The sequence below is a fragment of the Sorex fumeus genome, unplaced genomic scaffold (assembly GCF_029834395.1).
Source record: "Sorex fumeus unplaced genomic scaffold, SorFum_2.1 ptg000122l, whole genome shotgun sequence".
NCBI lineage: Eukaryota > Metazoa > Chordata > Mammalia > Eulipotyphla > Soricidae > Sorex > Sorex fumeus.
In genome coordinates, this window is record NW_026606179.1 from 40002042 (window position 1) to 40073154 (window position 71113).

At 50.6% G+C, this 71113-nt stretch overlaps 2 protein-coding genes across 3 annotated transcripts in view; both read right to left on the reverse strand.

Moving 5' to 3' along the window:
* The window catches only part of CFAP20 (cilia and flagella associated protein 20), a 15254-nt gene extending 7247 nt beyond the window's left edge, over positions 1–8007 (reverse strand). Inside the window, exon 1 of the mRNA XM_056136404.1 lies at positions 7614–8007. Within this exon, the coding sequence (XP_055992379.1) occupies positions 7614–7697 (84 nt within the window). The 5' untranslated portion in view covers positions 7698–8007. The remainder of the gene's footprint in view (positions 1–7613) is intronic.
* A 4552-nt stretch (positions 8008–12559) lies between these two features.
* Positions 12560–53778, reverse strand: CSNK2A2 (casein kinase 2 alpha 2). Of its 2 annotated transcripts, XM_056136651.1 has the most exons (12): positions 53632–53778; positions 52803–52914; positions 43324–43425; positions 39434–39484; positions 29503–29562; positions 24983–25066; positions 23944–24054; positions 23636–23737; positions 23060–23160; positions 21146–21294; positions 18286–18379; positions 12560–12719 (listed from the first exon to the last, which is right to left on the reverse strand). In XM_056136651.1, exons 1-11 carry the CDS (start codon positions 53733–53735, stop codon positions 18303–18305), a joined length of 1053 nt encoding a protein of 350 aa, XP_055992626.1. In that variant the 5' UTR covers positions 53736–53778; the 3' UTR covers positions 12560–12719; positions 18286–18302. The 2 variants fall into 2 exon arrangements, with proteins under 2 accessions (XP_055992626.1, XP_055992625.1); XM_056136650.1 differs by lacking the exon at positions 12560–12719 and having other exon boundaries at positions 17584–18379.
* Positions 53779–71113: the final 17335 nt, after the last annotated feature.

The window sequence follows — 71113 nt, forward strand, 5'->3', positions numbered from 1 at the left end:
ACAAGGAGACCCCTCAACTCTGCTCCAGAAGGACCAGCGGACGTCACAGGAGGAAGTGTTCAGAAATGGGCCTCTGCCAGCTACAAGCTTTCCGCAGCCTTCACGCCTGCCAAGCCGACCGACCATGTGGTCTCTTCAGGGCCCAGCACCGTAGCCTAAATACAGGACAATGAGAACAGACTGGGGATGCCCAGGCCTTTGCACCCAGAGGTCAGACAACTCTCAGCTGGCCTCGCAATCATGTTCTAAGGGGAGACTACTTTCAAAGGCAACACCAGAGTGGATAGTAGCACAGGTAGAGCATCTGTCTTACATGCATCCAACCCAAGTTCCACCCCTGGAACCACATATGGTCCCTGAAGCATCGCCAGGAGATCCCTGAGCAACACTGAGTATGATTCCCAAAACAAACCCAAAAAAATCACAACCCCCCCAAAAAAAAGCAACACTAGATAGGCATGTCCATAGACAGTGTCTCAGGTTGGATTCTCCTTCACTTCCCCTCCCCTATGCTGTGGCGTTGCTGCTATGAAAGGAAGCTTTGGGCACTTGTACTCAGTGGACTCCACACAGCCGCACACATTTTGGCTGTGTCGGCATATCGTCCGCGGCAGTGCACCGGAGACGGTGTGTTTCGGTGTGGAGCTGGTGATCCTGAAGAGCAGAGCATGTCCCCAGGTATGTGGCCAGGACAGGGCACTGATCCCCAGGCTGCACCAACCTCAGGCTTGCAGGTTATCCCTGGGCGCTCTCTGCGATTTAACCTCAATGGTGTGGAAACAAGCTCAACAGGGCATTGCCCAAGGAGAAAATTCTGTCAAATGACAAAAAACACAAATACTCCTGTATCACAAGTTGCCAGAGCTCTGAAATAAAATACTGTTGGGGCTGGAGCGATAGCACAGCGGGTAGGGCATTTGCCTTGCACGCAGCCAACATGGCCGACCCAGGTTTGATTCACAGCATCCCATATGGTCCCCGGAGCACCGCCAGGAGCAATTCCTGAGTGCATGAGCCAGGAGTAACCCCTGAGCATCACCGGGTGTGACCCAGAAAGTGAAAAAAAAAAATACTGTTATTTGGGGTGGGGGGGAGTGGTGGCTGGGGGGAGGTGTCACACCAGGCAATGCTCAGTGATTACTCCTGGCTCCATGCTCAGGAACTACTGGTGGGTACTCAGGACCATATGGGATGCCAGGGATCAAACCCGGGTCAGCCGCGTCAGTCTTGTGCAAGGCAAATGCCTTACCCACTGTACTATCGCTCCTGCCCCCAAACTATTTTTTTTTTTTTTTTTGCTTTTTGGGTCATACCCAGCGATGCATAGGGGGTTACGCCTGGTTCACGCACTCAGGAATTACTCCTGGCCATACTCGGGGGACCACATGGGATGCTGGGAATTGAACCTGGGTTGGGCCACATGTAAGGCAAATGCCCTACCCCCCTGTGCTATCACTCCAGTCTCTCTCAAACTAATTTTTAAGTGAATGACTAGTTTTCTCCTCTGTGGCTACAAATACAAAATGACTGAGAGAAAAAAAAGTGGGCTAGGATATGTGTGCAATGAAGCAGCACATGAGTGCTTAATGGCAGGAAAACCTCCCAAGACTCTCTCGAGGTTCTGAAGCTAAGATCAAAGCGGAGAAAGTGGTGGGCACTTGGGGGAAGGCCTTCCAAAGACCCTGGCAATCTGGCTGTGAGTGTTTTAAATTGTAAAAGCCTTCCAGAAAGCAATGCCCGCCCCACTGCCTCCCCATGCCCAGCCCAGGTTCCAACAAGACCCAGGGCCTCAGCATCGGCTGCCCTTCCTTAGCCCTCTGACAGCTCAGAGTCACTAGGCAGGCCTGGCTTTGAGATAAAAACAAAAACAAAAAACTAACATTCATTGCTCCTGGTGGAAACAGGTCTTATTTTACTTCCCTCTATACATTAAAAAGTGACAATTGTTTTTGATTTGTTACTTCTTTTAAGAATTCATCCCCCCCCATAAGTCAAATCAACTTTCTTTTAATTTCAGGAACTCCCTTCTCTCCTCAGGCAATGAGAGATGAGAACAGTTTTCAGGAAGCTCCAAGTTTTCATGACTGCTGGAGCAATTCAGAAAGAACACTGGACTGTTTTTCAGTGTAGGATGAGGTTGAAATTGAGGGAGAAAAAGGCTGCTGGGCCGGGAGGACTCTGGCCCATGCTTTATATATTTCTGGGACTGCTTTAAAAATAACACACACTGTATCCATTCCCTACCCCCACCTTTCATTTCCGGGGCTCCACCCACTTGTCCTGGGAGACAGCTGAGCCCCAGGCCATCTGGCACCCTACTCTCATGACACATGTCCTGCTTACATGACGCCCTCAGGACTGTCCACTGCAGCAGGCAAGTTTCTGCTGCGACGGGCCAATCACCAGGCCGAGGGAGCCCTCTGTGGGGCGTCGTGGGTATAGCGCCCCTTAGAGTCAGCCTGGCAGAGGCTTCTCTCCGGGCTCTGCTAGCAGGGACTCTCTCCAGGCAGCAGTCCTGGATCTGGACAAACACCAATCAGGCCTGTGGCTGAGGGAAGCACCACTTCACGCACTGCTGATCAGTCTCTTCCCAACTGTGCCTTGAAGGTCAAGTGTAACTAAGGTCCACGCCTTCATCCAATCATCATCAGACTCCCTGATCCACTAAGCCTGAAGAAACAGTTTTACTACATTCATGCCGAAATAAACTTGATTTTGCAGGTGGAAACTGTCAGTTTATTATGTACCAACATGGGTTCCTAATTAAAAAGATGTGGGCGGTTTCTCTTCTGGAGAAGGATTTTTGTTCACTGTTTAAATTAAAAACAGGGATTCTATAATGCTCCAGCAAAAACCACCATAAAAAAAAAAACTTCTTTGGGAAGAGCAGTCGCTGAAAGGAAATCAAGGTGAGAGAAAAGAAAGAGAAATTTGCATAAATTAACACTGTCATCTTCTAGAATTTTAGAATATTACCAGTAAAGGCTGGAAATGACATGTTTCACACAGGCCAAGTGGGAATAGGAACTTTTAATGTTTTGCTTATGAACTAGTAGTGTTATTTACACTAAGCATGAGTCCTTTAATAAATACAGTATTTGCTGTTCCCAGAAGGGAGCACTTCTCCTAAACTATTGGTATGAATACTGTGAAGGTTTCTTTTAGGAAGATTACAGCCCAGCCAGAAATACAGACCCTAAAGAAATGAACTGCAAATCAGATTAGCCTGATGAGGATCAAGGAAGGTCTCTGGAGGGAGAGAGGAGCAAGGAAGAGAACGAGAGGGAGAGAATGAGAGCGAGTGAGTGAGAGAGAGAGAGAGTGAGTCCTGGAAACGAGGCATACCCATGGGCTTCTTTCTGGACTGGGTAAGGGCATGGCAAGGACGGGATCATTCTAACTTCCAAAGTCTGCTCTTCTGTAGTTCCTACCCCAGGCATCTGAACACTCGACTCGGTTATATGCTCACTGACTCTTTTTTTTTTTAATTAATTTATTTCTTTATTAGTGAGACATCACGAGGTACAGTTCCAGACTTACAAATTTTTGTGCTTGGGTCTCAACCATACAATGATCAAATACCCATCCCTCCACCAGTGCCCATTCTCCACCACCACTAATCCCAGTATCCCTCCCACCCCCCAACCCCCCCATCCCACCCCGCCTCTGTGACAGGGCATTCCCTTTTGTTCTCTCTCTCTTATTGGGTGTTGTGGTTTGCAAAAGAGGCAATGGGTGACAATCATGTTCGGTCTATAATCTACTTTCAGCATGCTTCTCCCATCCTGGGAGGATCCTCCCAACACCTTTATTTGGTGTTCTCTTCTCTATCTGAGCTCCCCTTTCCCCCAGCATGTGTGGTTGGCCTCCAAGTCATGGAGCAAAATTCCTGGTACTAATCTCGGCCATTCTTGGGTGTTAGTCTCCTATTTCGTTATTTTATGTTCCCCAGATGAATGCAATCTTTCTATGTCTATCCCTTTCTTTCTGAGTCATTTCGCTTAACTGATACTTTCCATGTAGTACCACTTGTATGTAAATTTCATGACTTCTTTTCTAACAGCTACAAAGTACTCCATTGGCTCACTGACTCTTAAGCAAACCCTTCAGTTCATCTTCATAACGCTAAGCAGCAGCCAGTGTTCCCACAAAAGCAAAGTCCTTGCCCAGCATTACACAGCACAGGCCCCAGGACACGCTCAGGCATCTGATGACACTGGCGCGTTGGGATTTCCAGGTAAGACACTGCTCTCCCCCAAGGAGCCTACAAACCAGTGGGCACTGCAGAGTCAACAAGAGACTGCCATACGGTCTGAGACACACCACTGGAGACCTAAGTTAAAGCGCCCAAGCAAACAATAGTTGGTATCTGCAAGATGAAATGGGAGAGAGGGACTGCAAATGCCCAACAGAGTCAAGTAGCTGCACAAATATGACAAGCAACGCCTATGAAAACAGAATCGGCAATCACTATTTTTTCGAGGATTGCATTCACTCATTTTTTTTTGTTTTTGTTTTTGGTCACTTCTGGCGATGCTCAGGGGTTACTCCTGGCTCTGCACTAAGGAACTACTCCTGGTGGTGCTCGGGGAACCATACAGGATGCTGGGAATAGAACCCAGGTCAGCCATGTGCAAGGCAAACGCCCTACCTGCTGTGCTATTGCTCCAGCCCCCCCACTCATATTCTTTTTTTTTTTTTTTTTTTGCTTTTTGGGTCACACCCGGCGATGCACAGGAGTTACTCCTGGTTCACGCACTCAGGAATTACGCCTGGTGGTGCTCGGGGGACCATATGTGTTGCTGGGAATCGAACCTAGGTTGGCTGCGTGCAAGGCAATGCCCTACCCGCTGTGCTATTGCTCAGCCCCACCCCACTCATATTCTTAAGGCGACACAGAGCCTAAACGGAAGCTAGACCTAATTCAGCCAAGATTCATTTTTCACAGAAAACAAATCACAGAATTTCTCTCCTTAAAATTAGGAAGGAGACTATTTTGCAATTGTATAATAATAATAATAATAAATAATTATTCGAGTGGGCCCAGTAACATCTCCTTTGTGAGACTTGTTGTTACTCTGTTTGGCATATCAAATACGCCACGGTAGCTTGCCAGGCTTTGCCGTGTGGGTGAGATACTCTCGGTAGCTTGCCGGGCTCTCCGAGAGGGGCAGAGGAATCAAAGCTGGGTTGGCTGCGTGCAAGGCAATGCTCTACCCGTTGTGCTATCGCTCCAGCCCAATAAAAAAAAAAAATAATAAAAGAGGCTGAAGAGGCAATGCAGCTTCTGAGCGAATGCTCTGCAGAGAGGAGGTCGGGGTTCAATATTTGGCACCGGATGGCCCCAGAGTAAAAATAACAATAATAATAATAATAATAATAATAATTAACAGGCATCAATAAATGCCCACAAGCAACGACCAGAGCCATGTCTAGATAGATAGGACATATCCCTCCCCACCACTATTTTTGTTCTTATCCCCTGGGCACAGTGGAAGTGTCTACAAAGACATTTTGTCCTTTTCGAAAGACATGTCCATAAGTCTACACATGGCCAGCCGCTTAGCTGTTGATCCCTAAATCTTTGATAAGCATATCAATTCCCAGCCGGATTCCCAATCGGACTGGACTCCCAACACTTTAAGGACTTTCTAACCCAGCTGAGAAAAGGCACGTGGACAGCAAAGCTTATGAATCTGGCCCCAAACTTGACCTTTTCCTCCATTCCACAAACCCATCTTTAGCCTAGTCTAAATAAGAAGAGTCTTCCAGGACGAGAATTCTGCTTCAGAGGAAGGCTGCGCTAGAGATCCTTTCTCTAGATATGTTTCATCTCGTCTCGGCACCCACAGGTTGCTCCACGCATGTTTTCATAGGTGCTTAGATGTCATCAGGGTCCAGCCAACCTCTCGTGGCGTTGTTAAGGGACACGGAGCACCATGGTTACCTTGCTGGCATCTTCTGTGTGTAAACATGTTGACTTATCTCAAACCCGGGCACACACAGAGCAGAAAGCACGGAGGGTGGGCTCTGACGGCGCTGACACCCTCACCTGCCGGGCCTTGGCACGCCCCTCCACCTGGGGGAATTCTCCCACCTGCTCTGCAAACCAGGGCCAGGTGCAGTCTCTATTTCACTGCCTAATGCAGACATATCTGCTACAATGCAGCCTTCAAGTTCAACAGCATCATGCCCCCCCCACCCCCTCCCCACTTCTCAGGCCTCTGGGCAGCCCAGGACCAAGCCAAACCTCTTTGCCTGGAGCTTGTGGACAGAATCATTGTAAAGGAGGAGAGTTGGTCCATACTGAACTGTCTTTAAGAATGACGTTTGGGGGGGACCAGAGCAGAGGTACAGCGGGGAGGACGTTTGCCTGGCATGTGGCGCTAAGGGTACACCCTCACTTTTCTTCCTGCTCCTCCCCCCTTATCAGAATGCCCACCCTCCTTTTCAAACCAGAGAGGGCATGGGAAACAGCTCTCAAAGGAAAATTAAAACAACAAAAACAAAAGAGCTGGGGAGTGACCCCTGCAAATGAGCGCTAGAAACAAAGTATCAAGGTGCTAAGGGATACTCCGAGCCAATCCAATCATAGAACCAGGTTCCATCCCCAGCATCCCATATAGTCCCCAGAGCCCCACCAGCAGTGATCTCTGATCACAAAGCCAGGAATGACTCCTGAGCATCTCCGGGTGACAAAACAAATGACATTCTGAACACACCACCCTCGGACCTGCTCTGCAAACGCTTCAGCCCCCGAGGATGGTTGGGGAGTCTCTGAGGGCCTGGGGTGAGGGGGTCCTCTTCAGTGGTAAGGGGAGATGGAAACTGTTGTCAGAGAGACTCCAAAGTGTGGCTCTCCTAACACACAAACTGCTTATTTATTCTATATCCATTTCTCAAAACAAAACAAAACCACCATTGCACACACCTCTCCCCACTCTCGCTAAGGGTACGCCCTCACTTTTCTTCCCTCCCTCTCCCCCGCCCCCTTATCAGAATGCCCACCCTCCTTTTCAAATCAGAGAGGGCGCGGGAAAACAGCTCCCAAATGGAAATTAAAACAACAACAACAACAAAAGAGGTGGCACGCGGCCCCTGCAAATAAAAGAGCGCTAGAAACAAAGTATCAAGGTGCCAAGGGATACTCCGAGCCAATCCAAGTCTGCTGGATGTCCGCGGCCCCGGGTACCTAACACCCCTCTCCCACCCCTGGGCAAACGCACCCTCTCTTGGGGTCTGGCACGGGAGGAGGCTGGGGGCGGGCGCGGAGCCTCCGACCCTCTGACCCCGACCCAAGCGTGTCGCCCCCGCCCCCCTGCACTTTCTCTGGTCGGAGCGCACAGACGCAACGAGTCTGGGCCCGGGCCCGAGTGGCCGGGACAAAGGCCCTGTGTCCAGTGCCCCGCAGCGCGCCTGGCACCGAACTCGGGGGAGAAACCGCACAGGGCACTTTCAGAGGGGCAAAGAAAAAAATGAAAATAAAAAACGCCCCGGATTTCGGGCGAGGACGCGGGCAAACCGCGCTCCCGCCAACGGAGAAGGGGAAGGCGCGGCGCCCGGGGACGCAGGGGCTGGAGGGGACCCGGCGGCCGCCGCCCCCCGCCGCTCACCTTCTTGTCCCAGATCTGCAAGGGCTTGCTGCCGATGCTGTAGAGGATGGAGAGGAAGCCGCTCTGGAACGTGTTCTTGAACATCTCGCCCGCGGCCTGCTGCTGCCGCTCCTGGGCCGCCGCGCCGCAGCCGGCCCGACGCGGGCGCCACGCGGGGAAGGCGGAAGCCCGGAACCGGGGTCCGAGGAAGGGACGCCGGGGCTCGTGACCCCGCAGTCCGTCACGAATGACAGCTGGCGCTGGAGGCCGGACGCCACGTCCCTGCGCTTCAGCTCCCAGGAGAACTCCAGCCAACTCACACGGAAACCACAGCAACCGCCGCCCGCGCCGCGCTCCCCCGTCTTAAAGGGTGGCGGCGGCTCGCCTGCCGCTTTCGAGGGATCCCTCCGCCCGCGGGGGCCCGCCCCCTGGGAACGCGGGGTCCAATCCCAGCACAGCTCGCACCGACTTCCGGCTCCTTCCGCTCCTGACCCCGCCCTAGTTCCGCCTTCTGGCGCCAAGAACTCCGTTGTCAAGGGACTATTTTCTCCCCCCCACCGCCACCATCGTCGGCCCCGAGCTGGCAAAAGGCGGAAGGAGACGGATTATAGAATGTTGTCGAAACGTGAGTGGTGTCATGGCAACGTGGACGGGGCGGGGCCAGTGACGTGGCTGCCGGAAGGTGGCTGGGCCTAACAGGTGCCTTACCTGGCATCCTGTAAATACCCAAGAAATGCTTGGTGGCCGAGAACGGAAAGAGTAGGCTAACCAGTACTGAACACTAACTCCCTGTGTCAGAGTCACTGATTTATAGGATGATTTGAAGACTTGACGACTTTACTCATTTGTCAATTTCTCTTAAGTTGTTTCATAGGGGAAATGTTACCACCGTGGCGCTAGAACTTGAAAAACCAAATAACCAGTATTCATGGAAAAGGGAAAGCAATCACCGTTCTCCTTTGCAAGGTTCGAAGTTTATTCATGGACTTTGTGTTTTGTTTTGGAATCACATGTGGTGGTGCTCAGGGGCTATTCATGCTTTGATGCTGGGGACACATGATGAAACTACTGGTTCTCTACTCAGGGATCACTCCTGACAGTGGTCAAGGAACCATTTGTGATGCTGGGGATGGAACCAGGGTTGGCCACATGCAAGGCAAGTGGTCCCTAGCCCCTAGTGTTATAATAGCTATAATAAAAATAACAAAGGGAGCAGTGACAGTAGCTAATGAGGCAGAGTAATCAGACCAGAAACTCACTTATTCCAAATCAGACCACGAAAGACGGTAGAAGAGCCTAAGGAATTGAAACAGCTGTGAACACTACGTGGTCTTGTGAACCCCTCTCCAAGCAGCAGCAATCAGCCCTGGCCCCACCCAGAGCCTCCGACCTCAAAGGCATCAATAGTCCTGGCTTTGAATAGATCCCTCCACTTTGGGTAAGGGTCAAAACATGCAGAGATTTAGGGCAAATGAATTAGACTCCGTTCATAAGAAATCTCTGGGATCAGGAGGAGCATTGAACCGGCAGGAGCTCATGCTCTGTATGTAGAGGCCTAGTCAGTTAGTTAACAAAGGACTGTTTCTACTATGGTCTGTGACATAAAGGATCAGACCATCAGACATAAAGGATAAGATCAGAGTTGGGAAGGCTGTGGATCCATCCATGGGACAGTCAGTTATCAATAGAATGTGTTTTCTGATTACATGTTTATAAACATAAAAGTCACTGTAAAGGGCAAGGTTAGGGAAAAACTAACCTTGTCTCTGGCAGATTTTACCGAGGGAGGAGATCTGTATATGGTGTGTACATAATTGGGGGAACACCTTCATTATTTCAGATAACACTGGAATTGGTTTTTTTGGTCTTGTTTTATTTTTGGGCCACACTGGGAATGCTCAGGGATTACTACTGGTTCTGCGCTCAGGGATTACTTCTGGCAGTCATTGAGGGGACCATATGGGAAGCCCGGAATCGAACCTAGGTTGACCACATGCAAGGAAAACATCTTACCCACTGTATCATCTCTCCAGCCCACATTAGAGTTCTTTTTACCATGAGCATCTATCACTTTGGTGACCGGGAACAACCAGTCGTTATTTAATGTCTAAATCCCAGGCAGGCCTACCAAAGGATGAGCTGATGACACTGAACTCCCCGGAACTTTAGATTGAAGGTCCCAGCTTCCTTTCTCTCAAGGCCAGAATCACCTCTGCGAGAACTTTCTTTTCTTTTTTCTACAATCATATTCTCTTCCACTCAGAACTGAGCTTCTCTGATAAGCCTGGGGTTTGGAGAAGGGTCTGGAAAACAAGATTTTCCCAGGGGGAAGTTGAAAGGCCAGTGGGTTCAGAAGAGAAAGCAGAGGGCAAAGCCAGTATTCAAGTTCATGTGGTATCTCGATTGCTCATCCATATGGAAGAGTCCCTTGGGGACAACACATCGATGCCAGGACATTGTGGATGGAAGGGCTGCTGGCAGACAGACAGACCAACCGATCATGGGCCTCAGGAGCTTCATGGTAACGAAGGGCTGAGACACTACCCCAGGGACGTGGGAGACTAATGTCACCATGCAGACTCTTGAACTTCACCACCCCCGGAGCTGGTCACAAACACGCTGTTCCCGTGGAGGTCAGAACTCCCGAATGGAAAGGTGCATTTTCCAGGACCCCCAACTCTTGGGGCCCCTGCTCAGGTCTAAGTTTGAGTGCCTGGAAAGAAAGAGGGGCACCTTTCTTTTCACCTTCATTCAGAGTCTCAATTTGCTTCACTCTGTGCAGCCAGGCTTGGCATTCTGACCCCAAAGCAATTACTTAACCCCTCTGGCCTGCATGCTTTGGGGAGAAAGGGAAATGTTTAACAAGGACCCCTAATTCCCAGGGTTGTTTGGAAGACCAGGTGGATGTGACAGCCTCGGAACAAACTAGATGCTGCTGATCACTCAAGGCATCGAATCCCTTTCCATCAGCTAATGTGTTGAGAATAAAAACATTATTTTTGAAATAGGAACTCATGTAACCTTGTAATTTTGTGGACTATTAAAGTCCATTGCCAAAAATGATAGCACCAAATGTAGGCCAATCAAGCATGGCAGATTCTTCACATTGATATTTCATGCCATTGGTTATTTGGACACAGATCAGCGCCAATGACTTTCCAGTGCTCAGGGGTTACTCAAAAAGTGCTCATGAGGAAGGCAGTGGAAACAGTACAGTGGGGAGGGTGCTTGGCTTGCTACACGGCTGACCTGGGTTCAATCCCCAGCAGCCCACGTGGTCTCCCAAGCCCACCAGGAGTGATTCCTGAGCACAGATCCAGGAATAAGCCCTGAGCACTGCCAGGTGTGGCCTTGGGGCCAGAGTACTACTGCAGTGGGGAAGGCACTTGCCTTGCACATGGCTGACCAGGGTTTGATCCCTGGCACCCATTGTGATCTCCTGAGAACTGCTAGGAGTGATTCCTGAGCACAGAGCCAGGAGTACACTCTGAGCGTCATCAAGTTGGCAAACACACGCAAAAAGGAGACTTGTGAGATACTGGACACTGAAAACTGGCAAGTGCCATGTCCATCCAATCCTGTAGCACTGGGTAGGCCACAGGCCCTGACAAGCTGTGCTAGGGTGAACAGTCTCAGCTCCCAAGGCACTCGAGAGGATGAAAGGTAGCCCAAAGCGCACTGGGGCACTGCTGAAGCCCTAAACTTCTTTGCTCTGATTCCCACAATCTCCACAGTCCTGACTACTCAGGGTGAGCAGTTAGGACAGTTGTTTGGACTCGGACTTTTGTGAGGAATGAGTGGGTCCGCCCTTCACTTCTGCAGTCCACAGGCAGGGCCAGGCTGGGCAACCCATCTGGGGGAGAGGGCCCAGGGAGCTAGCCAAGGTTCTTTAACCTAAAAATGGGCCTTTTGGGGGTTGTTGTTCTGTGACCCTCTTTCCTATCTGAGCAGGCTGCGTTTCCTGTCAGGTCTGGTCCCAAGACCCCCAACCTCTTCTTTGCCTCAGGACCACAGACCCAATGGTACTCCGGGCTGCGATGCTCTTTCAGGGCTGGAAACTAGTAGAGTGGGTAAGACCCTCGCCTTGCATGAGGCTGACCCAGGTTCCATCCCTGGCACTGTATATGGTCTCTGAGCACCACGGGAGTGCTCCCTAAGCACAGAGCCGGAAGCTCAAAAATAAAACAAACAACAAAGCAAAAAGTAACATGCCCTCCCCCACTGCTCCCCTCCCCACCGCTCCAGGGGGTGGTGCAGGAACAGGGTTGGGAGGTGGGAGAAACAGGATAATTCCAGAGCGGAGAAAGCATCTCCCGGAATTACAGGTGGTATTTACTTGTCTGGCACGTAAGTCACGGTAGACACTCCCAACAGCTGTTGGGAAGAGGGGATCGAGAGAGGCCGACAGTTCAAGGCAGAACCAGGTGTCCCTGGCTCCCGAGTCAGCTGGATCTGTCAGTGGCTCTGCCCTAATGCTGACACAAGCCTGCCCCGGTCACACCCCCCCCACCCACCCACCCTGTGGTTCACCTGCTCCAGGGCCCACCTGCTCAGCAGCAGGGGCTCAGCAGCTCACACCTGGCATGAACCTGGAACTCATCCTCTGTGGCGAGTCTCCATGAACGGCCCCGTCCAGATGGAAAACTCTCTGTACGATTCTTTCAAAACCTTTTATTCAATAATATAGACTTTTAAAATGATGATGTGGGTCTGTGTGCCATGCCACGTGGCCCCGGTTCCCCCACTGTGGTCTGTGGCCAGCTCGTGAGCGAAGTCTGCCAGGGCGCCCAGAACCCCAGGATGCATGGAGGGGTGCAGGCGGGCTCGGGGTGGGGGTGGGGTTGAGTGCCACAGTCACCGGCCATTCTGCAGTCCCCTTCGCCTCTCCCGTGCTTTCTGGGCCAGAAGGACGTCAGCCGGAAGCCAAAGTGGTGGGAACCTTGGACACTCGTGAGGGAGGTGGGGTCTACGGCGGCAGGCTGCCCTCCAGCTGCTCTAGTCGGGGTCCGCCACGCCTGCCACCGTTTTGTGTCTGCGCACAGCACGTGATCTCTCTACACACATCTTAGGAGGCTCTGACTTGGCTCTTGTTCTGCTTATGGGAAAGTGGGAGGAGATGTAGCAGACCTGGAGAGAGACGGGAGGAGGGGAAAGACGGCGTTAATCAACGGGACCCCGGAGCAGGGGCCCTGGAGTGTGCGTGCCAGCAACGGCAGGGAGCCCGACCCGGGCCCTGGGGTGGGAACACAAGTGTGTGGCGCGCTTGCTATCACCTTTATGTCTCTGACTGCGCTCTCTCCCGTCCCCTTTGGGATCTCCAATCAACAGACCTGGTTCCCGGCATCACTGCCGGTGACAGAGGCCCTGCGTGCAGGACATGCCTCCCCAGGTCGTGGGATCCAGGCACGTGGACCTACACGCGACATTCCTGACTGCTGTGTGCAAGTGAGCTCCATGCGCAGACCTGACTCCAGCTGAGGCCTTGGAGCTAAGAACTGAGTGACTTCTTTTATTTGCAGAGCAAGGGAAAGGGAAGGGGCTGAGTCCACCGGTAAGACAAGCCCAAAGGGTGTTCAGAACCCCCCTCCCGCCCCACGGAAGCTGCTGTCTGCAGAGACCCGAACACGTTGGTTCCTTCTGTCTCCGCACGGCGACGTTGGGGAGATGCTGGTGGCTGTCCGAACATGTTAGCTCCTTCTTTGTCCTAGTACAGCGACATGGGGAGATGCAGTTCCTTGAAGCCGTCTCCGGGCACTTCACCCCGGAACCCTCGTGCCTCTTGGGAACCCTTTCTCTGGCCGAGGGGTCCACTGCTGGTACTTAAGGAAGGTTGCACCGGTGCCTAAGGAGGGACTGTTTACTTCTAAGCAAATCAGAAACTGGCATCAAGTGCCAGACTCCGCCGAGGGGTGGGGGGAGAATGCAGGCTCCTGCAAGGCACCCTCATCTGCACCCCTGCTGGTGTTGCAAGCAAGGAACGGTGGCGGGAGGGGAGGGGTGGAGCGAGATTTTCATAAAAGCATGACATGCTGCCACAGAGGCGAAACTTGTCCATAAAACAGGCCAGTTCCAAGAGGCAGGTCTGAGTGGTGCGATTCAGAAGGAAAAGCAACTCCTACCTCCGTCCCTTCCCGGGGCCCCCTGCCTGCTCTGCCTGCAGCCCCGCCAGACTCCATCTCTGTGCAGGCTTCTCCCTCGGCTTCCCCGATAGGAAGTCTACGTCAGGGCCTCAAGGCAGTGGCTGATCCCTCATTTGGAATGCCAGTGGGGACCACCAATTTTATGAAGACTGGAGTCCTCATAAAAGGGCAGCGCCACGGCCGTCACATGCGGTCATCTGGGAATACAGAGGCCGGCCAGGTTTGGCGTGGCTTCTGGGACAGGGGCTCCCACTGGGCGGCGGGGGCTAGGGTTTTGCAACCGGAGGAAAGGGTCAGCGGCAGAAGGGTCCTTGGAAGTTCAGCCAAGCTGTCCACTGGGTGTCCGATTTCTACCCCAACCTCTGGAATCACCATTTATAGCAAGAAAAGCCAGCGAGTGAAAAATGGTTAATTTATTGATTCAATGAAAGTTTTTTCTGTTTTTGAAAACAATCCCCAATACATGCGGTTCAGGATTTAGCATCACATTTGCAGCACATTGTCGAGTCTCGACACAAAGGTATGCGGCGCCCGCAGTCACCCCGCTTCCCCAGCCTCCGCGGCACCTGGCGGGCTCGCTCTCGGGACGCATGCACACAGCTTGCGCACGGCATCGATAATCGTCTTCTGATCTAGGTGTTTCCCCGCCACCGCTCCGCCCATCTCCACCCCGGGTTCCTTTACAGAGGCAGAACAGAATCCAGGCCGACAAGGTCCGTGCTCCCGCGGGCCCTGCGTCTGCTTTCGGAAGGGTTGAGTTTCCGTGGCTGTGACCGGTCAGCCAGCCACTCCTGTTGGCTTGCAGGAGGGATGACTGGCTTTTTCCTTGGGTGTTCACACAGTCGACACGGCTTTCTCGGCCCATCACTGAATCTGAACTGGCACTTAAAGGACCCGCCTAACTGGGTTCTCTGACATCCATTTCAATCTCTCTCTCTAAAAAAAAATGCTTCCAGTTTGTTGCTTGTGTCCCCAGAGTTTTGCTTCCATCCTCCTCAATGCGGCACGTGGGAGAACCTGGGTCATTTCCCTGAGTAGGCGCAGACCGAGACCACCAGCTCTCCGTGGGACTCAGCATCTGCTGTTAAGACACCACCTCCCCATCCTAACTGGCCAACCAGGGGCACGTCCACCCTGGGCCTTCCCGCAGCCTGGTCCCCCTCCAGATCTACCTTCGGACCGTTGTTATGGATTCCTTTCTAACAGCCCTGACTTTCAGCCCCCAAGGGTCACAAGCTCTTCGGTGGCCTGAGTCGATCTATCTTCCTTCTCTGCAGGGCAGGGGAAACTCGGGTCTCTGGAGCGTCTGTGAGGCGGTCCTGCTGGGGGGCGGGGGTGCCAGTGCCCCCGTTTCCAGCACTTCTTGGTGGGCAGAAGAACCCAGAGTGCTGGTTCTCACCAGCCGCTCGATGGCTGCTCTCACCCAGCCAGCTGCCCTGGGATGGGCCAGGCCAGGAGCAGACCAGCCGCAAAGACAGGCCTGGGCAACGCCTCACTTCCGCTCGCACTACAGGCCTTCTCGGCCGAAGCAAAGCCCCAGGGCGAGGTCCACCTGCGGCCGGCGAACCCTCATCTCTATTTGGCATAGGAAATCTCACCGGGACAGGTCTATGCCCTTACACACAGGCAGCACCTGAGATGATAGCGCAACACTACCCTGTTCCCCACAAGTTTTTTTGCTTTTCTTTAGGAAATAATTAAATCCTTATCGTAGGCACTTTAAAACCTGTTATAAGGTAATGGAGCAACAAAAAAGTCTAATGAAAATTGCTGAGATGAGTTTAAAGAGATACACTGACTGAAAAGGTGGTTGGGTGGGTAAATCTACCACAGTTTAAATAGGAGACTGGACTCGCACTACACACACACACACGTACACACTCTCTCTCATCCTGCTGTTGGAACTCTCTAAGTCTATCTCCTACTCTAAAAAATCTCAGGGAATCTAGGGACATCCGGATGGATACAAAAATGGTTTCAGGGCCAGGTAAGACTGACAAGGTCAGGTCTGGACACTCTTGGTCCGGGAAAGAGCAGTGAGATGCCGAGGGAGGGCGTCGAGACCCAGAACAGAGTAAGCACTTTGAATTCCATCGTGCGTCTAAGGCATGAAGGGAGGTAAGAAGCACGGGAGGTGGCAAGTTCACTGGATGCATAGAGAGGAAGAACGATCCGCGCGTCCAACCACAGGTACAGAGGCCAAAGTCAGGAGGGGTATCTGTGCTGGCCCCCTACTCATGATCAAAGGGAGATGGGCAGAAATAAACTGCCCGGTTCTTGCAGGTGCTTTTTCACTTTCGGGGGCCTCAAGGAAAATGGGGTTATTGCTTCGTCAAAACCTTCCTTTTGGCTCCCCCTGTCTGGTCCAGACAGGCCACTTACGGCAAAGGCGGGGAAAAGGCCAGAGTGACTGAGGGGAGAGGGAGGGGGCGGGTAAGACACATGCGGCACATCTCCCTGAGAGTGACCAGCAGCTCCATGGGCCCAGAAGGGCACGGTAGAAGGCTCTGAGAACCCCCAACATGCACGCACGCACGCGCACACACACACGCACACACACACACTCTCTCTCTCACACACACACACGGCTGCCTGACATACCCGTCGAGGGTCAGCTGAGAGAACGTGCCTTCCACTTTCAGGTAGAACACAGATATATATTATATCTAGAATGTGCAACATAGGCAGGTAGTATTGGTATGAGAATCATAACAGAATGCATTTCCTGGCTTTGGAATCTATTTTTCTTTTTTAAATAGCAACTCTTAGTAGAGAGTTTTATTTGCATTTTAAGTTCCCACCACCAAACGACAAAAATAGAAATCTACATCTTGAGATAGGACCTGCTACCAATACCAATATGATTTTATTGGAATATGGAATGTAAACAGATGTTTTCAAACAAACGCTCTAACCTTATGAAAGTGTATGGCATTATTAAATAGTTCCTAAAGAAACCCTAAAGTGTGATGTTGTGGGTACCTCCAAGCTCTAACCCAGGTCTGTGAGGGCCCCACAGCTGTGACATGGCATGGCTCTACAGCTGGGGGAGGGGACAACTCGCAAACCATGTTGGTGACCAGTCCCCAAAATAAAATGAACCCATTCAAAACCAAACAAAACACTGATCCCCCCACCCCCCACCCCAAACACCACTAGAAGGGCGGGGGAAAAAAGGTAATACCTAGCTTCCTTTGCTGGCTGAAGGTGGGCACATGGATCCCAGCCTGGACTCTCGCTCCAGGAGCCCCACTCCCCCCAAGGCCTCCCTCGCTAAGGTCTGTCCCCTGGGTGATGGGGGGCCCCAGGCAACTCCACTCCAGGTCCTGCGTGTGACAAAGCCTCAGCATCACCATCACATTCATGTCTGACCCCTCAGAGCGTCCAAAGGCCAGATGCCCCGCTCGCGGTGGGAGACGGTTTCTCGGGGGTGTAAGGACAGTCTGTTTGTCCCCGTCCCCCCCGCCCTCCCAGTTAAGTCTTTCCTGGATAAATTCTTCAAACAGGGTATTTTTCTCCCTCCCTCCCTGACCTGTCTGAAGACTGACTTTCCAGCTTGAGATATGGTCGAAAACAAAAAAAAGATTTTGTTTCAGAGTTGCATTAAAACAGGTGCACAGAGATGTGCTGGTAAGGGTTTCCTTACAAGGCTGTGTGCATACACACACACACACACACACACACACACACACACACATGTATGTATGTATGTATGTGTATACACAGACACACAAATCCCCAAAAAAATAAACCCAAAAACCTACACACACGCACACGCACACACACACACACACACACACACACAAAAACCCCAAGATTTTTATGGTTAGGCAAATCAACAAAGGCTACTGTGAGCTCAGAGTCAAGCACTTAGCATCGAGCTTCCGATGAGACAGTCGGACCTGCTGGTGACACCCCAAGGTTCCCGGTGAGGCCTCCTGACAGAAAGGGGACTCAGTGAGCATGACCGCAGTTTGCTCCTAAATAAATACACTTGGAAGAAAACTGCAGGGATGAGGTACATTTCCTAGAGAGCTCATGTCATAAAAAAATACATAAAACGTGAATTTGTAAAAGAGCTTAAAAAAAAAATACTGTCACTGTTTTAATATCTCCTTTTTTGTAAATGAGGCTGGTGTGTCAGTATTTCTGCTGACATTTTGCTAAAACTGGAGCCTGAATCTCAGCCCAGGAAACCCAGATCACAATGGAACAGACAGGAAGGCAGGTACTCGGAGCTTGTGGACTGAGCGGGCTGATCCCACAGTGGGGCCCTGGGGAAGAGCGGCGACCGCAACAGCTGCAAGCCTTGTCTCCCGCGCATTCCAAAGGGCACGTTCCCTCAGGTCTGACTAGGTGACCGGCGCGCTGCCAGGCAGCTGTGCCCTGCAGACTAGTACTGGGGAGGGTCTTTCTTTTTGACAGACTTTTAGGCCTTTACTCTTCTTTGCATTGAGAAGGAATGATAGAATCTCTTTTCAGCACACTGTGGTTTCCCTTCAAGGTTTGTGTTTGGTTGGTGGCTTTATTGGCAAGCATCAATGCCGCATTACCCGCCGCCTTCCAGTCTTCATCGGGCTGCCGTGAGGCCACTGGAAAGCACAGCGTTGTCTGCAGAAGGCTGGGACTGCTCCTTCACCACGGGGTCTGCAAGAGAGCGGGCGGCACGTCAGCGCTCGGGCTGCCCATGCAGGGACAGGACGGACAGAACTCACTGCCCCGAAAGCCAGACTCAGGACAAAGGACTCCCGGGAGTGGCTACCCCTGTTGACACATCTCAGGCAGAAGGCATGACTACAGGGCTCCTGGGCAGAGGGGCACAAACAAACTCGGTGACACTCTGCTCAAAGCCTCCCCTATGTTCCGAAGCATTCCTCCCCGATACCAGCATTCAACCCCACAATGTTGTCAAAAAGCAGGCACTCCGAAGGAGAAGACAAGTAAAAGAGCAGTTAGGAGATCTACTTAATTTATACAATAGCTGTCTTAAAAAATGTCAACAGGGGGGCTGGAGAGATAGCACAGTGGGTAGGGCGTTTGCCTTGCATGCGGCCGACCCAGGTTCGATTCCCAGCATCCCATATGGTCCCCTGAGCACCGCCAGGAGTAACTCCTGAGTGCAGAGCCAGGAGTAAACCCTGTGCATCGCCAGGTGTGACTCAAAAAGCAAAAAAAAAAAAAAAAAGTCAACAGATGGGTGCTATGTGTTTTGGAAAGAGGCAGCTCATTGGGGCAGGGAGAGTCGGGGAGGGCAGCTCCCTGCAATTCTGGGCCAAATGGGCTGGGGGTTCGCTGTGCACTCAGAAGGGTGGAGAATGCAGGTAGACCCTTGGCGAGGTGGGGCATTCCCTGGGCCACTCCAAGGTGCTCAAGGCCTCAGGGCCGCTTGTGATGATCCTCCGGGGGCCATCTGGGAGCAGGGACTGAAGCAGGGCTGGTTGCACGCAATGCCCCGTGACCCCAGCACTTCTCTCTGTTCTGAACATCAGCACTTGGGAGGAGGGGAAACCACACCTGTGCTCAGGAGACATACCTGGCGGGGACTACACGATTCAATTCGCACACTCCCAGGGTCAGAGCCTTAACCTTTGCACTGTCTCTCTGGCCCAACTTTTGTATTTTGTTTCTGGGTCACATCTGGTGATGCTCAGGGGTTACTCAAGAATTATTCCTGGTAGTGCCTGGGGTCCATATGGGATGCCGAGGATTAAACCCAGACTGGCTACGTGCAAGGCAAGCTCCCTATCTGCTGTGCTGTTTCTCCAACCCCACAACATCAGTATTTTTAATTTAATCTAACTCAGAGGGTGAAAAGGCCAGAAACTGTGAACAGGAGCCAGGGTTCTGGAGGTCTACTGTCTGCTAAAATAGATGGGCAAGGAGGACAGCCATGACTCTCAATGTGCTCTTCAGGCAAACTGCGTTCATCTGCGGAGGGGGAACGGAGAAGCGAGCACTCGGGTTGAGCAATGGGCATCCTGCACGCTTTCTTCCAGAGAAGGAACTAAAGCCAGTCATGGAAGCCCTTCTAGTCTCAGTTGACTCTAGGAGGGGACCAATCCCCTCATGGCTGTGAGAAACATGTCCGTGAGAGACACACTGATCAGAAGAACAACATGAACATACTCTACTTTTTTCCCTGGCTCTGCACTCAGGAATCACTCCTGGCAGTGCTCGGGGGACCATGAGATGCCAGGGATAGAACCCGGGTTGGCTGCATGCAAGGCAAGCATCCTAACCCCTGTGCTACCTTTCCAGACCCTCATATTTTTTTTTCCTTCGTATTATTATTTTTAAAAATTTTTATTAATGAAACACCATGAGGCACAGTTGCAGACTTACAGATTTTGTGCTTGGGTTTCAGTTATACAATGATCGAGTGCCCATCCCTCCACCAGTGCCCATTCTCCACCACCACTGATCCCAGTATCCCTCCCACCGCCATCCCCCCAGATAGATTTTAATGAGGCCTTTCCATACCCTCTTTCTTTTCTCAAATTCCTTGTAATATGCCACGTTCACTGTATTCCTTTTAATTACTTAGGATTTTTTTTGGGGGGGGGAGGTCAATGGATGGGGGAACTCCCTTTGATTAGGTTTCACATTAACGTATAAATCTGAAAACTGATTTTAAGTTTTTTCCCCTTGGAATTACTCTCCTCTAGGAAATGGGATGGAAGCCCGAGATTTTCTTTAGCTTTGGTGTGAAACAACATTTTAGTCAAGTCCAGCTTTCCACGCCCATGGGGGTACACAGCCTCCCCGTGCCAGCCCCGCCCCTGCCCCTCCCTCTGGCAACCATCATTCTTTCCATAGCGCTTCAGCGGCGTTTTTGTTGGGCTGTTTTGAACACTGATTTGCTGGGCTCTGCCAACTGAGGGTCACGGGGCATAACAAGCCGGCTGCAAGAGATCCACCGTGTGACCAAGCTGACAGTGCTGGGGATGAGGAGCAGGATCTGAGGAGCTCGAGAGAGAGCTCCGTGGGGTAGGCACAGGCCATGCTGGGGGGAGGCCCAGTATGACCCTGGGCACCACACTCTGAGCACTACCAGGCACGACACAGAAACTCCAAACAGAAAAACTGGGTTTACCAGGCTGCCCCTACAGCCTGGCACTGACGAGGGCAGATTGTAAGAGGGTTTGATCCAAATGCCAAGGATTCTCTTTCTCTCTCTCTTTTTGCTTTTTGGGTCACACCCAGCGTGTCACAGGGGTTAATCCTGGCTCTGCCCCCAGTAATCGCTCCTGGCAGTGCTCGGGGGACTAGATGGGATGCCGGGGATTGAACCCCGGTTGGCCGCGTGCAAGGCCCTCCCTGCTGTGCTATCCGGCCCCTCCTAGGACTCTCTTGACTGGTCTCAAGGATCATAGGTGGGCAGGGGTCCCCCGGCGCCAGCCCCTGAAGACTCACAGAAGTAGGGGTGCTCCATGGCCTCTTTTGCAGTCAGTCGCTGCTGATGGTCGTACCGCAGGAGTTTGTCCAGGAGGTCGAGGGCCTCGGGGCTCACAAGGTGTCTGTTCTCACTATGAATAAAGTTTTCCCAGCGTTTCCGCGAATGTCTGTGGAGACAGAGGTGGCCATCAGCATTTGAAGACAGGACTCAGGGATCTGCCCAATAGGGGTATAAGGTCAAAATAAATGGATTCTGAGCTTGTGAAACGGCACTGTCCCACCAGTCACAGTCACGCTGCCCCAGAACAAGGCAGTGTGTGTAGCAAGATTACTAAATCTGATGTATGTCTTGATATTTATGTCCTACTTATATTCACTTCTGGCTCTGCATTCAGGAATCACTCCTGGCTGTGGTCGGGGGACCATATGGGATGCCGGGGATTGAACCTGGGTCGGACACATGCAAGGCAAATGCCCTACCTGCTGTACTGTTGCTCCAGCCCCTGTCTGGATTACTTTTAATGCCTCACACTTGAAAGTTGATTTCAGATCGGGCAAAAGATAGGTACTTTCATTTCTGAACCTCGGAATCACCACAAGGGTGTTTGTCATCAGTTTTTTTTTTTTTGGGGGGGGGTGACACTTGGTGATACTCAGGGGTTACTCTTGATGGTGCTTGAGGGGTCATATAGGATGCTGGGGATCAAACCTGGGTTGGCAGTGTGCAAAGCCAACTCCCTAACCTGCTATAGCTTGCTCCAGCAAGGCAGGTAATTTTATATTAATTTTTTTTTTTTTTTTTTTTTGCTTTTTGGGTCACACCCGGTGATGCACAGGGTTTACTCCTGGCTCATGCACTCAGGAATTACTCCTGGCAGTGCTCAGGGGACCATATGGGATGCTGGGAACCGAACCTGGGTCGGCCGCGTGCAAGGCAAACGCCCTACCCGCTGTGCTATTGCTCCCGCCCCCCTACATTAAATTTTTGAGTGCCAGGGATTAAACCCAAGAACTCATATATATGAAATCTGTGCTCTACCACCAAGCTAAAATTCCTGGCCTTGCAACCGATTTTTACTGCAGATTTTATATATATGAAATGAGCGTCAGAAATGTGTAAGTCCATATAACAGTGTGAAAATACAAAAATAGCTTTGAAATTCTGGTGCTGAGACCAGAGAGAGAGCACAGAGTATGGCTTGCCCTACATGTGGCCAACCCGCATTTGCTCCCTGGCACCCCAAATGGTCCCAGAGTTAAGCCAGGACAGATCTCTGAATAAGTCCTGGCACCGTCGATCGTGGCCCCCAAACTAAATTGACCATACTGTCTAAGATTCCCTATGAAAGTAAGCATATATTATACCAGAATTATTTCTCTGTAACATTTACGATTTTATCTTTCTTTCTTTGTTGTGGTGCTGGGGATTAAACTCAGGGCCTTCAGTGTCAAGCCCAGTCTGCTGCTGAGATATCCGCTGGCCCTGAACGCCCACTCAAGACTGGCAAACAGGCCGTCTCTGAAGGCCGTGAAATGGTTAGAATACACATCTCAATAATGTCCAGATGACTTGAGAGTTTAAAAATACCCAGGAAAGAAAGCCAAAGAAACAGTATAATGGGTACTAGTGTTACACGTGCATGTACATTTCTTATATATATATATATGGATTTTTAACTGAAGTACTTGCCTTGCACATAGCCAACCCAGGTTCGATCCCCGAGCACAGAGCCAGCAGTAACCCCTGAGCACTCACTGCCAGGTATGGCCCCAAACCAAAAACCAAAACAAAGCAAAAAACAACCCAGGGAAAAAAAAGGGTATTTCACTTTTGGTGTAACTACAAGAAGGAAAGAATTTCAGACGCATTGAGCTAACCTTTCCATTTCCAAAAGGGGTAAGGTAAAACCCCCTTTCCTTCTCTTTACTTACTGTCCCAGGATATCGTTGAAGTGTGGATCTAGGTCTATGTGATATTTCTTCAGATAACCATACAGCTCATCTGTACCCAGAACCTTGGCAATGCGGACAAGCTGAAACACAAAACAAACTGACCAAATCACTGAGCACGGAACTCATGGCAAGTCTGAGAGGACACTGCACCAAAGAACGTGGCCTTCCAATCTCTTAACTCCAGGGCCCAGACAGAGTGCCGAGCCTGTGGCAGGTAGGCAGCAGATCCACGAGGCCAGGTTCTCAGCGATGCCCATTCCCAAATGGCCTTTGGAAGGGTAACATAACCCAGGATGCTAGTTCAAGTCGCTGATGGTAAGAGCCTCGCCGTCCAGTGACTAGAAGCTCATCTTCAATTAGACCAAGGAGCCCCTAGGCCGGCAAGCGTACGATCTCTGAGTCTGGGGAACTGGTAATAAATATCATTCTGTGAAATTCTTCTGAGGGCATCAGTGATGCACAGAGTGGCACAGGGACAGGGCCCCCGAGCAAGGGGCCGTTTTCTTGGCCTCTGCCCCCAAGTGAAGAGGTGGATGTCCTGCTGAGTCCACTCACCTGATCGTAGTTGTCCTGTCCATGGAAGAAGGGTTCCTTCCGGAAGATCATGCTGGCTAACATACAGCCCAGACTCCACATGTCCAAGCTGTAATCATACATCTGGGGAACAAGGACAGCGGCGTCAGAGGCGGCACACACGTGGCTCTGACACGTGGCCAGCGGTCCTGCGTGGGTACTTGTGGGACAGGATATAGACGGGGCGGGGGGGGGTGATACTACCCACATGGTCTTACAAAACACCGAAATAGGAAAAGTCCTAGATAAATAATGTGAAGTGCCGAAAGGTCTGTCCCGAGTGATTTTACCTGGTAGTCCACAAGGAGCTCTGGTCCCTTGAAGTATCGCGAGGCTACTCGGACATTATACTCCTGAGCAGGATGGTAGAACTCGGCCAGACCCCAGTCTATAAGTCGCAGCTGTACAGAGCACAGAAAATATGTAAAAGGAACATTTCCAGATTCCCCAGGCTTTAAAAAACTGCCCATGTACACACAAGTGTGTATACCTAAATATGTGTACTTTAACTAAGGCAATGTTGTAGATGCTCATGTCCTAAACAAGGTCACGTTAAATACTAACTGCCTGGTCACTTGAAAAGTGAGCAGGTGCCACTGGCTAATATATATAAGCTCTCAACAAGTGCATAATGTTGGAGCAAAGCACTTGAAATCTTCTCTCCCCTCCTCCACCCCCTAACATCATATTCAGAGTGATAAATCACTTTCTCTAGATCAAAAGAACTTAAGCTGTTCTGCTTCCGTAACACTTACTTGTGTAACCCATTCCCCAGCAATAATAGGTTTCAGGATAAGCTTGAGACATTAAATGAACGGTCCTGGGGACATATATACCCACTCCAGGATTAAAGCACAGCCCAAAACTTTTTATTAATCGAATAGTAGTTGCTTCATTTACTCTCCAATCAGAGACAACCAGAACGGAAAGTCAAAAATAGAAGGGATTCAAGTATGCTTTTTTTTTTTTTCAGCCTTTGAGTCACCCCCGCAGTGCTCGGCATTGCTCCCTGGTGGTTTGGGGATAAGGTGCCAGCGAGTGAACCCAGGCTTCCTGCAGCAAAGTCCCCATTTCTGTAGCTATCTTCCTGGCCTGAGTGTGTGTTTCAGGTCACGTAGGTTGGTCTGTGGATCATTAAGTAAAGAAGCAGAAACCAGCTGTACTATTTTTCTTGAGGTCCTCCAGGCAACAAACCACGCCCCAAACCAGCGTGCAGAGCCAGGGTCCACCATCTGCTCTCCCGCTACGGTGCTTATACAAAGTCAAAACCAACACTGGGGACGGGAGGCAGAGGGAGACATGGGGGCGGGGCGGAGGCAACACAGGTACCTTTTTCTGTTGGTGATCAATCATGACGTTGTGAGGTTTCACATCTCTGTGCATGATTCCCTTGCTGTGGCAATAATCCAGAGCCTGTTGGAGAAGCACAGAGGAAAGGAAGTAAGCCCTCTGTCCCCCTCAATGCAAGCAGCTTCTCGGAGTCTGTGACAGGCTGCTTCTGCCTCTTCCGCAATGGCAGCTTCCTGTCTGCAAGGCAGAAGGAGACCCCTCAGGGGGAGGCCCTCACTGTGAGAGAGCTGAGAAGGGCCACTAGACAATGTGGTTGCTTAAAGTGTTGGGGGCAAGTGGGGGGTCTGCACACAATACACTTCTCTCGACACTTCACTCCTACATGTAGCTGTTGGCAATTTATCCATCCCGACCAGACTCTGGCTAAGAGATCACTGTTCCACTGGTCTAGCTACATGCATTTAAAACCAGACCTGGAGTCACACCACTGTGGGCCCAGTGACAGGACACACGCAAGTCAGCGTGGATGTGAAGCGTGGCCTGGCGTGTGTGCAGATGCATCTTTCCACCTGGCTGGCTAGAGCAATAAACAACCCTACCATTTTCCTTAAAAACATTCCTTGAGTCAGGGTACCTTTGCGAATCATGGCTACATTGTTCCTCCAAGGGAAGAAATGTTTCCTAAGAGACAGCTGAGCACCTAGGATCCCCGCACCAGTACCAGGGATCAAAGCAGAGCCACACGCATGCAAGGCATGAACTCTGCCATTGAGTCTCGTGCTGGCCCCTGCAGCTCTGGTTTTACATTGTAAATCAAAGACTCTTGCTTGGTGAGAGTAAGGAGGTGTGCAAACCAGGAGCAGGATTTAGTCTCAGAATCTTTCCATGACTCCAAGAATTTCCCCTAAGCTCACCTGCAGTCGGCGATCCTCCCCTCCACCACATAGGTGCTCCCTGTCACTGCACTCACAAAACAGAAGGACACAAACGGAGGTCGCGCGCTTTCCAGCTCCTCTTTCCCCTGGCCCGAGGTTTCTGATCTCCTCGGTCCTGAGGCTTTCTTGCGAGCTGTGTTCCACTGTATGGATCTGCCAGCTGAAGGGCAGCTGGGGTTGTTTTTGTTCTTTAACTACTACAAATTGTGCTGCTCTAAAACTCGCCAACAAGTATCTGGGAGGCCCGAAGTTTTCGGTTCTCTGGGGAGATTACTAGGGGTGCAAGCACTGGGGAGGAATTTGATTTACATTAGACTTGTCTGTTTTCCGATCACACCCGCAGTGCTCAGGACTGACTCCTGATTCTGAGCTCAGGGGGTCACTCCCGCAGGTCCCAGGAAAACATAACTGAGTTCTGGGAATCGAACCGAAGGCCAGCTATATGCAAGGGAAGTTCCCACTGTACTATCTCTCCACTAAATTAAATTTTATTTATTTATAACTGTGGGGGAGCACTACCATGCTGTGTCAATCTGGGTGATGATCGTGCTCATATAAACCGTACTCTTAAGTTTGCTTGCTTCCTTTGTGTAAGCTCTACTTCAATTTCTTTGCTTTGTAACCGCTGCATTCAGATTCCAGTGGCTTCAGGCGGTACCTCCTGAAATCGGGGCTCCTGGGAGGAGACCCCCAAATCTGAGGCCAGAGCGGCTCTGAGACCAGCCTCGGGACACCTCAGCAGCCTCCAAGCACCCTCCATCTCAGTTTCTTTCACATGTTCAAGCAAATTAAATTATTCTCACTTGCTCATCTCTCTCCCCCTTCCTTCCAACAAACAGAAGACTCCTTAGCAAGCCTGGGCACTGCAATCACTTTGCCTGGTCTTTGCTCAAAGAAAGTAACAAGACATGGACTGGAATGTGAAAAAGCAGTGGCAATCAGATGCAGAGTCAGATGCTTTTACCAGGCCTGTGATCGAACTCTCCATGGGGTCACTGGTATGCTTTCACATGCTGGGGGAAATGATTTCCATGTTAGCCTCTCTGACCATTGGGCGTCTGACTTCAGTTCAAGTGTCATCTGGGGTTAAAGCCACATTAGCAGCAAAGTGAGCCGACAGCCGAGTAGCTTACTCCAGAAGGGAGAGAAGACTTCGACGTCAAAGCTGTCTCCAGGGCAGCCCAGGAGGTCCTCCACCTCGGGGACGTCCTTACCTGATCGAAGGACAACTGAGTCCAGTCACAAACTTTAGTAGCACAAAACCACAGACTCACGGGTGTGCTAGCCAAGCCCACAAAATGTTAATATTATTAGTAAAAACAAACAGAAAAAAAGATCAACAATTTTGAGATTTGGATCGCAGCTCTTGAGGGTGAGACTACGGGGTTCTTGGGGAGTCACGTCCAGGATGGGGGCCAGTGTGTCATTCGCAGGACTGCGGCACTGCAAATCTCTTCCCCGCTGAGCCCTTTGAGTCTAGCCTTGAAGAGAAGACGAACTCCCTCCCTTCCTTCCTTTCTTTGTTTTTGGGCCACACCCGGCAGTGCTCAGGGGTTACTCTTTGCTCTACACTTAGGAATTACTCCTGGCGGTGCTGGGGAACCTTGTGGGGGTGCCGGTAATTTGCATCAAGGTCGGCCCAGTGCAAGGCACAGGCCCTACCACTGGACTTCGGCTCCAGCTCCACAGCTTGACCTTTTCCATCTAGCCAACATGACTGACAAAAGGGAGACCCGATGGATACAAGAGCGAGCCCTCAGCCTACTATCTGGGCTCTCTCAGAGGACAAGTTTCAACGTATTCAGTTCATGAAACTACTCCATCAAAGCCCCGTACCCTAAAGTTTAGCCTTCAAGCTGCTGTCTAAGCAACCGTTCACTGTCCCAACCCAACCCACCCTGGTGATTCGAGCGCCAAAGCTGCAGTCACCTCTAGACTCTTTTGGACCTTTATTTTTCTCTCTGCTCATGGATCACTCCAGGCAAGCTCAGGGGGACCAGAAACAGTGTTGGGGATCAACCCCTGGAGCTGTGTGTGCTAGGCAAGCACACGCTCTGCTGTGCGAGCTCTCTGGTCCCTCTTCAGTTTAAGATTTTTTTTTTTTTTTTTTTTTTGCTTTTTGGGTCACACCCGGCAATGCACAGAGGTTACTCCTGGCTCATGCACTCAGGAATTCCTCCTGGCGGTGCTCAGGGGACCATATGGGATGCTGGGAATCGAATTCAGGTTGGCTGTGTGCAAGGCAAACACCCTACTTGCTGTGCTATCGCTCCAGCGCCCAGTTACTTAAGATTTAAATCCCTCTAAAACCTTAGGCAGTATTATATATTTATAAAAAAAAAAAGTGGGCGAGAACTTTTTTTATCCTCAAGTGACTTAGGAATCTTTAAAAAAAAAAATAGGAAACACTGATTACTATTTTAAAAATATTTTAACCACTATTTAAAAAATCTTCTTAGACTTAAGTTTTCATGTAGACAAAACAGGAAACATTTTTCCATCAGGAATGCTTCAGATTTTCAGTGTCAGATCAGCAAACTTCCTAGTTCTTTTTTTTTTTTTGGTGGGGGGGGTCACATCTGGTAATGCTCAGGGGTTACTCTCCTGGCTCTGCACCCAGGAATTACTCCTGGCGGTATTCAGGGGACCATATGGGATGCTGGGAATTGTACCTGGGTCGGCTGCGTGCAAGGCAAACACCCTACCCACTGTGCTATCACTCCAGCCCTCTAAACTTCCTAGTTCTACCCCCACCTTTCCTGGAACGCCAGGGCCCAATGCCCATCGTCCCAGCAGGCAGGTGTGGCCAGAATGTGACTTCTGTCCTCCGTCCACGAAGAGGTGGACTCTCTGTCTTCACCAGGACTACAGCCTGGCCACAGTTGGCTTTGGCCAAGAGAACATCACAGCTGGGATATGAACTGTACCTTGGAAAACATGTCCGGGGTGAGGTCTGCCCCTCTCTCACTGCCATGGCTGCAAGCCCCAGGGAGGCCCTGAGAGGATGAGACTCCAGGTGCCCCAGCTGCCGTTCTGGACACGCACAGAAGGCAGTCCTGAACCACGCTGCCCGGAGGTGCCCCAGATCTAAAGCTCTTCCCAGCTAAGCCAGGGAACAATGACAAATAATAAAGCCAAAAAAAAAAAAAAAAAAAAGCTTGAGGTAACCCCTATAAAGTGAAAACTAAAGGAAATATTGTACTAAGAGAAAGGAAATCCCAAGGGCCAAAAAGCATCAGGAGGGAGGTCCTAATTTCAGCTCCACCATCCCTGCCTGGTACCCCTCAACTTGGCCAGCTTTCTCAATCCACCAAGAAGACTGTCACTAAAGTCTCTGGGAATCCAGATAAATTCTGCCTGAGGGTTTCTGTTGGTTTTTATTTTGTTGGCCAGAGCTGGTGGTGCTCAGGGGTTATTTCCGGCTCTGCTCTCAAGGATCACTCCTGGGAGGGTTTGGGGGACCATATGGGATGTGGGAGACCAAACCCGAGTTGGATGCAAGAAGGCAAGTGCCCGACCTGCTGTACTTTCTCTCCAGTTCCCATTCTGCCTGAATTCTTTTTTGGGTCATCTCAGACACTAACTGAAAAAAAAAAAAATCCACTGTTTATTAATGTCACTTACTTTAAGTAGTTCATACATATAAAACCGGATATCAAAGTCTGTCAGGATCTGGTAAAGTTGCTGAAACAGATATCAGAAAACAAAATTAGTCTCACTACATCTTGGCTTCCCCAGGTTGGGCATTATTCACTGTAAACGTAGCTTAAGTCACTAAAGAACCCCAAGACTTTTTACCGCACCATCTAAACGATACGGGGACCACAGCATTAACACGGGGGTCTTCAGGAGACAATGACAAAAGAATTCTGAAAGGAAGATGTTTAAACCAAACAGGATTTTTCAGTGTTTTTTTTTACCCCATTAACTATGCCATATTATATATAGCAAGATTTTAACACCTTTTGGGGGGTGGGCACCAGGGATCGAACTCAGGGTCTCAAACATGCAAGGAACGTACTCCAACCCCTGGCTCACAACTGAGACTTTTATTTAGGGGCCATATCTGGCAGTGCTCTGGGCCTTCTCCTGGCTCTGTTCTCAGGTCTGCAGGTGGTACTGGGGATTGAAGAGGAATCTTCAAAAGGCAAGGCAAGTGCCGGAATCCCTGTACTATCCCTCTGGCCCACACCCAGACCTTCTCAGAACCTGCCTAGTGCTCCAGGACTTTAATACCCACATTTCTATTACTAAGAAGATGCATTTCCAAATTACCCGTGTGGCCTTCCTGCACTGCAAATAACCTAACTCCACAGCACCTGACACATGCGCAGTGTATGCCAGAGACAGTGCTGCAAGCACACCAGAAGAACCTCACTGGTCCATGCAGTGAGGAGGCGGCGAGAAAGTCAGTTTATTCATGACAGAAACACTCAAGAGACAAACTGCTACAGAGATGATGTGAGACTTTAAAATCTACACCCTCCATTCCAAAACTTTTTCCCAGGCCAAAAACAAAACAGTGAACAGGAAACGATGAGAGCTACAGAAATTAAATGCTTTAGGGAGAAAAAAAATAGGAAGTGTTTTAAAAAAGAGTGTACTGACACATACATGCAAAGGTACTGAAAATGAATCTAGGCCAACTGACATGCAAATGAAATTCTTGTAATCTGAAGATGTACCCCACTAAGTATAAAAAATTTCTAAGAGGCAGAGCAGCATTTACACACCCATGTTCTTTAAAATCATCACGAACAAAAATCTTTATTATTAACCAACTTCATGTAAATGTCTCTTTCCATTAATCTGTAGCGCACATTCTACTACCTTCACCGGCACAACTTTATTAAACATGGTTTCTTTCTTCCTTTTACTGTTGTCATATAGCTGTAAGGGACACAGTCCCCCCTGCCTTTACTGACAGAGAGTGGAGGAGAAAGAGCGTTTTGTGAACGGAAGTGGGTGGGACGGGCAGGTGGGACACAGGTGAATCTGGGAGACTATCACTGCCCTTCCCATTACATTTTTAGTCAATAGAAACGTATTACCTGTCCAAACCTTTTTTAAGGGGATGGGGTGGGGTGTGGGGAGTCGGTTGTGCTCACAATTTATTCTCTGTTCAATGGCTGGGGGGTGTTCCTGGCAGTTCTTGGGAGACGTGCTGTGCCTGCTGGGGAATTAACCCTCAGGGCCCGGTGCATTCAGCAAACACACTGAGCCCCCGTCTGGCCCCTGAAAGGCTTGTTTTGCCTCTGGGCTACACGCAGTAGTGTCAGGGACCATACGTGGTACAGGGTCAAGGCTATAGCCACAAGCGCCCCTGACCTTTGTAGGATCTTGCCAACCCCTCAGAAACATTTAAGGGAAAACAAGTTTGCACAAAAATTCGATGTAACATTTTGCTAAGATCGGGGAACTTAGCTTCTTTCTGAAATCTCCCCTTTGACTCAGAAGTGCAAGTCTCCCTTCTTCTACTGGCCCAGGGCAGAGGCCGGCTCAGGGCATCAGAGAATGAAAACACTCAGCACCCGGGTAAAACGGCACAGGCTCCACGCTCTCACTTCTGCCCCGGAGAGGCTGACTCATCACCCGCCTCAGACTACAGGCTGCTTTGCTGTGTCGTCTCCCCCTGCCCCCCCCTGCTCTGCTCTCAGCAGGCTGAAGATGTGTGTGTGTGTAGCAATGGGCGAAAGGAGGAGACCCTGTATCTCCGGGGGTCCAACCAGCTCCTCCTCTCCGGGATAAGGTCTCCCCGAGCCTGTGCCAAGGTCAACCTCAAGCCCAAAACAAGGCATTTGCTACTAACTCTCTGAGGGCTGGGCCATTTCATTAGCAGAGAAACATTTTAAACTACTTATTTGTTTCCAAAATCTGTGGAAGGCTTTCTACTCAGAGCATGAATTACAAATAGCAAGAATGATCTGCCTGTGAATCACTTAATGCCTAAAAAGAAATACCCTCGGTCAACAGCACGGCAGTTTGACTATTCCAATCAGTATCAATGTGTGTGTGTGTGTGCGCGTGCGCACACGCACATGTGCCACAACATCAGCAGTGCTCAGGGGACCAAATGTGTCAGGGACTGAACCCGGGTCAGCTGTGCACAAGGCAAGCACCCTACTCGCTGAACCATCTCTCCAGCCCCAACATCAATTTTCCGATGGTTGAGGGGGCACACCTGGCAGTGCTTAGGGCTTACTCCTGACTGTACCAGGGATCACTCCTGGTGGGGCTTGGGGGGACCATGCGGTGCTGAGGATTGAACCAAGGCAGGCGCCCTATCTGCTGTACTAACTCTCTAGCCCCAGCACCAGTTTTTAAAATTACAAATACCAGTTACATCAAGTTTAGTGTTCAGGCTTCATGTGTAGGAAGTTCAAACAGGCAGGTACTCGTCCACCCGCATTTCTCGGGAGCACTGGGGAAAAGGGAGACCAAACCCTGACCATCACCTGGACCCTGCCTCCAAACTCAGTGTACAGAGTTCAGCTCTGCCCCACGCGGCCCTCGGCCTGAGATGACCGAACAGGCCAGGGCGAAGATGCCACCTCCTCTCCCCTCCCAGCGGCCCTCTACCCATTCCATGCTATTTACTGCTCATCTGGGCACTCTCGGTCCTCACTCTTTCTCCCCCTGGGCCTGGTGGTATCCACCTGACAAGGAGACAGTTGCTGGCCAGGAAGAATCACCAACCCGGAGTCAAGATCTCTCAACCTTCCCGCCTCCAAACCACCCCAAGAGACTCAGCCCCGAGTGGCAAGCCAAGTAGTGGACACTTCACAGCCCTGCCCCGCCTGCACATAGCAGACAGGCGGGAAAGTTTGTACTTGATGACGCTCCCCCATCAAGGGACAAAATACAACTGTATTCCAATGAATACAGGAAAACTTAAGAGAATCCATGACAAATCAGAAAAGGAAGCTTCACAAGCCACACTTTCCCCTTCAACGCTCTCCTGCCAACTCTCTGTGGAGTATCACGTCACTACAGAATGTGGCGAGAGGAATGTGGAGTCAAGCTTGGACACAGAAGCCCAGGTTCTGTCTGAACGCTACACAGTCCCCTCACCCCGCCCCCCGCCCCAATCACTGAAGCATGGGACCATGGGCGCCCCCAACCCGCTCCCAAGAAGGGCTGGCGGCAAATGAGCAGTGCTTCCTTTTTCACAAAGTGACCTATTACAAACAAAACAAGCCTCTCAAATCATAAAAGTGCTCAAGAAACTAGCCACCTATCTTTGTTTGCTTCCAAAGCCTCAAAAACCCGAGACTTCCCCCAACAAATCACCTCTATTCAGGGATTACACCAGAAAGATGGCAAGCGGGCAAGGTGTGTGGACCTTGCACATGGTCGACCTGGATTCGATCCCTGGCACCCTCTCTGGTCCCCTGAGCTCAGCAGGGGTGCGGAACCTGAACACCACTGGGTGTGGCCCCACAACAAAACAAATTTACCCTAGAGTCTTTGAATGGAAATAAACATGACAGGCAGGCTCAGGGACCCCTGGGTCTGAATCCAGCCCCGGAACAGAATGGGTCCAAGTGGGCCTCACTCCTGCACTGCAGGGGCACACAGGTGGCTCCATGGCCACAGCGACAGCATTCAGGTGGACCTCACTATAGGATGGCTCCCAGGAAGGGGATCACCAGCATAGCACAGCAAAGCGCCTCCCCGCCTAACCTGCACCCCCCTAACACAGACTGTTCGTTATCTGTCCAGGAACTCCAGAGGTTCCCACGCCCGGAGGAGAAAGAGCCCCAGGAGTGAAACAGAAAGTGACAAAGGTGCCGGGATCTTAGCCACCAGTCTGGCACTGTCAACACTAGCCCAAGGTCCAGAGTAAAACCAAGGGCAACATTTTTAGAAGCCTAAGAAAGCAAAACAAGTGGAGAATCAAGAAAGCAGAAACCAACTAAAGCAGATTAAAAATCACTAACACAGCACCTGAAAGTGGCACTTAAAAAAAAAAAAATTTAGTCTTACTGGGAATGCCAACGGCCCTGGACATTAAGTTGTAGCTCCCTAATGAAGGAAATCCAGGAGTACAACCTCACCCTCTTCACATCAAACTCTCCCGGCTCCCATGGGCCCCCAAGGAACCTGCTGGTCCTGCCCACCTCTACTGAGATTTTGAAAAATTCTCCAGCGAGCACTTGAAGGACCTCCCATTTTCTCAAGATGGAGGGAACCCACTGGAGTATCTTAGCAAACTTTAAAATATCTAAAAGATGCATTTTCTTTCGAATGTATTTCTACTTACATTTTTCCAAAGGCATAGAAAGCTGAAGAGTATCTTTCAACAGAAACTATTTTCTACCTCAAGAGAGATTCTTTGGGACATCAGAGTTTATTTTCTGTTGACTATCTGGTTCCAACTTTAGAAGACTGGTTGTTTTTCCTGTTTTGAAATATTTTTCTTCTGTTCTAAATATTACCATGTCTCTCTCCCCTCTCTTTTTATTGGGGGGGAGGTGGGGGGCCACATGAAGCAGTGCTCAAGGGTCTCCTGGTGGTGCTGGGCTGACTGAGTATAAACTACTTACACTATTGCTCTGCTCTTTACCATGTATTCTGTATAACTGCTTTGCTAGACATAAAGCATAGCTGATGATGGAGAAATCAACTAATCAAGTACCTTTACCATAAAATGAAGTATCAATGGAAAAAAAAAACGAGGAAGTTCATAAAAGAGCTAATTACTATGTACTGAAGTCCAAGAACCACCACCAAGTTCCAGATAACCAATCTTAGATTATTCGTTTTCTGGATACACTGCAATAAATTAGAACCCAACACTGGAAGAACAATTTCTTTAAAAAGCAGACGAGTGAAGGCCCAGGGATGTGGCTCAGTGGTATAGCACTTGTCCCGCACAAACGAGGCCTAGTGTAAATGGGTGAGGGGCAAAGGGGGCGCAGAGACAACATGAGGAAAATAAGCAGGTGCAGAATCCTGTGTCCATGAATATGCTGCTCTAAAGGGCAGCCCTGGCCTCTGACCAATACATGCCTCAATAATAACACTAACGGGGCTGGAGCGATAGCACAGCGGGTAGGGCGTTTGCCTTGCACGCAGCCAACATGGCCGACACAGGTTCGATTCCCAGCATCCCATATGGTCCCCCGAGCACCACCAGGAGCAATTCCTGAGTGCATGAGCCAGGAGTAACCCCTGAGCATCGCGGGGTGTGACCCAAAAAGCAAAAAAAAAAAAAAAAAAAAAAAACCACTATCATTCCTACCTATCCCAGACCTCCGACGTAAAATAGCACTGTGGTTCCTTGGCAGCTGCCTTCGTCTCAGAACTAACAGCATCTTCAGAGGTAAAGTATCGAGTATAATACCAACTGATTTAGCAAAAAGAGACCATGGGGATGGGAAATGGAGTACATAAAGGTAGTAAATCTTCGACTAACCCAGTGGGGGGCTTGTACTCCTCCTTCCAGTAGGTTTCAAAATTTGGGGAAAAAAAAAAAACCCAAAAAAACCCATTCTACAAGTTTGGAATCTGCATTTCTACTTCAAAAACTACTTAGAAGTGAGTTCTATAACCATGGGATGTAGCTAAAAAACATGGCTAAAAAACAGACTTAAACACACTTACTAATCGAGAAAGAAACAAATCAAATGCGCTGACTTCAACTCAAAAAGTTAGGAAGGAAACAGCAAACTCCCAAAGAGGCCGAAGTAAGAAATTATCTAAGACAGCCGGAGAAACAGAAAAACAAAATACCATTTGAACAATAAAACCAGAAGCTGGTTATTTGAAAGTAGCAAGACTATTTTAAAAAGAAAAAGACACAAAAACAACTTTTTGAAAATGTAAAGAGAAAAGTGTTAATTATAGGCACAGTAAAAATTTAGTGCTCAGGGACTGGAGCCATCAGCACAGCGGGTAGGGCGTTTGCCTTGCACCCGGCCAACCCGGGTTCGATTCCCAGCATCCCATATGGTCCCCTGAGCACCGCCAGGGGTAATTCCTGAGTGCAGATCCAGGAGTAACCCCTGTGCATCGCTGGATGTGCCCCAAAATTGAAAATAAATAAATAAATAATTAAGTGCTCAAAGAATTCTATTAACCATTCCATGCTAATAAAACGGAAAGTGACAACTTTAGAAATATCTAAAAACTTGAACGAGACAGAAAACCATGAAAACACTGATCTATAGTATGTTTCCAAAAGGAAGTGTAGGGGTCCGAAGACAGTGCAGGGACTAAGGCACTTACCTTGCATGGGGTCAACCCTGGTTTGATTCATGGCACCACGTATGGTCTGCCAAGCAGTGCCGGGAGTGGTCCCTGAGCAACCCCCGCCCCGCCCAAAGGAAAGGAAAAGTAGTCCAAAATACTCCCCACAAGGCACCAACATATCTAATCCCTTTTTAATACAAAATTATAGATAATACAGTGGAAATCCCTCCAATGTATTCCATATAGTATATCCCTGATAGCAAAACCAGAAGGACTTTACAGTAAAAGGAAATTATAGTTCAAAATTAATAACCAATCGCATCAATTTAAAAAAATACCGAGAAGAGCAAGCTACAGTCTCACCCTTGAGACTAAATCAGGGGCATACTTTCTCTCAGTGACCACTTAAAAACCAGTTAGGTCACTAGAACAGGACAGCAACTGATCTCCCTGTTGTGGCCTGTTACACTATCTGAAGAAGAATGTCTGCTACCATGACCTGCTCTTCCCAAGTGCCATCTGCTCCCTGATATTTAATCATCTTTATGGCATGAACATTCAGAAGAGATCTCCAGCTAAAACACACCAGAAGTGACAGTTGAGGGGGCACGGGTGTGGAGTGGGGGCTGACTTATAAGAACTAAGAGAACGGAAGTGATAGCATTTTCAGGTTAGAAACCACAGGGCCTCTTGACCGAGCAGACCAACAAAGTTGGAGTATCCTGCCCACACTGGACGGGGGTGTCCAGGTAAATGGCTTTGAACTGAAGACCTACAAAATGGCTCAGAACAGGTGACCCCCGCGGGTCACTGAAAGAGTGTAAAGAGATGAAGCCGGAGGTGGGAGAAAGAGAATGAAGCATGTGAGAGTGAGCTCAGGCAGTCTGGAGGCTCAGACGGTAGCCCCGCTGGTGTCCCCCTCAGAAGAGCTGACCATCCACCCTGGAGAGCGTCACTCAAACCACAGCACACACTCAAAACCCAGGGCAGGTCGTGGACCAAGGGACAGAGTGCAGGTCTTGCATGTGTGAGGCCTGGGTTCGATCCCCAGCACACATGGCCTCCTGCACATCATCAACCAAATGTGACCCCCCCACCACCACAGGAAAAACTACAGTACAAATGAGACTGAGAACCTCTGAGACCACAGCCATGACAAAAACCAAACACAGACCACACTTTCTTCCAAAGAAAATTTGGAAGAAAAGAGAAAAGGCATGAAGAAGAAAACAATGACCAAAAACTCCCACATATTCTCAGAGAGAAAATAGAAGATATTACATAAAACATAAAGGGACAGGATGCTATTTTTATAGGTCCAGAGAACAAAATATAGCTCTAAGATATAAAGTCTAACATTAGAATCAGTTCCAGAAAGTGAGAACAAAGAAGAAAGGGAAGAAAATCAGAGAACATTAAAAATATTTTTTCTAAACGTTAAGGACCTGGTTTCTAGATTGAAAAAGACCTGCCTGTCTCCAGAACAAAAGATGAAAGCAACCTATATAAAAGGCACACCTCGGTGAAATTTCAGAGGAATGACAAGAGAAAATCCTAAAAGCATTGAGAGAAAACAAAAACAAAAACCAGATCATGGTCAGAGGAAACAGGAAGGCCTTCAAGTGAGAAATCTCTTCAAAATTCCAGGGAACCTACTTGCAACACAGAATTCTACATCCTGGGGGGAAAAAAAAAATTAACTGAGAGGATGAAACGAAGATGTTTTCATACTGCTAGTCTCAAAACACACCCATTTCCAACAATCCTTCCAATGGATCTCGGAGAGACGATCTGGCATCAAAACATATCCTCTGCATATTAAAACCTAAGAGAAGATTTCTCTAGGGAATTAAAAAATCCTGCTGATAGCATGCTGCTAAACCAACTGAGCAGCTAGCTGTCAATTTAAGAAACACCATATACTGTAGGAAACTTCACATGTGCAAGTGTAGGCACTTGAAAGAAGAACCTCACTAATAGAATCTCACTAAGAATGCTCCATGAAGATAAGCCTTTATGCTTTTGCAACAGGAAAATGGTTTTCTCCCCTTTTGGGCCACACCCAGCGGTACTCAGGGGTTCCTCCTGGCTCTGCACTCAGGAATTACTCCTGGAGGTGCTCAGTGGACCTTAAGGAATACCTGGGGTGGAACCCAGGTTGGCCACTGGTCCTCCAGGCCCTGAGTTATACCTTGATGACCGGGCCTCTGGTAACAACCAGATGATGAGCTCCGTGCATGGGCATGGGCCTCCCAGTGAGGCACTGCTCTGCTAGTTCATAAAAACGTTCATACTTTTCATTAAGGATTTACCTGGAAGGACTCAGCAGTCAAAATCAAACAGACATTCACAAGGAAACTGGTCACATATGGGAAAAACTATCTGATATATAAAACCTACATTGTATTTTATAAGTCATAATATCCTATTATGCTAATTTCCCACCAATTAACTTTAATATTATCTTCTTTTTTTTTTTGGCAGTCTTAGGAACCAAAGCTCGAGCCTCACCCACGGAGACAAATGCTCCACTCTGAGCAACCTCCCCAGCTCCTAATTAACCAGAGCTTAAGAGCTCTTTTAGAGTGATTAAGGACATTTGAACATGAGGATAAAGTTATTTTATTTTCCGCCTAAAGCATCACTCCTGACAGTAGCTTTAAGTGCTGATTCAGTTTTGCCCCTAACTTGCAACGTAACGAAACAAGAAGCTTGTTATTCAATGACGCTTATAATCACCTGGAGGTCTCCAAACGCTCCTGCAAATAACCACCACTACATTTTATACTATCATGTCCAGCACGCCTGGCCCCCTAAAATCATACCAGAAATTAAGCTTGCAATGTCAGAACACAACACAAACAACAATAAAAAAGAACTTAAATGGCATGGTTTTAGAAGAAATCTTACAGTCTAAATTCATAGGCACGAGATTAAAGAAAAGATAAAGAACCCAGGCTAGGGCTTTGCTAAAGCCCAGTAACTCCTAACGCTCCTGTGAACAGTCACACAGTTTGACTCTGTTTACCTCCACCTATCTGCCATGGAAGATTCCTACACTTCATGTCTACCTACAGTTATGTTGTCTAAAAACAGGAACGGAGCAGGTGACTAGCGGCCCGGCAGCTATTCCCAGAGTGCGACAGGCGAAGGGCGATGAGTAATTCCACCAACTGCAAGAACCCCAAGCATATTCTGCACCTTGGTGCCATGCACAAGTGACTCAATTTGTAATTTTCTACACCTGCCAACGACCCTCTAGATCTCCTCCTGCTCCAGCACATCTGGGGTACTTCCTGTCACCTCCCCATCCCCCCACAACCATGCCAGACCAGACCAGACAGAAAGTACATACACTCACCTTAAAATCTGTATTATTGATATATTCAAATACCAAAGCTGGTGTCTTTGACTGTAAGAGAGAACAGCGATGCTTTTGTCAGTATTGAAGTGACAGACTTAATAGATTTCGGCTGCACTGGCTGCCCCCGAAGCCCACCTCAACAACCCCAGGGCTGCGTACCGAGAGGATCTTTCATAATCTTATGGTGTCTGAAATTTGCTTCGAAATACCCCGGGAGAGGGGGTGGCGAGGAAGCGGTGGGTACAGAAGAAACCAAAGTTGGCAATGGGCTGACAGATTGCCGGAGCGGAGTGTCAAGTCCAGGGCCGCCCAGCCCACTGGGGGCCTGACTGCTGACTTCTGGGATGGCTGACATTTGTCCTCAGGAAGGAATGACCAGAGACTGTGCTCACACAGAGCTGAGCACATGCTTTGCACTAAGGAGGCCCGGGCTTGCATCCCAGCTCATTGCTGACTGGAATGAGCCCTGTGCCAGGTGTAGGTCACAAAGTAAAGAAGGAGGGAAAAAAAAAAAAAATATATATTTATAAAAAAAAATATATGTATATATATAAGGCCAGTCAGAAGTCTTAAGTTTCAAAACTGGGAGAAAAGAAGGGGCTTAAAGGGAGACAGGAAAGAAGAAACATCATCTTAGAAGCCTGCATGGTGGGGCGCGTTCCTCCAAGGAGCGGTATATATAAAAGTTATTAAAAAAAAAAAAAAAGAAAGAAAAAAGGAAGGGGAAGGCAGGGCAATGGCACAAAGGGCAGGCTGCTTGCCTTGCATGTGGTCGACCTACCTGGGTTGGATCCCCAGCGCCCCAAATGGTCCCCTGAACCTCGACAGGAGTGATACCCGAGCACAGAGCCAGGAATAAGCCCTGAGCATCACCAGGTGTGGGCCCCCCCCAACCAAGACAAAACAAAACGACACCAAACAATGAGGGTGGGGAAGGGGATTTCTCTGAGCAAGTTGCCAGTAGCCCACCAGTGACAAATGAGGTGATCCATTTCCACCCTGGTTTAGTACACAGCAGTATGAGATAGAGTCATCCTAAGTCTTGGGAGTCAATCACAGCTCTTTCCAGGGTCCAAAAGGAAAATATCTGTCATTATCAATAAGCTATCATACAAAAGGATTACCTCAGTTACAAAACATTAATCTCACTTTACAATGTAGAGGTTTCCTCCCCCAAATCATACATAATCTGTTAAAAAAAAAATCAAAAGCACCCAAGCCCTTAAACTACAGTATATCTATATTTCCAGATTTGGAAAGTAGAAAGAAAAAAAAAGGCCAGTCAGAAGTCGTAAGTTTCAAAACTGGGAGAAAAGAAGGGGCTTAAAGGGAGACAGGAAAGAAGAAACATCATCTTAGAAGCCTGCATGGCGGAGCGTTCCTCCAAGGAGCGGGTGACAGTTCCCCTGAACAGGTCACAGTCCTGCCAGGGCAAGCAGCAGAGGAAGCAGAGCTGGAGGGCTTCACCCCGAGTACGGGCTCTCTCCCGGGGGGGCGGGAGCACGCTGCTCCCCCAACCATTGGGGGAAGGGGTATCCCTGCTGGTCTGCATCAGTAGCAGCAAGTCATATCAGTATTAGGACAGGCCTCACTGGACTGAGGGTAGCATAAGGATGCTGTGGGACCCGGCCCGGCCGGCATATAGCCTGTGCCATTTCCAAACAGGCACGTTGGGGGCGGGGGGGGCGGCAGCCATTCAGGAGATAATCCAGAGTCATTTTTCATGACAAACAGAAGCTAGCAAACAGCCTGTTCAATCTTTTCAGAGTTTCAAAGAAAAATTTCCTTATTCAGTAATATTTTATAATATTAGGCAAAGGAAGGCCCCCCGTGACTTCAGCACTCTTGTAGGGACAATGTGACAATATGGACAACAGCCATCCTTTCCCTGCTAGACCGCATTTTTGGATCAAATGGCTTGATATTTCATTTAAGTCAGACCCCAGTTCCCAAACTTACTTGGCCTGTCACCTCCTCCTCAGAAAAAAACGAACAAAAAAACCCACCACATTCAGACCTCCCTGGAAATCTACCTGACATGAACAAAAAGAAAAGTGCTCCCCAACTGCACTCAAAGCTACTACCCCCCACCAATCTGTCCAAAGGCACCCCACGTCCCAGTGGGGGGTGGCACCACCCCACTTTGGGGGGGGGGGGGAAAAAACTAAGTTAAACACTCAAAATAGTACCTAATTCTTTGTAAATCATGCAAGGCACGTAAATGTGACATCATTACGATGTCTTTGGCAGAAGCAAAAAATTTTGTTTATTGGGCCATACCTGACCATACTCAGGGGTTACTCCTGGCTCTGTGCTCAAGAATTTACTCCTGGTGGGCGTTCCTGGCTCGTCCTTCACACCCTACCGAGGTCACGGGTTGCCCCCCATGAGCGGCTCTCCGGCACGACCATGGCTCCAGAGCCACAGAAACCAATCTCATAATTTGGCTCTCGGCTGAAATACTTCCTGTCTTCATTAAGTAAAATATCAGAAATCCAAAATCATTTGTAACCAGCTGTAGAAAACAAATTATTTCACAATGTCTTTTCAGCAGGTCTGATTTTGGGGTATAAATTCTAAACAATAATGGTGCATCTTTTGTCGAAACTATGAATCTAATCAAAGCAGATAGTGTTAACTAGAATTCATCTGCCTCACAGGCACTGGGCGGGGTGGGGGGGTTATATTGGGGTTCTTGGTGGTGAAAAATAAGTACTGGTGAAGGGAAATGTGTTTGATGATTGCATGACTGAGACTTAAACCTGAAAGCTTTGTAACTTTTCCCACAGTGATTCAATAAATAAATAAAAAATAATAAATTAAAAAAAAAAAAGAATTTACTCTTGGTGATACTGGGGATGGAACCCAGGTTGGCTGCTTGCAAGGAAGCGCCCGACATACTGTACTATCATTCCAGCCCCAGTAAAAAAGAATCTTAAGCCAAAATGATCACGGCAGGGGCTGGAGAGACATTGCAGCGTGCCGAGGGTGCTTGCCTTTCATGTGGTCAACGTGAGTTCAATTCCCGGCACCCCACAGCCCCCGAGCTGGCCAGGAGTGATCCCAGAGCACAGAGCCAGGAGTAAGCCCTGAACACCACTGGATGCAGCCCAAAAGACAAACTACAAAATAAACTGGAGGGAGGGAGGGAGGGAGGGAGGGAGAGAGAGAGAGAGAACGGGAGAACAGGGAAATGCCAGGAAGAACAGGAGGGGAAAGTCCTATGTGCGTGTGCGCCCGTGGGTAGTACGGCTCTCCAACACGGGTCACCACACATGTAAGCATTAGTGACTCCCAGAGAAAGCAGCGAATCATTCTGATGTGAAATGCCCAACAGTGGTTAGCAGACATACTTCACTTGCATCTACAAAATGAGCCCTGGTGGTAAATGCTGGGTGAGACAGATAAGAACTAACCAAGGGCCCTTCCTCGGTCTGCGGGGCTGCCACCACGTCCACTTTGTCTGCCCGGTGTCCTTGTGGAGACAATCAGCATTTCCATGGGCAAATCTCAATTTTCAGGTGTCATGCATATTTAAAATAATGCCAGCTGGCATTGATAAGCTGTCTTTCTCTTTAGGCCACATCCGGCGATGCTCAGGAGTTCCTGGCTCTGGAATCAGGAACCACTCCTGTTGGGGTTCGGGGGACCATATGGGGTGCCGGAGATGGAACCCAAGTGAGCCTGCAAGGCCAGCACCCTACCCACCGTACTATCACTCCAGCTCCAGTAATAAACTCCTCAAGCGGGAGATTGAAGGCATTCAGCAAATGTGTGTGGGCTGAATCAAAGCAACCGAGGTGATAAATAAAACTATTTTCCCATGGGTGACCAAAACTCTTACTGTCTGCCTCCCTGTGCCCACTCCCCCCGCCACAGGCACCTACCACAGGGTCCTTCACCGTGTCGATCAGCTTAATGATATTCGTCCCACCACGGAGGTTCTCCAGAATCTTGACCTCTCGTTTTATCTTCTTTTTCTTCACTGGCTTAAATACACAAGAGTAACCAGAAGTGAGACTCCTTTCAAAGTGAATAAATACAACTTTGAGACAGTGTTGACTTTACTCAAACAGCCGGCGCGTGATGGCGCGCATGCCTGGACTGGAAGGGGGGGGGGGGGGATGAAAAAAAAATCAGAAAACACAACTGAGATAAAGAGCGCTGCTCAGAACTCCAGAGATTAAATTAAATAATTTAGGCTCCGGCGGCTTAGATATCAGATCCTGAAGTAGCTACATTTAGGGTACTTAAACATTCTGAACACCCCTGTCATGCTTCAAAAATAAAATGCTTACTAGAGGGCCGTCAAGTGGAAACCGTGACCGCTCCGAGCAGCTGGACATCCCGCCCTGGCAGAAATAAAATGGTGGCCACCTGCTCTGCCGGGAGCCAACTGCTGGTGAAGACCAGCGCCCTGACAGACAGGAGCCACAAACTTGTTTCCCAGCTGCCGCCTCCCGTTTCCTGTCACCACTCCCATTTCCTTCATATCGAAACTCTGTGACCAGCGCAACGCCAGGAAAACTTCCCCACGGGTCCCGTTCCTGGAGAAAGATGTTGTTGGGTCAGCAAAGGAGAAAAGGCATCTCTACTACCGCTGGGCATCTGGGAATCTCTCCCGATACGCTCTTGATCAACTGCGAAGAAAACTCCAGGCCCCGATCCCAGAGCCCAACACCGGAGACGCTCCTCCTTGGCTCTAGGGGATCAAGATCTGGAAGCACAGACGGAGCTCTGGAAAAACAAGCACCATTAAGGTCAACTGCACTGTGTCTAGCCCTTTCAACAGTGACTACACCTCATGGTCAGCACTCAGCAGATGGTGGCTGACTCTTTTTTTAAAACCATGTGACGCATCCTCTCTCCTCCTCACAAGGCCCTGTAGTAAGCGAGCACTCTGGTCTAGTCACGCGACTCTCTGCAACGAGAGGGGGCAGGATTCAAACCCAGACAGTCTGAGCCGGCAGGCCTCGCTCTTAGTCACTGTGTTTTCATTTCCCAAGTGTGGCTGTGGGAAAAATGTAACTCAGGAAAAAGAGCATTGCATCACTGAGATACTGCTAGAACAGCACAGGCAGATGCAGCGGCCAATGGCTTGCCTTGAAACAGGATTAAAAAGCCTGCACCTAATGTGTGTGTGTGTGAGAGAGAGAGGGAGACAGAGACAGGGCGGGGGGGGGGGGGGGGTAGGAAGAGAAAAAGGGAGGTGGGGAGAGAGGGAGAGAGGGAGAGAGAACACACAGACACATCTACCATCTTCTGCGAGGCTCCAGCCTCGAACACAAAATAAGCAGGGTGGGGCCGGAGCTCCGAGACTGGGGTCCAGCTGCGTCCTCCCCCACAGCTGCCAAGCTCCAGGCAGTGACTCCCCTAGAACCCAATTCTCTAGTCCCTTCGTCATTGTTAGAGAGCTGAATACTTTGAAAATGAGACCTACTCCATTGAGAGAGAGAGAGAGAGAAAGGAGGAACCAACCAAAATCCACCAGCAGAGAAGCCAGGCTGACAGCTCAGGGGGCTCTGCACCCTGTGTTTCCCCCACTGAACATACATCTGGAGGCCGGGAGCACTTCGAGGTGCTGGTGGCTTCTGCATGGCTGGATCCAAGCACTGTCCTGTGTGGCAGTCGGCTGATCACCGTGAGAGGGTCCCTGGCCCCAGCACTGCTCAAACCCATCCCCCCACAACACAGAAAACCAAACGACAAACTTCCAAATTAAGTAGCCTGGAAGTTTCAAGACTATCAATGTCATAAAATGACCCGAACTGCTCAAAGTAACTGCCCAAGACCAAGTGAATGTAACGCTTCCTCCGGGATTTCCTTTCACCGTAAGGAGTGTGAGAGCTGCGGTAGAAGGGACAGTACGGCAGAAGGGTGTTTGACTTGCATGCGGCTGACCTGGGTTCAGTCCCTGAGCACAGTCGGGTGTGGGCCTCCCCCACTCCCCCCAACAAGCCCCAAAAGAATCTGAGGGACGGGGAAGGCCGCTCAAAGGGCAAAAGTGAACGCCTTGCATATGGCAGCTCTGGGCTCGACCCCCCAGAAACACATGTCACTGACCACCCCCCACTACCAGAGCCATTAACAATGAAGAATGAGGGCTACTATTAATACAACTAATAGCATTGTTCTGACTGGTACTCTACTGGACTATAGAAGAAATCCTTTTTCCTCTTCTAGGGAATACAGAGTGAAGTTGGAATGTCTCCATTTTACACTAAAGGCTTTCAGAAAAAAAAAACAATCTGTTTATACATGCTTACATATATGTGAAGGAACAGGAGAAAGCGACAATGAGGGAGAGAATGCAAAGGGTGATGCAAACGTAACACTTGAGACAGCTAGATAAAAGACACAGGGAATTCTCGGACCCGTTCTCTAGGTCTAAAACCATGTTTAAAAAAAGAAGAAACATTTTAAATTACCCACTACATCTATAAATCCAGACAGACAATGCTACCACTATAGTGAGTGTAGGAAAACCCCAGGATTGCCATTCCCTGCTAGGAAGCGTGCACAGATGTGCGGAACGATGAGCGGAAGCACACAGCCAGAAGCCCGTGCTGGAGGGGATGGAGGGGCGCGGGGATGTGGCTTCGGGGTACAGCACCAGCCTGTCTGAGGCCCTGGGTCCAAACCCCAGCACCCAAGTAAAAACCGAGAACACAAGTTTAGGCGACCCACCTCTTCCAGCGGGTCAGCCCAGAGCCGCCCATCAGATAAACTCTCCGGGCAAGTGGCTGCCCCTCGTTCCCCATGGCCGCGGAGGTTTAATGGGGCTCAGTGAAGCCCCTTGCTCTGACCAATTTTCCCGTTTGGCAGTTTCCCGGTGCCAGGCAGAGAAGACAGGGAAGAGGAGGGAGTCCGTGGGATGTGAACAGCAGCTAGGCCTCGCAGACCGGAATCAAGTGGCCCGCAGTGAGGGCAACGCCCCCCCCCCCCCACCAGCACCCACACCTCTGCCGGTACCCGGGGCAGGCTCCCAAAGCCAACACACCAAAGCGCTCCCAGGGAGGGACGGGAGGTGTCCAATCTACAGATACAACTGGAGAAGCTGACATTTATAAGTACCCCAATACACACACACACACACACACACACACCCACCCTAAGGAAACAACAGAGGCTTTGCCAGTGTCCCCTTCATTTCATTCACCCCCAGTCACACAGGTAAGCCCTCCCCACCCCTTCTGGTTTGCAAGCCAGTTAAGTATCTCCTGCCTCCGGCTCAGAGTCCATCTATTTTAAAAACTCTACTGGGGGCGCATTCTCTGCTGCCTACATCACGGCCGGCCATGTGCGCTTTCCCTGACGCTTCTTCCATTTTTCTAAATAAAACGACTTCATTTCCTCAAAGAAAAACACTGACCGGATCTGTTTAGCTGTTTTAACTTTTAACAGACCCCTTCCCCCCACCCCAAATTTTAAAAAATTTTGGTATGATAAAGTGGCAAAAAGCTGAAAGATATATAAGCTAAAAATACAACAAAACTCAGGGCCTGGGTGGTAGACAGAGCTGCACATCTGCCTTGCATGTGGGAGAGAGACCCTGTGCTCAACCCCCCAGCACCACAGAAACAAAAAGCAACAAATTTTGTCCAGGGCTGCACAGAAAGATGTAACTGACAAGGGCCTTCATTGGTCCTATTTGTTTCCTCTAAGTTGCTTAAGGCAATAAAGATCAGAGAATGATTGCACCGACAAACTTGCTAACATGTAACTTGTTAGCAAATCTGAAAACTAACATCCACCAGAGGCATAAGAACTGTCCCTTACTCTATCTCGGCAGGTATTAGCAGGCAAAGAGCCACCTCACCATCTTCTAATCTTGCCGGCATCGGCAGATTCATGGCAAGGAGGCAGACTGGATGTAAATCTGCACCCTCGAATCTGGGAGTACTTTTCTTCCATACCACAGCAACAGACTGACCCACTAAGATATCCATTTCCTCAGCGACAATAAACAATTTCGGTAAACAGTAACTGCCGAGCATGTTGGGCTGGAGTCAGGCAGTTAAGCGTAGCCTGGAGATGGAATTTATTTCATTACCTGGGAGCATCTCGACAATCCACCAAGACTGGCCTAAATATAAACCTGATCTGAGTAATTTCATTTCTTCACAGCAACTTTATCCCTAATCCTTCCAGTCTCATCTTTCCAACCACATCAATCAATCCATGAGAGTAATAGTCTCTCATGGATTCCCAGTGTATCAGTCTGTTCGCAGTATTCAGTTTTTCTTACTTAAAAAGGTGAGGCAAACAACAAACCTTTTCCATCTCCAGAAAACGAGACCTTTCTCCTCTGTTCTCTGAAATCTATCACTTGATTTCAACTGCAATAGTCACCATATTGTGCAACTTTCTAAGTGACAGGCACTTAGGAGTATTGATTAACAGAAGATTATTAATACTTTGAAATGAGTGCTATTTTGGTACTTTTTTTGGCGGGGGGGGGGGGTGTGTGGGGGGGGTTGCTCGGGGGCCTCAGCGCTGCACAGTTGAATGCCAGCTAGGGTCCAGAGGACGTGATGCTGCTGGATCTCGTGGTGCTTTCGGTAGCCAGGACTACCTAAGAGCAACGAGAAGGGCACAGGGAGCCAGGGATGAGACTGTTCTGCAGGTCCCCTAGCTCTTGCACCCCCTCCCCAGTCCCTATTCACACAGTTCTATAAGAAGACACCGATGTGCAGTTTAATTTAAACTCAAGGTCAAAGGGCTTCTAAGGGTTGGAGTTAACGTCCCTCCAAATACTGTAACTCGAGGGTCCCTCTCCTAGGAAAGGAAGCACCTGTTGATCCAAAGGGTTTCCTACCTGCCTGCCTGCATCTGGCTCCCTCACCTGATTCTCCGCCGACTCTGGTTAAGCCAGGCACACCCCTTTAAGAGACAGAGCAGCGTACATGAAGGTGCTGGGTTCTAGAACCCGAGTCCTCCTCCCACCGTTCTCGGCACTTCCACTACTATCTGGCCCTAACTAGGAGGAGGCAACTGCAAAACCAGACTCTACAAACTATCTGGGACTGTGCTGACTCCCCCCCCCCCCCAAAAAAAAATAAAATAAAAAAGTTCCTCTTTATCAAGAAAGTCTTCTCACATGCAGGCAGGCCACTCTCCAATAAATAGGTCAAAAGGATAAAAAATGTTACCACAAAACTCTGGCACAAGATGCAAAGGAACCTTGGAAGGAAGTGCCAGGGCAACCCTGGTGACCAGGAAGCAAGACCAAAGAGCACCTGGGTCTGGCTGTGGCCACCCAGCAAATTTAGATCCTTATGGCTGCCACGTCTCACACAGGTTTGCTCCATTCTCAGCCTCTGACCCCAGGACTGCAACCTCAGAAACAGCATTAAGTAGTTTGCACGGTTTAAAACTTGAAAATTATTTGGGAGGCAGGGGGAGCTCACTGGAGAACTCAGGAAGCCAGAAAGCACTCCTGTAATAACACCACTCCCAAAACGATGGGCAGTCGAGTGCTCAGGCCCCACGTGGTCATGCCGGTCACTTGGAGGCAGGCAGGGGCAAGCTTTGCCTCAACCACCCACCTCTGCAGCCCACTAAGGAGAACCATTCAGACATTCAGATAAATACCACCATCCTGATGCAGGAAGATGTCTTGGTACACATGCCCCACTGAGTAACTGAAGGGTGAAAGAAACCCACCTCTCCAAGAAGCAGAAAGGAGAAAGCACTTTATAGGCACGGAGCAAACATCGTCTTGGTAAAACCTGCATAGCCAGCCAGCGGCTCACTCTGACATTACCGACAAAGATCTGTAATCAACAGACATCTCACCCTTCTCTGAACATTATCTCCTGGGAGCACAAAAAAAATTCAAACGTCTCTATGATGATGCTTTCGGGGTTTTTTGGGGAGAGGTGGATGGATAGCTAAGTTCTTTATAAAATAAGACCATCAACAGAAGCCGAGTCACTGCAGCTGGGGTGCAGGGGTCCAAGGTGCCATGCATTTGTTCTTCAGTAACAGTGCTGTTCGCAGGCTGGGAGTCGGTTCAAAGACTGCTAGAGAATGTGCCTGCCGTGCGCAAGGCCCGAGTTCAACCCCTGGTATCACACGGCTCCCTGAACACCACGGGGGGGCGGAGGAGTACCAATGGGGTACCCCCTATAAATGAATGTGTTGCCCTCAACTTCTATTTAGGACACAGTTTGATTGGAAGGATCCACGGGCTGACATCCACACACCGGTGCTGACAAAATGCTAAAAGTTGCTCAAATAAGTTTATTTCAGTGTATGCCTGCCTAAGGTTCTACAAAGGAGCTAAAAAAAGTTATTTATTTTCCCCCAGCATCAAAAGGTGAATCTTGACCTGCTCTTAACTAATCCTTACACTCCCCACTTTTAAAACAACTTCGGTCACAAAAGACAGAACTGGAAAATTTCAGGTTCAATCTTACTTGGGGGGAGGGGGGCAGGGAGGGAGAGAAAGGGGAGAGCGAGCGCACAGGGTCAAGGCACAGGGTTCAGGCCTTGTTAGACCCCCACACTGGAGGGTTCCCCCCCAACAGCAGGAAACCGCCCCTCAAGCAGAGAGCTGGGAGTAGCCTCCCCACCCCACAAAGAATCTCTGGGAATGTCTCACTTCAGGATATAGGAAAATTTTGCTCACCAGTCTCTAAATTCCTGAAACTTCTTAGTATAAGCCCCATGGCTTGGCAGGGGTGAGGGGGGGGGGTGGGGCTAAACAGAAGACTAGGACTCTCTGACCATGGATGATAGGGGGTGAGAGACGGCTCCTGGGGCTGTGAGTAGCCCTGCTTCAAGGAGCCCCTGTGCTGCACGGTCCCAAGCCAGTGCTGGGCGTGGCCCCCCACAAACCCAGCACAGTGAAGGGCTGGTCAGAAACGTCAAGAAGCAGGTTCGCCACATCGGCCACTTCTGCAGAAGGAGCGTGTGCACGTCCCCACCTGCAGGGGACACAGGCCTACTGGAGAGCACTTCCTACCGGCCTCCAAATTCTGACCTGGTTTCCTGCCCTACACCCCAGCAATCATTCCCAGCTTCGGTGTCTCTGAGTAGAGGAGCAGAGCTCTAAAATTAGACATCGATCTTGGGGCTCCCGGGCACTGAGCAGGGGGACCAGGAACTGGGAGTGGTCCCAGTGACAATGGGTTTGGTGCTGGGGGCAGCAGAGTCAAGCCAACAGAGTTCAGGGGATGACACTGTGCCAGGCATCCAATGCCATCTCTGGCAGGTAAAGCATGAGCTCCAGCCCTCTGAGTCCCAACAAGAATCTTAAGTGGAAACCACCATAAATACCCGTCGTAGTTTCTTACTCCATCCTTCAGAGAGGAACAAAACCTGGACTGAACTGCCACAGGCCTTGCGTGTGTCTAGTTCTCACTAGTGGAAGCAAGTCGGTTCCAGCTGCACCCTCAAAGGTACCTGTGCCACCCAGAAACTAACAGGGCACGACTAACAGGACCATCAATCAGAGGGGCGTCCCATGTCTGACCTCACAACACCGGAACTTTTTCTGTGCTCAACAGTAAGATCTCACAATCCTCACTAAAACAGGCAGCAAGATATCAGACCAGAAAAACAAGAGTTCTGGCTCAGGCTTGAGTCAATATAAGGATGCTGGGTAAGATTCTTGGTACCTAGGTTTCTTATTTGTCAAAAGAAAACAAAACCAAGTTTCCAGGCTGGGTTCCCTCAACGCACTGCAAAGCTCTACAGCTGGGAAAAGACGGTCCAGCCAGTCCTTCTCGCTCTCCTTGGGAAGGGAGACCAAAGGGTGCTGTGATGCTTTCCCAAGTGAACACGGAACTCACTGCCTTTCGGATGCACCCCGGGAAGCTGCACGCTGACGCTCGGAACACCAGCACTGCACACAAGCTGGAAGCTTTTTCTGGAAGTGCGTTTGAGTCAGCTCGTCCTCTCAACGCACAGCGGCGAACCATAGGCACCACTAATTCTGATTTATGCTTTGGTTGTTTCCTAGAAAGACTTTAAGCAGCTTCTATTAAAAACACGAGGCTGTGCATCCCGAGGAAATGCTGTATGTCGTTCCCAGGGGGGTTCTCTGAGAACATTTCTCTAAGCACACGTGCTTACCTGGGCCAAGGAGAGGGCTCCATGGCTCAAAGGGTTACGGGCACATGCTGTGCACACAGGAGCCTGGGCATCTCCCGGCCTCCTGAGCACTACGGGGCGTGGGGGGGCCCCTAGGTACCCCCACTATGTGACTTTGTAGTACAAGTGGTATTTGGGAAGAAGGAAGTCAAACTCGACAGCTTTGACAGTGATGCCTCACTTCCCATTTCCGGTGTTGCTAAGAGAGGGGAATGCCTACTGGGATTCGGCATCTTCCTCACTGGGTGATGAGCCAGATGAGCCCAGGAACTGATCCCTTTCCCAGAAGCCGAGTTGCAGACGATGGAAGCCTGACTCCTCATACTCAACAGGGGTTGAGGCCGCCCCAACTCTATCCTCAAGGCACAGAAACAGCATCTCAGTCCCTCATTCTTGGAGGCCTCTGCAAGATGGCCACACTGCAAGCCACGTGTCTTAATTACTCTCTGATCGTCTCCATCTTTCCCTGAATGACATGCCCAGACATCCAATTACCTGGCAATGATGAGGGGGCCCCTTCACGCATTCGGAGAACTACTTTTTAGCACACCCTAGGAAACATCATTAAAGTGACACAATTTATCAGTTACCTGAAGGAGTATTTAGTCAATTCTTCTTGCTCATTAGGATCCTGTCTTCATCCAAGAGATAACAGGTGTATTATTATCAAACCCCACGGCTGAGCCAGATAGCGAGACTGTTTTGTTCCAACAATTATTTGAGTGATTATAAGTGTATGTTTCCACTTGCCCCCTCAATTTCCCCTGAACTAGTGATAAGGAACGACGACTGTTCCCTGCACTTCTTCTGGTCCCCTCTATCCATCCCACCTGACACTAAAGAAACAGGTGATCAACCATTAAGGCGTTTCCCTCCACCTGTACCTCAAACAGCATTTCTGAAAGCTGCTCCAGTGTCTTTCCACTTTTCCCCCAGCGAACCAAGAGTCACAACCCCAGTGTTCGAGGAATGGTTACGAAAAGGGCTTGCTTTCTTCTGGAACCCTCTGGAGTTTGAGAGAAGCGGGACCCCTTCCAGGGGTTGCCTTTGGGAGCCCATGGGATGCTCCTTCACAAGGGCCACGGAATCTGAAACAGGTCTGCAGCTTTCCCGAAAGTTCAGCGGATAATAATTGCGGGAGAGGGCCAGGAGGCCACGGCCGAGAAGCCACCACCCAGGAAACCAGAGTTGGCCGGGCTGAGCCCGGACCCACAGCTGGGTCCCTGCTGACCTTCACCTGGAGGACTGCCACCGAGAGGACACTCACCTTGAGGATTTTGACCACCACTCGCTCATTGTTGGTGATGTTGATGGCCTCAAAGACTTCGCTATACTTTCCGCGACCAAGTTTCCGAACCAGTTGGTAATCGTCCTGATTACTGCCAAAGGCAAGAGTGAGACATAAATAAACGGCAGCACGGAGAGATGCGACGGGGCCCCCGCCGGCCACCCGCTCCCATTAATCAAATGCCAGTGTGCCCATCCATCCGTCCATCCACCGGTCCATCCGTCATCCCCCGCAGCTCATTCCCTACATGAGCGCCGCCAGCCTCCCCCCCACCCTCCCAGCCCCTCTTCCCTCCCGACCTCGAGCGCCGAGGGGGCGGCGGGGAGGCGGCCGCCGGGGCGGGCAGGTTCGGCCAGGAGCCTGGCGAGAGCGGGTGCGGTGGTGGTGGGGATGGGGATGAGGATGGGGGGTTGGGGTGCCGGCTTCGGGTTCCCGTCCTCCACCCCCAAAAGCCCCAGAAATCTGGACGCCTCCAACAAAATTCCCTCCCGGCCGGCCTCATTTCCCAAAACTAACAAAGCGAAGAAAAATTTAAAAAAAAAAATCTACCTCCCCCTGTTTTTTTGGAATCGCTGGAGGAGAGGACAGCTGTTGACTCGGGACCCCCTGCGCGACCCCCCCGCACACCCCCCCCATGCGCATCCCCCCCTGAACCCGACCTTTCCCCTCCCCTCCCCTCCCCTCCCCCGGTCCCGGGCGTTCCTGCAGGGGGTAGTAACGGGGGCCGGCGAGATGGGGGGGGGGTCCCAGCCGGGCGGGGGCGGGGGTGGGGGGTGGGGGCGGGGGGCGGCGGCGGCGGCGTTGTTACCCCCAGCTCGGGACGTGAGCCTCGTAGTCCCAGTAGTCGCGGCTCCGCAGGCTGTTCACCTCGGCGTAGACCCGGGCCCTGCTGCCCGCGGCCGGGCCGGGCATGGTTGGCGGGGGCGGGGGGCGCCGCGGGGCGGCGGCGGCGGCGGCGGCGCGGGGGGCGGCGCGGCGGGGGGCGCGGGGCGGCGGGCGGCGAGCGGCGGCGGCGGCGGCGACGGCGGGCGGCGGGCGCAGCAGGCGGAGGAGAGCGGCGCCGGGCGGCCGCGCCAGGCCGGGGGCCGCGGGCGGGGGGCGCGGGGGGCCGCGGGCGGGGGGCGCCGGCCCGGCCCTCGGAGCGGCCGGCGGGGCGGCGGGGCGGGCGGCGCTCGGCTCGCGGCGGCCTCGGCTCGGCTCGGCTCGCGGCGCCCGCGGCGGCGGCGGCGACAGCGGCGGCCGCCGGCCGGGAAAGGGGCAGCGACGGCGGCGGCGGCGGCGAAGAGGAGGAGGAGGAGGAGGAGGAGGTGGTGGAGGAGGAGGAGGAGGACGAGGAGGAGGGAACCCGGAAAAGGGGCCGCGCTCACGAGGAGCGGCCGCCGCCCGGCCCGGGGCCGCCCGGGCCCACAGCGCCCCCTGCAGCGCGGGGGGACCCGCCGCCCGCCGCCCGCCCGCCCCAGGGCTCCCGCCAGTCCACACCCTGCGGCCTCCCAGCCCGGGTGGGCCCCCTCGGGTGCCGTCACTCCCCCCTACGCACACCTCCAGCCCTCCTCCCTGCGCTCCTCCCCCCTGCACCCCCTCTGGCCCCCACACTGCCCCCATCCCGACCCAACACTCACTACTGCCCCCAGGCCCCTGCTCTCCTGCACCCCTCCCTCCTCCTCAACGCCCCACTTCTCTCTTCACCCACCCCCGCCCCAGACTCAGCTTTCCCCTAGCTTCTCTTCCAGAACCTTCCCTGCAGCCTAGGCTGCAGTTCAGCGGATAAAGTTCTCTTCCCCAGCCCTCCACCCCCAGCCCCCCCTTTGTAAACTAAGCATTTGGGGGGGCCCGCTAGGGCCCATCCATGACCTGTGTAGGATTGGGAGGTAACTGAGGGGTGCGGGGGACAGCCAAATTTGGGTGCACTTGAGGAAGGTTCCTGGAGCGTTCTGGCCTCTGCTCTTCTGGGCCTCTCTTGTTGTACTTTCCCATGCCACATCCTGTCTCAACAGAACTTCCTCACGCAGCTGGCGTTGTTCTGCCGCTAACCCCCAATTTCTGGCCTTCTATTTTTCCAGGGCGAGCTCGGTGGGGTCAGATCTATGTGAAATTGAATCCCGGTCACTGCAGTAGTGACGAGCTGTGTGGCCTCCTAGCCGGCAAGTAGCCTCTCGGTGCTGCAGATTGGCTAGCACAGAAACAGGAGCCTTGCGAGTCTCTTTCTCCTTCCTTTGTTGTCCTGGACTCATCCCCACGTCCACTTTTCAATTCCATTTACCCACCCTGCTTAGTCATCCCTACTCCCAACTTCCAAACTTCCATTTCCCGTGGAAGTCTATCACTTTATTTATTTATTTATTTATTTATTTATTTTAGTGTGTAGGGCGTTTGGCTTGCAAGCGGACAACATGGCCGACCCGGTTCAACTCCTCTGCCTCTCTCGGAGAGCCCAGCAAGCTACTGAGAGTATCTCGCCCGCACGGCAAAGCCTGGCAAGCCACCCGTGACATATTCGATATGCCAAACACAGTGACAATTGTCAAAATGGAGACATTGATGGGCCCACTTGAGCAAATTGATGAACAACGGGAGGACAGTGACAGTGATGGGCTGGAGAACAGTGACAGTGACAGTGTTTGGGCCACATCCAGCCATACTGCTGGCTTGCTGGCTCTGCACTCAGGAATCACTTCTGGCGGTGCCCAGGGGACCATATGGGATCTGGGGGTGGGGGGGGGGGTCGAACCTGGGTCAGCCAAGTATTACCTGTGTCTGCTGTATTACCACCCCCACCCCTGTTAGGTTCACTTGAAAACTTAAAAGAGTTCCTCCTCCTTTGTCTGAGCACCTTACCACTGTCCTTCAAAAAACGACATCATTTGTAATTATTGGTTTGCTAGTTTATTGTCTCCCGCTCAATAGGAACAGTCTGAGAACATGGACATCAGCTCAGACCTACGGGCCCCAGTGGAGGCAGGCGATGAACACAATGTTGGCCGCCTTCTTCTCCCTTATTCCCGACTCATTCCTGGCCAAGGCCACCTGCCGGCTTCCCCTTGAACCAGGAATCAAAGAGACCCTCTGGTCTTCTGTTGGAGAGCTAGAGCCAAGTGCCCGCCCCAAAGAGTTACCTTGAATGGAATCACCCGGAAACCATCAGACAAAGGCAGTCTGGAAGACATTTTGCAAAACAACTAGCCTGAACTCTTGGTGGGGGGAGGGAATTAACATCACAGGAGAAAACAAAACAAACCTCTAAAGTTCTTGACTAAAATAGCCAGGAGAGATGGTATGACCAAAGGAAGTGGGGATTTCTGGGCCTTTGAAAGGCCGAGAGAGAAAGGAGGCGGAAGGATGAAGGGAGAGAGAAGGCAGCTTGGAGAGACAGGGCCGAGTTGAACATAAGATTTCATGTATATTAATCAATATATTTAATGTATATTAAATCAAGGATACCCTAACACTGTTCATTTTTTTGAGGGCGAGGATTATATTGTGTTTTTGCGGGAGAGTCTCTTGATCTTCCAAGCTACATGCCAAGTGTTTAGGGATGAATTGTAACATCTGCAACTTTATTTTTCGATGTCTTGCCACAGAAGCACGTTTCTGGAGAGCACCAGCATGCCGGGGGAAGAGGAGGCTACCCCGGAGAAATGTTGACAGTCAATGTTGACAGTGAAAAACTGACGTCCAAGACTGCGTAAGCCTGCAGCTCCAGGGGGGGATATTTAAATCTTTTTTCCAAATAAAAACAGGAAGAACATAAGTAAACAACATAAATCAATAGAATAAACAAACTGGCTTTCCCCACCTGCAAGTCTCCCAGAATCTTTTGCACAAGACAAGACACAAACATTTGCAAGCTCCAAATGCAACCTTGGGGTTTCTCAGAGCCCGGGAGGTAGCGGGCCTCCACTACAGGTTCTGAATCCTGAGCCCCTGGATGGGATTTCGTGGTTCTGTGAATCCCTGACATTGTGTGCAAAGTGTGAGTGTGTGTGTGTGTGTGTGTGTGTGTGTGTGTGTGTGTGTGTATTCTTAGCATCTGTCAGATTCAAAAGGAGGCCATGACCCAAAAAACTAGTTCCAAACCACTGGTCTAACTACTAGATCCAACCCGGTTGGGGCCCCGTACTTCTCCACCCTCTCCCACCTCGGCCTCCACCTACTGTTCCTACCCCTTCCTCTTATCCCTCACCACCACGTAACCCACACCCATCTCACATTACCTGCTCCCACACCTGCCGAGATGCTGCGGATTCACCCACACACACGCTCCTCCTCTGGCGCAATGCGCACCTGGATTTGGCAGGCTCGCTCTGTGCTAACTCATGCCCGGAGTGTGCAGTGGGTCCTCCCACTGTCGAATGCAACATGCATTTATGGTTTGTCAGCAGGCAGGCTGGGAGCCCCAGGAAATCAGCGGAGACCCACTCTCCGCTGCTTGGCGTGCGTTAAGATGGGCAATTGCAGATGGTGCCCAGGCAACACTCCCCGAAGGCAGATGTCTCATGGGGACACGCAGGAGGGTAACATGTCTGTGACTCTATCGGGGTGGGTGCCGGGGCAGGGAGGTTCAATGAACTGGAATCCACTTCGCTTAATGACTCTCTTGTGTGTGGGTTTTGGGGGTGACTATAATTCAGGGTTACACAAGAAGTAATAAAACAGGACATCTTGAATCAAATACTCTAAGGCTTTCATACCAGTTCCTCCCATAAGCCCAAATTCTAACCAACACCTCCCCCTCCCTCCCTGCAAATTCCAAACAAATAAAAAATGAAAACCCAGAGCGGGCAGATAGCTCAAAGGCCTTTGCATGTGGGAGGTCTGGGTTTGATCTCAACCCCCCACCCCACCCCCCACCCACCCACTGCAGGCTTCCAAGAACAGCTGGGAGCAACCCTGAGCACCAGGCCAGGAGTAGCCTTATAGTACAGCGTGTGTGCTGCACCCTCAATTAAAACCCTCAGAATATGGTCCCTAGGGGTCAGGTACTCACCCTGCATGTGACCAATCCAGGTTTGATCCTTGGCATCCCACATGGTTCCTTGAGCATTCTAGGAGTGATCCCTGAGTGTCGAGCCAGGAATAACCCCTGAGTATTGCGAGTTGTGGGCCCAAACAAACACAAAAAAGAGGGGGGAGGGTAGGAGGAGAGAGAGAGAGAAAGAGAGAGAGAAAGATCACCTTCCAGCTTCACAAGGCTATTTAATATTAAAAAATTTAAGCAGTTTTATCCTGTATTGCTGACTCAAAGATTCTGCCCTAAGAAAGTCACATATATTATAAAGAAAGAATCATGAATGGTGGAAATTAATAATGATCAATGTTGACGCTGCAAAATCTTTCTGGAGCTTAAAACCATTGCATTTACACTTTAAAAGATGAATTTTATGATAGGTGAATTATATCTCAAGAAAGCTTTCCAAAAAAATATTGGGAAGTTGGAGCTACAGGAAGGATGAGGAAACTTGTGCTGTTGAGGAAACAGAATCCACTGACATGAATACCTCAAGGTAGACCTGAGATTTGAACTCAAGTCAACATCCCGCCCAGAGACTGTACTTGCCTGGCACGCACCCCAGTACCATACATGGTTCTCCAAGCCCTGCCGGGGAGGGGAGTGATCCCTGAGCACTGCTAACTGTAACCCAAAAGACAAAAGAGAAAAAAAAAACAGCCTCTAAACTCCCTTTGTTTTTCAGAAGCTCTCTCTGAAGATCAAGAAGTACTCTCATAAAATCATTATCTTGAATCTTGAAAATGTAAAATAACCTAAAAGTCTCCAAATTGGGGGTGGGGGGACTATTTAATCATGGACCATTCCTGCCAATGACATTTTAGGCAATGACTAAATTATCAGGGAGTTTTAGTGTTGAGAAAGTTTATGCCTTTGGTTGGAGTGATAGTACAGCATGTAGGGCATCTGCCTTGCTTGTGGCCGACTCAGGTTGAATCCCTGGCACCCCATATGGTCCCCCAAGCACTGCCAGGAGTAATTCTTGAGTGCAGAGCCAGGAGTAACCCCTGAACATCATTGGGTGTGACCAAAAAGCAAAGAGAGAGAGAGAGAGAGAGAGAGAGAGAGAGAGCGCATAGGCTTAAATTTTTGTTGTTGTTTTTGGGCTGGAGAGATAGCACAGCGGGGTAGGGTATTTGCCTTGCACGCGGCCGACCCAGGTTCGATTCCTCCGCCCCTCTCAGAGAGCCCGGCAAGCTACCCAGAGTATCTTGCCCTTACAGCAAAGACTGGCAAGCTTCCCATGACATATTCGATATGCCAAACACAGTAACAACAAGTCTCACAATGGAGACGGTACTGGGCCTGCTCGAGCGAATCGATGAACAACGGGAGGACAGTGACGGTTTTTGGCTTCGTTTTATTTCCCCTCTTCCTTTCTCTTTGTTGTTGGGCCAGAACCAGAGGCGACACACGTTGTGGCGCTTTCTGGGGATCCCACACTCACACAAATACACCCCAGCCTGTCCTCCAGGTGCCACCATGCTCAGCACATGTGGGCAGCACAGTGATCGAACCTGAGGTCTTGTGTTTGTGGGGCAGGTGCTTCTTACCATGAGCCATCCCCCAGACCTCCAAGTTAAGTACCTTTATGATAACTTTTGTGCTTGCGGTCAGAGGTCAAATCCTCACACAGGTGAGGCGAGCGCTCTGCAGTTAAGCTACTTTCCCAGTCCCCCCAAAATTAAGTGTTTTTTTTTTCTTTAAAGCTGCACAATCAGGGCATTCAAGCCCAATACATCAAGATCCTCCGTGAGCTATATTGCGGATTCACTACCAGGATCTCACCATTCTACAAAGAAGTAATCATTGATGTCAAGAGAGGGGTGCGGCAGGGTGATACCATTTCACCGAAACTCTTCAGTGCCACCCTCGAGAACATCATGCGACGACTGGAATGGGAAGGAATGGGAGTGAAGATAGATGGTCGGCAACTACACCACCTCCGCTTTGCTGATGACATTGTTTTAATAACACCAAACATCAGCCAAGCGGCACAAATGCTGGCTGACTTTGACCGTTGAGTGTGGAAAGGTAGGACTACAGCTGAATCTTACGAAGACAATGTTTATGAGAAACAGCCTCGTTCCTGATGCCCCATTCGCTCTCAACGGAACAACCATCTCCGAATGCAACAGCTATGTGTACCTAGGTCGAGAGGTCAACATGACAAATGACCTGGCACCCGAGCTGCGCAGGAGGAAGAGAGCGGCTTGGAACGCCTTCAAGAACGTTGAAGAAATAGCTAAAAGGACGAGGAACCTCCGGCTCTGGGCACATCTCTTTGATTCCACTGTTCTTCCTGCATTAACATATGCCTCAGAGACCTGGGCCCTACGCAAAGATGAGAACGCCATTCAGGTCTCCCAAAGAAGAATAGAAAGAGCTATGCTTGGAATATCACGTTTCGCTCAAATGAGAGAAAGAATCCGGAGTTCTGACATCCGTCGATGATCAAGAATCAGGAACTCTGTCTCATTTGCCAAGGTGTCGAAAATCAGATGGGCTGGTCACGTAATGAGATTTAAAGACGACCGCTGGACTAGAGCTGTTACCAACTGGATTCCACGGGATGTCAAAAGACCGCATGGCCGCCCACCTACCAGATGGTCAGACTTCTTCATCAAGATCATGAACGATCTGTTTGAGGCCCTTCATGTTCCCGGAGCGAACAGATGCCATTGGGCTACACTAGCACGCGACAGGGACAAATGGAGACGTTACTGGCGCCCGCTCGAGCAAATCGCCGACTAACGGGAAGTTAAGTGATTAAGTGAAGTGAAAGCTGCACAAGGGACCAGAGAGAGTACAGTGGGTGGGGCGCTCACATTGCACGTGGCTAACTCAGGTTTTATCTCCAACATTCAATATTATTGTGTTCCCACCCTCACCCCCAAGCCCCACCAGGAGTGATCCCTGAGTACTACTGGCTGTGGCCCCCAAATCCACAAGAAGACAAAACAATTTAAAAAATAATCTACACAAGCAATTGTTGTAAGTAAAATAAAGACACCCATTCTTGTTCCCGAAGACCCTAATTTCAGGAGTAGGTGAATACAGTACAACAACAAAATTTTTTTTGCCACACCTCACAGTGCTCAGGACTTCCTCCTGGCTCTGTGCTTACGGATGACTCCTATCAGGGTTTAGGAGACGCTGTGGAGTGCCGGGATTGAACCCAGGCCGTCCATGGGCAGGCAGGCACTTTATCCACTCTACTATCGCTTGGCTTCTAGGAAGCCCAGGTTGAACTTCTGATCTGTCGAATTAGAACTCAAGCTAGGATTGGAAGAGTTAGTCCCGCAGGCAAGGTGCTTGCCTTGCATGGAGCCACCCTGGGATTCCTAGTGCCCCCGATCACACCCAGGAACCATCCCTGAGCCAGGAGTAAGAGTCTGAGCACAGCCGGGTGTGGCCCCAAAGCCAAAAAAAGAACTTGAGTCCTAAGACAATACGTTGTGTTGTGTTAAGCCACGGCGTTTGTGGTAATTTATTACAGCAGCCACTGGAAATGCTGCTCCTCCTTCTCTACCTGCTCCTCCTCCTCCTCCTCCTCCTCCTCCTCCTCCTCCTCCTCCTCCTCCTCCTCCTCCTCCTCCTCCTCCTCGTCTATCTCACCCATTCTCGGCTTCTGCTTAGGTGCCAGGGATGGAATCCAGGGCTTCTGTCATGCCACCTCCCCATGCCCAGGGCAATGTCCAACTCACATCGAAGTACGCTGCATCACCCTGACACCCAGCTCTCCCCTTTGGGTTCCTCTTTCTGTCTCAGATCCTTAAGGCGAGACCCACCTGCCTACCCCCCAGAGATGCCTCGGGAGGCTGGAAAGACGGGTCCAGCCCTTTCGGGCCAGAAGTAACAGGAAGAGACAGTTTGTGCCCCAGTCCTCACCCCCACCCCACTTTTTTTTCATTCCTTTTTTTTCTTTTTGGGTCTCACCTGGCGATGCACAGGGGTTACTCCTGGCTCTGCACTCAGGAATCACCCCTGGCGGTGTTCAGGGGACCATATGGGATGCTGGGAATCGAACCCGGGTTGACCAGCCACGTGCAAGGCAAATGCCCTACCCACTGTGCTATTGCTCCAGCCCTTTTTTCCATTCTTGTCTCATTGGAAAAGGGGGGTAGGCATACCTGTATTTTGTTAGTGTTTTTTTTTCTTTTTTGGGTCACACCCAGAGGTGCTCAGGGGTTACTCCTGGCTCATGCACTCAGGAATTAGTCCTAGCGGTGCTCGGGGATCATATGGGATGTTGGGGATTGAATCTGGTTGGCCACGTGCAAGGCAAACACCCTACCTGCTGTATTATAGCTCTAGCCCCTTTACTGTTTTTTATTTGGTCCACACTCTGCCATGCTCAGGGTTTACTCTGGGCACTATGCTCAGGGATCACTCTTGGCAGGTCTCAGAAGGCCATATAGGGTGTTGGGGATTGAACCCCAGTTGGCCATGCGCAAAGCAAATGTCTTGACCTCTATATTTTCTCCCTGGCCCAAAGGGGACATATTTTTAACTCCAGCCCCCTGACACTCATTTATCCCCAATGCTCGGTAAACTCATTCTCTCCTAGTTCTCTCAGGAGTTGATAAACAAACTTCGTTCCAACAAAATGTAAATAACAGCGATCTTTGCAGTTCAAGTATTTATTTGCTGGGGTTCCACCAGGGGGGTGTGAACACTCCTGGTGATGCATGGTCAGAGGTACAGTCTCAATGGCTTGGTCTCAGGCCCAGCGCTGCTGGGGGCCACTAGGGCCACTCCCAGCGGTGCTTAGGGGCCACGAGGCACCGGGATGGAACTCAGGGCCTCAAAACATGCCAGGCCTGTGCCCCACCACTGGACCTTCTCCCCAGACCCACCCAGAAGAGGATTCACCGATCAAAGAGTGTCAGGCCTAGGGGTCTTGCAGAATTGAGTCTGTGGTAGATAAAGGGGCCGAGGAGAGATAGTACAGTGGGGGAAGGTGCTGCCTTGCATGCAAGTGACCCAGGTTGTATCCCCTGCACCACACATGGTACCCCAGCCCTGCCTGGATGACTCCCTGCACTCAGAGCCAGGAGCAAGCCCTGAGCCGCCCTGGGTGTGGCCCATACCAACACCTCCCCCTCCCAAAAATGTCGAAGGAGAGAGTTCTTTCTGGGGTGTCCCCCTCCTCCGTGAGGCTGTGGTGGGCATTCCGAGGGCAGACGGCAGATCCCTCGGGGAGCAGGTGCCTACACCTCTGGTGACGCCATCGTCCTTTGAGAACGCCCATCCTCGTCTCCCTTCCAGACTGCGGCGTCCCTGTCAGCTCCCACTTCCCAGCCTGCACGCGCCCAGCTGGCTCCCCGTTCAGATGGCAACTCGCTCAGCCCTCCTGCTCTGACGGCTGTGGTCTTTTTTTTTTTCTTTTTGGGTCACACCCAGCGATGCACAGGGGTTACTCCTGGCTCTGCACTCAGGAGTTACTCCTGGCGGTGCTCAGGGGACCATATGGGATGCTGGAAATCGAACCCGGGTCGGCAGTGTGCAAGGCAAACACCCTACCCACTGTGCTATCTCTCCAGCCCCCGTCTTTTTTTTTTTTTTTTTTTGCTTTTTGGGTCACACCTAGTGGTGCTCAGGGGTTGCTCCTGGCTCTACACTCAGGAATTGCTCCTGGCAGTGCTCGGGGGACCATATGAGATGTTGGGAATTGAACCCGGGTGGGCCACGTGCAAGGCAAATGCTCTACCCGCTGTGCTATCGCTCCAGGCCCCTGTCCATGGCCTTTGGCCTGAAGGAATAGACATCATCTCGCCTCCTTAGCTTCCTGCCAGGTCTTCTCTGCCAACCGCCCCTGGGTTCTCTGACTCACCAGGCACTAACGTGGGGGTCCTGAACCGGGGTCAGGGGTTAGGACTCAGCAGGTTCAGAGAAACTCAGCTGCAAACAGTAACAGCATAATCACCAGTCTCTAACTGCCGCCTCGCTTTCCTTCATTACGGCCCTGTGAGTGGAACAAAGGCCACGGTAGACTCAGGAGGATGAAGTGATTTTTGGCAGCAGAAGTCATAGATAATGGCTTGGTCCTTTACAGCCGTATTATTTTGACTTTACCTTTTATTTGTTGGTTTTGGTTTGGGGCCACTCCTGGCAGACTCAGGGGACCGTATGTGGTGGCAAGTATCAAACTGGGGCTGGCCGTCTGCAAGACAAACATCTTAACCTCTGCATTAATCTCACCAGCCCCTATTTTATCTATTTTAATAGCACTCCCCCCTCCCTGCTTTAATCTCTTTTTATTTATCGGGGCAGGGAGGGGCCCCCGCTTGGTGGAGCTCGGGGTCTATTCTGACTCTATGCTCAGGAGTGAGCCCCAGAGGTGCTACAGGACCCACAGGCAGTGCTGCAGTGCCTGGGATTGAATCAGGGTCTGCTACATGGAAGGCAACATTTTTCAGATGCTTTGGTTCTTTGGCGGCTGTTTAAGTCTCAGACTTTAGCAATTTGTATCTAGTAAGGGAAGTAAAAAAAGCTCTCGGAGTTAAGACTGTGTCTTCGAAACAGCCTGAGGTGAGGCAGCGTGGTGGGAGAGGCGGTACTGGTGGGACTCCCATATCAGGGGAGGTTCTGCACCCTCCCACTACTTTCAGAACAGAGAAGGTGGTCTCCCCTGCTTGAACATAATGTCACTGAGGCCAGAGAGATAGTACAGCGGGGAAGGGCACTGGCCTCGCACGTGGCCAACTCGGGTTCAATCCCTAGCACCGCATATGGTCTCTCGAACACCACCAGGAGTGATCCCTGAGCACAGAACTAGGAGTCAGTGTTGAGCACTGCAGGATGTGGCCAACTCCCCCTCTCCCCCCACTAAATCATTGTCGGGAGAGGAGAGGAGAGGAGAGGAGAGGAGAGGAGAGGAGAGGAGAGGAGAGGAGAGGAGAGGAGAGGAGAGGAGAGGAGAGGAGAGGAGAGGAGAGGAGAGGAGAGAAGAGAAGAGAAGAGAAGAGGAGAGATAGCACAGCGGGTAGGGGGTTTGCCTTGCACATGGCCGACCCGGGTTCGATTCCTCCGCCCCTCTCGGAGAACCCGGCAAGCTACCGAGAGTATCTCGCTCATGTGGCGAAGCCTGGCAAGCTCTATGACGTAGCCGATATGACAAAAATAGTAACAACAAGTCTCACAATTTGTTGTGAGATGTTACTGGTGCCCACTCGAGCAAATTGATGAACAATGGGAGGACAGTGCTACGGTGCAGCGCTATTATTATCCTAGTTCTTGCCAATCTCTCTCCCTGCTCTCTCTCTCTCTCTCTCTTTCTTTCTTTCTTTCTTTCTTTCTTTCTCTCTTTCTTTCTTTCTCTCTCTCACTGTGTTCTTGAGTCATGGATTCCTATTTTACTCAATAACTTACAGCTATTGTTAGTGCTAATGTCCATAATTCTGACTAGTTCAAACTATGCCTCACTCGCCTAGCAGGGCCCTTCAAGCTGCTTCCCACAGCCTCTGTTCCATTATCCTTTGAGCATATATGAGGGGCACAAAAGATGTTCGAAGTTCCCCGTTTTCCCTGCCCTTAGCCTGGCATCCAACACTTCCTCAAAGGACCCTGATTTTGCTTACAGGTGAAGAGGCTTTAGAAGTCACCATCTGGGCACGAAGCCTGCTTGTTGTTATAGGACTATTTGCTGCTGTTCTTAGGCCATCGCCAGCGGAAGGAGCTAGCGACTGTCTGCACACACACACACACACACACACGTCACATTGCAGTGCAACCATCGCTGTCTCTCCTGCTATATATATATATATGTATATATATATATATATCTGTGTGCACTGAAACCCATGAGCTCACTCCCTACCACCAACTCCCTTCTAACACCATTGGATTCATTCTAGTTTTCTCCTTTCTATATTTGTCCTTTTAAATTTTTTTTTCCCCTGACAGTGAACAATCTGGTGCGGGCTTTCAGCTGGAGGTGGGGAGTGTAAAGAAAAGCCTGTCTGAGTAGCTAACATTAAAGCTGAGGCACGAAGGAAGCGAGGGCAGAAGCCAGGCAGCTTCCAGGAGAAGAGTGCTCTGGAGAGACCCCTGCCACCTTCTCGGGCCCTGTACAGGGCAGGAAGCCCGGGCTGAGCCGGGAGACAGAGGTGGGCCAGGTAAGCACCTGCAGCCAGGCAGTGCCCTGTAGACCCCTTGAAGGATTTGGCTTTTGGTTTGTTTTGGGGGGCCAAACCTGGCCATGCTCAGAGGTGACTCCTGACCCTGCACTCAGAGTCACTCCTGATGGGGCTCAGGGTACCACATGCGTTAGCAGGGATCAATCCTGGGTCGGCTGCATGCAAGGCAAGTGCCCTGCCAGCTGTCTATTGCTCTAGTGCCCCCTCCATCCCCCATGTGGCTTTTACGGTGATGAGTGTGGGGACAGGAGAGGCATTCTCTCTGAGGACAGGTGTCTGGGGAGGTGGGGAGCAGTGGCCAGGGGCACAGGTGATTTCAGCCGGGAACCCGGGGATCCCGCGATGGGAGGGGGGAACACGTGGGGGTGGCACTAGTGATCCCGATGGTGGTGCCACTGCAGAATGCTTTCTGTTTGCTTCCAGAAGGTAGTTCTCCAGGGTAGCACTGGGTGATTTTTTTTTTCTTTTCTGGAAAGGAGGCAGTAGGCCAAGTAAGTTTTGGATCGCCTGGTTTAGACGGTGCCAACCGGATCTGTGATAAGTTAGAGGTGGTATGCCGAGTGTGGGAGGGAGGTACTAGGTAAGAGATGGTTAAGGAAGCAAATATATTTTTTCTTTTTTTTTTAAAGAAAAAATTCATATACAAAGTGGTTAGTACAACCTGAGAATAGTAAGGTAATAAATGGATCCTGCAGAAACGAGTCATGATTGTGCCAATTGATGAATGAAGGGGGAAGTTGTCCTAGCAAACTCCTGGCCCTCCCCGGGACCCCTACCTACCCGTCCCTGACATTCTGAGCCCCACCAATAAGAGTCCCCTCCCCACCAGAGCTCCCGGCGGCCCCTCCCCCGCAACCCAGTGAGTCAAAGCTCCCACCCCCAAGCCCCGTGTCTCCCAGGCCACAGGGTGTGAGCTGGCATCTGATAAGCTAATACACAATTGAGGACTGCCTGGGAGCTGCCTGCCCCTCCCAGAAACAGTCCCGCGTGTCAGAAGGCTCCAAGTCGAGCTTTGGGAAGGCGGGGCAATCTCCCACGTGGGGCAGCCTCGGGAAGGAGGTCACTTTGATCTGGGCAGCAAGGCAAACGACACCTTGCAGAGCGCTGGGCCCTCCTCCAGTCAGGCTCCATGCCCCTCCCTCCTGCCTCACCCAACATCTGGGGCACTTACCTGCTTCTGTAAGTAAGCAGAGAACAGGAGCCAGATTCAGCGAGAAGATCACACATCCTGTTATTTTATTTTTGTGTTTGGGGGCGAGGGGTGGCACACCCAGCAATGCTCAGGGATCACTCCTGGCTCTGCGCTCAGGGGCCCATCGCCCATGCTGGGTATGAACCTGGCTCAGCCAAGAGCAACACAGGCTCCCTACCCACTGTACTATCACTCTGGCACCGACCACACTTGGTGTGGCCACCCTATGCTCCTCTCTCTTTTTATTCCCCATTCTCAAAATACATAGCTGTACTGTTGCCATGACTGGAAGTCTCACACACACACACACACACACACACACACACACACACACACACACACACAGTCAAACGGTTGTGGAGCGGATGCAATAAGTCGCGCTGCCCATGATGGTTGTGCCATTCAGCTGTCATGCTCACACATGTTTGTAGGGCTCGCTGGGGCTCTCTATGGTACTCACCAGGAGAACTCTGGTGACAGTGCTCACACATGTTTTGGTGGTGGCACTTGGGGGTGTGCCTGCATACTCATCCATGTCAGGCTGACTCAGAGATCGCACGCCTCTTTGTAGTCCAAGGGGTTCCAGATTACTGAGCTGCAGGGGGCACTTAGGCCTGAGCAGCACTGCACTCTCCAGTCTTTGCATTGGACCACTTCGTTGGCGAGAATGGCTCTTGGGTCCCCCCCACCACTCCCCAGCACAGCTTGGTAGGCACATTCCCGCCCTCCCCACCCTCCCGCCCTCCCCGCAGGGACAGATAATAGCAGGTGTTGACAAGATTGTGGAGAAACTGAGACCACTGGCTAAGAGAAACTGGGAAACTAATACTGCTGGGGAGTAACATCTGCAACATCCTCCCATCAGCCCAGCTGCTTAGGAGATTCAGCTTGGTAGCTCCTGAAAACATTAGGTACAAAGTTACCATGTGTGTGTTGGGGCTGGAGAGATAGCACAGCGGGTAGGGCATTTGCCTTGCACGTGGCCGACCCGGGTTTGATTCCCAGCATCCCATATAGTCCCCTGAGCACTGCCAGGATTGACTCCTGAATGCAGAGCCAGGAGTAACCCCTGTGCATCACCGGGTGTGACCCAAAAAGCAAAAAAAAAAAAAAAAAAACCCAAAAAACAAAGTTACCACGTGACCTAGAAATTCTCATTCTAGGTCTACCACCCAAGAAATGTAAAAAATAGATGTCCACATTAAAACTTGTAAGGAGGGGGACTCGAGGGATGATACAGCAGGTACTTGTCTTTTTGCAGCTGGGCAGAGTTTCATCCCTGGAATGACATATGGTCCTTTGAACCCCACCAGCGGTGATCGTGGGGCACAGAGTCAGGAGTAAGCGCTGAGCACCTCTGGGTGTAGCCCCTAAACCAGCAAAGAGCAAGAAAAAGAAAGCTTTATTATTTTTTTTTTTGTGGGGCTGGAGTGATAGCACAGCAGGTAGGGCGTTTGCCTTGCATGCGGCCTGACCCGGGTTCGATTCCCAGCATCCCATATGGTCCCCTGAGCACGGCCAGGAGTAATTCCTGAGTGCATGAACCAGGAGTAACCCCTGTGCATCGTTGGGTGTGACCCAAAAAACAAAAAATAAAAAAAAAACACTTGTAACTAATATTTTTATAGCAGCATTTTTTCATAACAGAACAAAGTGGCCACAGTGTGGACTATCTTCCTAATGAGATGGTGTTTTGGTTTTGATTAGAGAGCCACGCCTAGTGGTGCTCATGGCTTATTCCTGGCTCTGTGCTCAGAGATCACTCCTGTGGGGAGCTCAGGGGAATATACGTGGTGCCAGGGATTAAAGCAGCAACAAGGCAAACACCTTATCCTGTACTATCTCTCCACCCTGCTATCCAAAGGAATACATTTGGCAATAAAAAAGAATGTCTGATTAATGCCACAACACAAATGAACTTGAAAATATTATGTGGAAACAAAGAAACCAGCCTCTAACTACTAATATGTCGTATGATTCTGTTTACAGGGACTTCCTCTAACAGGCAAATAGAGTCAGAGTGTAAATCACTGGTTTCCTTGGGGCTGTGAGGAAATGGGTCATGATCACTAATAAATGGTTTTTTTGAGAAGGGATAAAATGTTTGAAAATTGATGGCAAAATTCTGGAATGTACCCCAAACCACAGAATTGTGCATTTTATTTTACTTTTTAAAGTGAGTTTATTTAAAAAAATAAACTATTTAGGAACTGGTTAGATAGTACAGTGGATGGGGCGCTGGCTTGCAGGTAGTCTACCCAGGATCAGTCCCCAGAATCAGTGTATGGTCCCCTGAGCACTACCAGGAGTGATTCCTAGGAAATTCCTGAGCATCACAGAACAAAACAAAAAACTGTATGTTTTCTGCTTTTGAGTCACACCCGACGGTACTCAGGGCTTACTCTTGGCTCTGTGCTCAGGGATCACTTCTGGCAGGGCTTGAAGACCATCTGGGGTGCTGGGGATCGAACCCGGGTTGGCCACATACAAGACAAGTATCCTACTCACTGTATTATCTCTCTAACCCCTCCCTTTTTTTTTTTTTATAATTTAAGAATTGTACACTTTAAATTGGGTGTCTGGTGTGTGAATTTTATTTGAGTTTGGCAATTATTATACACATTAATGAAATAGCTTTGATTTATAACAAATAAGACAAGTGCTTATTTTAAAAAATGAGCACAGATGGAAGAAGGGAAGAGGGAGGGAAGGAAGGGAGGGAGGGAGGAGGGAGAGGGAGGAGCTCTGTGGGAAGGAAGCCCCACCAGGCTGTGACTAAATGGCGTACCCAGGTCCTGGGGCAAGTCTCACTTTCCTGGGGTGGGGGGTGAGGGGAGGATGAGGATGAGTCTTAAGGCTCACAGAGACATGGGCCTCTTTCCCCGGGCACATGGGACACAGAATTCACTTGGTGATTTGGAGGAAAGAAGGAGAACATTAAAAATATTTTCAGACTTGAGAATAAGCCAGGGTGTCGGAGCGATAGTACAGAGGGTAAGGCGTTTGCCTTGCACGCGGTGGACCAGACCCGGGTTCGATCCCTGGCATCCCATAGGGTTCCCCCAAGCACCTCCAGGAGTAATTTCTGAGTGCAGAGCCAGGAACTAGGTGGTTGCATGGCTGGGTGCGACCCAAAAAGAAAAAAAAAAAAAAAAGAAAACCAAAGGATCGTCTCTCAGCTCATGATGCAGGAGCACTGCCTCACAGATCCATTCATTATCTGAGGCGCAGCCTTTATGTAACTGAACCGCGTGCTATTTCTTCTTGGAGGGAAAGGGGTCCAGAGTCCTGCTAACTCTTGAACTGAAATCCTCTGTAGAATTTGGCTCACTAGAGACGCAAAGGATCGTTGTCTGACGGAAAGAGGTCCCCAAAGATACCCGTGGTGGCGCCCCGTGAGAGATCCACCCTCCGCTTCGTGGCCCGGCTCTGGGCTCTGGGGTCCAGCCCTCGGAAGGAAAAAACGGGCTTCCCTTCCTTCCCTGGGAAACGCCTGGAGGCAGAAAGAGTGGCATTGTGCCTGTCCCACGCCCCCACTCTGCTGCCACCTGCTGGAAACAGATCCCACCAGGCAAAGCCGAGGTACAGCACCTCCGCCACGTGCAGCTCTGTGTCCCCGGGACTCCCTCTGTGTCCCCAGGGCAGGAAGGTTTGTGGACTTAAAGCCCCTCCAGATGTGGAAGGAAAGATGTGTAGATGGAGGAAGTGTGGCCAGGGAACCCCGAGTTGGGGGAGCCCCGAGTGGGGGTGCATTTTCCAAAGACGTCCCAGCTGGGGGGGGATTCAGAGAGGCAGCACAGGAGGTCGGGCACTTGCCTTGCACATGGCAGACCGCGTTGGATTCCCAGCACCCTATCCCCTGAGACCCACCAGGAGTGATCATTGAGTGCAGAGCCAGGAGTAAGACCTGAGCATCGCTGGGTGTGGTTCAAATACCAAAACTAAAACAAAC

What these genes read in the sequence shown, in the direction of transcription:
- CSNK2A2 (XM_056136651.1), bottom strand. Translation starts at nt 53,735, where the DNA reads ATGCCCGGCCCGGCCGCGGGCAGCAGGGCCCGGGTCTACGCCGAGGTG. An exon ending in GCTCACGTCCCGAGCTGGGG is followed by an intron (nt 52,915 to 53,631) that starts GTAACAACGCCG and finishes TGCCTTTGGCAG; the next exon opens with TAATCAGGACGATTACCAAC. An exon ending in CATGGAGCACCCCTACTTCT is followed by an intron (nt 18,380 to 21,145) that starts GTGAGTCTTCAG and finishes GCTCTCTTGCAG; the next exon opens with ACCCCGTGGTGAAGGAGCAG.